Source organism: Gopherus evgoodei, chromosome 2, assembly GCF_007399415.2.
Source record: "Gopherus evgoodei ecotype Sinaloan lineage chromosome 2, rGopEvg1_v1.p, whole genome shotgun sequence".
In the NCBI taxonomy this organism is placed as follows: domain Eukaryota; kingdom Metazoa; phylum Chordata; order Testudines; family Testudinidae; genus Gopherus; species Gopherus evgoodei.
This window is the reverse complement of record NC_044323.1, coordinates 228378038-228450126: the sequence shown is the minus strand read 5'-3', so window position 1 is coordinate 228450126 and position 72089 is coordinate 228378038. Positions and strand designations below refer to the sequence as shown.

The 72089-nt window shown below is 44.1% G+C and overlaps 1 protein-coding gene across 1 annotated transcript; it reads left to right on the top strand.

Annotated features, from left to right (window-relative positions):
• Positions 1–32845: 32845 nt before the first annotated feature.
• On the top strand, positions 32846–64870 carry LOC115645052 (epidermal retinol dehydrogenase 2-like). Its single transcript, XM_030549455.1, has 8 exons — positions 32846–32869; positions 35353–35517; positions 37880–38104; positions 46697–46828; positions 56847–56946; positions 59012–59156; positions 63861–63983; positions 64586–64870. Exons 1-8 carry the CDS (start codon positions 32846–32848, stop codon positions 64713–64715), a joined length of 1044 nt encoding a protein of 347 aa, XP_030405315.1. The 3' UTR covers positions 64716–64870.
• The last annotated feature ends 7219 nt before the right edge of the window (positions 64871–72089 follow it).

The window sequence follows — 72089 nt, the reverse complement described above, 5'->3', positions numbered from 1 at the left end:
AGCTTCGCCGCAGTTTGCTCTCGCGTTCCCGGAACCACCCAGCAAACCGCAGGGAAGGAGACCTGCTTGCTCGGGGTTCGGGGAACGCGAGAGCAAGCTGGGGAAGGAGACCAGTTTGATTACCAGAGGCTTCCTCAGGTATGCTGGGATACCTGCTTATTCCACAGAGGTCAAGAAAAGTGCTGGTAAGTGTCTATACTTGATTACCAGCGCTGGATCCACCAGCGCTGGATCCTCTACACCCGAGACAAAACGGGAGTACGGCCAGCGCTGCAAACAGGGAGTTGCAGCGCTGGTGGTGCCCTGCAGATGTGTACACCTCCTAAGTTGCAGCGCTGTAACTCCCTCACCAGCGCTGCAACTTTCTGATGTAGACAAGCCCAGTAGTAGTGTTTTCTTATCAAGGGTTAAATCACTTTCCCTTAGCAGGCATTCTGTAATTTTGAGTTAACTTCTTTACATGTGTCTGAATACAAATTACTTGGCCACCTACCCTGTCTGACTACACACAGAGACTTATTTGTGCCAATGGTACTATAGGCTATATAGAAATCTCAGAATCAATCTTCTATAAGGAGTCTAAAGGTATTTTTTGTTAAAAGTTGGTAACAACCTTTTCTAACATAAGTTGAACCTGCTGAATGTTGATGTTTAAACCCTCAAATGTGTAAATAATATGGTTGCCAAATTCACCATAAATATTTGCTATACCAACAGTATTTGCATGAACTTGTCAGCAAAATCAAACGGATTGGCATAATTCCTTTTCAGTCTACTAAGAATAGAAATGAGAAGTATTAAATCCATGATGTGCATCTTATTGTGCCCTAGTATTCAATTTTTATAGCATTTAGTCATTCAGATATTGTATATTAGAAATAAATTAATCATAACACACGTTATTTTTCCTGCAACATGTGAAATCATTTTCTTGCATGCTTAGTATTTTTATAGAACATAATGCAATGCTAAAATTGAAGTAATGGTGACGGTATTTTGGCAAATAGAGCAACATTAGAGGAGATGGGGGTTTATGACACTCCTCTTGGTTACAGTTGTAGGTAAACTATGGAACCAGTAATAAGTCTGAAGAGATCCACACCAGTTTCCTAGAGTCCCTGCAATATTTAAAATAAAAATGTGTGTCACGCAGGTGAACAGGAATTGCATAGAATAAGGGAAGGAACAGTCATTAGAAGGAAACTGCAACTGGAAAAAATATCCAGTGGTCATTGACAGAATTGAGTCCATCTTTCATTCAGAACAGAAAGTATCACTCATTTGACACAGAAATTGCTATGCCCAATACACTGACAAAGGCAAGAATCCAGAGGTTATAGAAAGCAAGAACATCTGCAACTGATGTACCACATATGGAAAGCTGCAGTCATCCCAGTATAGAGACCAGTGTCCAAGACAGTCCAGTTCTGTGAAACCTATGGGCTGGAGATGCTACATGTTTTGTGCATGCTAAACAGAGACTCATCTCTGTAATTACATTGAAGATGACTGAACAGTTAATGAAGTCAGCTGTATTTGACCACAAAATTAATGTTTATTTAGCTGGAATAAATGACCTCATCGCTGCTGAAGACAAGTCCCACCTGACTTGTTACATCCTGTTTATGAGGTCTATGACAAAAAAGAGTGAGAGCATCAAAATTACTGACACAGCAATGCTGGCTCCAAGATGAGTTTCAGCATACAGCCAATCAAGGCCATGTTTGGTGCTTTCTGATGTTTGGGATTGTTACTGCAATCATGCAGAGGAAACTGGCACTGAAATTCCACACTCCTACATCAGTCATAGATTGTCATACGAGGAAAAACTCCAAACTCATATTAGGGATTTATTTCATTTCATTGCCTGATCAGTCTCCTGCTGAGAGACAAACACTTTTATTTCTAGCCAAGTCATCTCACAAATGACTGATTCTTGCCAAGATGATGTGATGGCCACCCACATTTACCCTCCCCAAGAAGACATGTTTCTGTCACTGCTACATGTATTGAAAATTTGGGGAGACACTGTGTCACACTCTGTCCAAAAAGATTTCAGTGTCAGTGAGGATGATGCAACTGCTTGCATTCCAGATGGTCTGTACCTGTTCCTCCACTTGCTATATCAAGGTCAGACTTTTCCTGTGGGAGATGCTGATGAAGAGAGCCTTGAGAAAAAAGAATCAGTGAAATTCAAGGTGTTTAGGGTAGCTCAAGACATTGTATTTGGTGTGAGTGGTGGACCCCACAACTTATTGGTTTTGGGTGCACACTCCATAAGGCAAGAAGGTCAAAACAACTTGTTCAGCTCTTCCATAAGGCTGGCCACTGCACTAATTACCAAGAAATCCTACAGGTGGACAACCTTAGCAAACTATGGATGCTGAGAATGGTGCTCTTATTCCTTGCAACCTGGCTCCCAGGAAGTTTGTTCACTATGCAGTCAACAATGCTGACCTAAATAATGCTTCTCAGGATGTCAGTTCATACTTCACAAAGATTTCAAAAGACTTCAAAAGGGAAGGTGGTGTAAACTTCATGTTGTGGTGGCAGTACATGGAAATGGTGACCCTGCTGCTCACATTCAACCACACCCAGAGAGAAGGATATTGGAAGCTGCATCTCTTCACTTTCAGATGTATGCTGTCATTCTTCATGAGATCTGACCACACAAACTATGCAAGGTGGGCTGCATTGCAGAAATGCATCAACTACTGTCTGAAACTACTGTCAAGGTATTCCAGCAAAGGAACTTTGTTGTCAAGAGATCATGTCAGAACTTTCAACCAAGAGGACCCTGATCAGAGCAAGAGTGGCTTAATGGCACAGGGATGAAATTGTAGGTATCACCATGACTTGCTCAGCCCTTAGCAGTAGATTGTCTTTCAATGGGCTGGAAACTGACCAATGTGGGGTACCAGGGCGGCGCTTGCAGGCACAGGCAGCACAAGGAGACAAGCTGCCCCTCTCCTCCCAGGGCCGCAGAGACATACTAGGAGCCAACCACTTTTGGGAGCAGCTTGGGGCTATGGCAGGCAGCCTGCCTAAGCCCTGTTGCACTGCCGGCCGGGAGCCACCTATGGTAAGCGCCTCACGGACAGAGCCTATACCTCGCATCCCCTCCTCCACCCCAACCCCCTGCCCCAGATCAGAATCCCCCTCCTGCACCCAATCTCCCTCCCAGACCCCAATTCCCCTGCCCCACCCCCTCCTGCACCAAACTCCCTCCCAAAAAGACTTGTATACAAGGGTCCCGCAAAATCTAATAGCCCTAGGCCCACAAGAGAGTTAATCCAGCACTACTTTCTTCCACATACAGGAAACTCATTTCAGTCACTAGTTAACGACAGGCCCACAGCCCAAATCCATACTTCCTCCTCTAAATACAATAGGCTGGAAATAGGAGGATGGAAGTCTGGTACAACAGCTCATATCATTGTCACTTAGCATCCAGCAGACTGCAGCAGAGGCAATAGTCTCGGCTGCAAAATAGGGTGCAGAAGTGAGCAGGCAGATGCAGGACAGTACGAGTTATTTGCATAGGAACATACCAAATACAGAGAACTGGAACAAGGTGGTGTCAATGCCACCTGAAACTTAGTACTAAGGACAGTATTATCTAATAAGTAAGTATCAGAGGGTAGCCGTGTTAGTCTGGATCTGTAAAAGCAGCAAAGAATCCTGTGGCACCTTATAGACTAACAGAGTTTTGGAGCATGAGCTTTCGTGGGTGAATACCCACTTCCTCAGAGCAGTAAATGTGTTGTCCTAGTAGAAAGATCATTCAATCTGCAACTGTATACCAAAGTTTCTTGAAACAGTACAACATGTTTTCTTAACTTGTGTGCATTAAAATGTTTATTTTAATGTTTTGTAACGACAATGTTTTCATTTGTTTTAAAACAGGTATTTTCAGATTGTGTTTTATTTTTTTAATAGGTCATCAGCTTGTATACTTTGTTTCAAGGTGCTAATGCTTGTTATAAGAGCCATGCTCTTCCATGGCTGTATAACACATTAAAATACCTCTTGCAAATAAGAAATTGAAATTCAATATTTTTATAAAAGGTTGTGAATATTATTTGATCACTTTTATTACATCCTATAGCTCACTAAGATCACACTGAAATATGTTAATCCTAAACAAAAAGGAAATGAAGATTTACACTTCAGCGATTTCCTTGTGTTACTTGTTCTCTTTGCAGAGGCCTTTAGACATGACATGCAGATTAGTAACAACCATATTTGGATCATCACACTCTAATTATCTTTAAAAGATTCTGTTCCCAACTTCTAGCAAAAATGCCTCTAATAGTTAACTTTTCTGCAAACCTGACTAGTCTATTTACATTTCGTACCTATGAATTCATTGTAGATTTTGCATTCTTCAATGCAAACAATCCCACCAAAAATTTCTCACAGGGCCAAAGTGTTTGTCATTTTCAAAGTCTATATAATCCGGGGCACATCTAGTTTAGTAGATAAGTTCCAAAAGCCTCCATATATTAGGTGCCTAGGTGTTTTGCAAATCTCACTACCTCCTGATTGGGGATTTTAAGACACACAACAGCTCCCCCCTTACACTTTGATATCTCCAGCAAGCCAGGACTGCCTAAACTGGCCAGTGCCTGCACTTTGCTTTCTCTCCAATAGCTACGACCAATATATTGCCCACAGTTGTAAGTTACCACAAGTCTTTCTAAGCAAGCATATTTATTCTTAAGATAAAAGTGTGACAGAAAATGTAAACAATAATTCCTACACGGTGTTAAAAAGCTACCAGAGGCTAACCCCAACTCCAACTGAAGGGTCTAGGATTTAGTCCTTCAAAACCCACAACTGGGCTTTCTCCCTTGTTACAAGCTTCTCTCTCTCTCTTGGACCTGAATCCATACTGGACAGACCAGCCACTTCTTTATGCAGCTCAGGCCTTTGATCTTGGCCTTCTCTAAGAGATAATCAGCAGACAATCACCATCTCATCAGGGCATAGCTTCCAAACACTGGGTTTTTGCATAATCAGAATTGGGTAATTTGCATTAACCTTTCCTGGGACTTCCCCAGGAAATCCACCTTAACACTATTGTCCCAGAAGTCTGTACTTGTCTAGCACATTGTCAATATAGTCTTTTGAACTCTCAGGTCTTACATCTGTCCCATGTATCCTGGCAGTCTACCTTTCACTTCCAACTGCAAGGTACTGTCAGATCCCAGGCCACTCCAAATTCCCTGGAGCAGGTACTAATGGGAACGATAATTGTAATACAGCATTATTACAGTTATTGGAAGAGATCCCCTTTGCAGCAGTGCCACTCTAGCTCTCTGGTGGGGTCTTGTGGATATATCTGGTGGGGTCTCAGAATGTCTGTGGTGTAACCCTCCAACTGGGTCACTGGCTAGTTGTATGGTGTGCCAAGGAACTTGGCGGTCTGGGGGAAATTCCTCCAGGTTAGAGTCAGTGATTGCTTATGTGGTTTCTGGAGGTGTCTCTGCCTCATTTTGAGCTGTGGCCAAACTGGCCATCGTAATGGCCTCTTGGAAAAAAATCCCATCAGGTCTTTATAGTGTGCATATGTCATGGGATCATTACCAGAGCTGATGGTTTTGTCTTGGCATTTCTGTAATTCTGCCATAGATCCTTGGCTTTGGCATGGCACTAGTATATGTCCCAGGAGTTGCTCTTCTTCTGCATTTGTCCTCTAGCAGCTGCTAGATCATATTCCAGGAACTACTGAAAGATAAGACTGAATGTGCTCCTCTCCAGAGATCAAGGAAATCCATGATCTCAACGACAGGAAAGCACAGAACATGGTAGTTGTAATGGACTCAGGGTTTTAAATGGACTTGGGATCTGGGAACTTTCCAGAGCTGGGGTCACAAACAGATGCCTTGAGGGGCTGTCCCAGAATTTAAATAGATAGTATACATCCAGCCAAAAAGACCCCAGAGCAATGGAGAGCACACAGGATCCAGATAGACGTGAAGCAGTGCAGTGTTAGGATAGCAGTGGGAGGACTATGTGAAACAGTATAGTTAATTAGAAATGGGGATGCATCCACACACACCTTGTGATGAATAATTTATTCGGAAATACTTATGTTGCTTCCAAAGCAGATTAATTATAGTAGGATAAGAATGCAAGATAAGGCAAAAAATAAAAAAGATAGGTGTGTAAACACAAGGCAGTTTATACCACAAAAAAACTAAAGACATACTTAAAACATTTTCCGTGGCTGACAAGCCTCAGCAAATGTTCATTAAGATTAAATGGATTCTTTGTTCATACAAACATTTTACTCCTTGTATTCATAAAGTTTCAGATATAGGATCCACTTTCCATAGAAGATAACCAGACATCTTATCATATTCATAGTATAAAAGAGAAGTTACGCAAAAACATAAATCCTCTTGCTGGAAGGGTGCAACATAGCACTACTCTCATTCTTAGCTATCGGAATGATAACATACAGGAACCCAAAAAACAGACAGAGACAAAGCGTCTGCTCCTTAAAACAGTGAGGCCTAACTTACTACATAACTTACACTGTACAAGTGCTGGAGGAACCAAGGAGAGGCCGTGCTCCTTTTGACCTGCTCCTTACAAACAGAGAAGTGGTAGGGGAAGTAGAAGTGGGTGTTAACCTAGGCAGCAGTGACCATGAGATGGTTGAGTTCAGGATCCTGAAAAAGGAAGAAAGGAGAGTAGCAAAATACAGAACCTGGACTTCAGAAAAGCTTACTTAGACTCCGCAACGTAACTGTTGGGCAGGATCCCTGAGAGGCTAATATGAGGGGGAAAGGAGTCCAGGAGAGCTGGCTGTATTTTAAAGAAGCCGTATTGAGGGCGCAGGAACAAACCATCCCAATGTGCAGAAAGAATAGCAAATATGGCAGGCAACCAGCTTGACTTAACAGAGAAATCTTGGTAAGCTTAAACTAAAAAAGGAAGCTTACAAGAAGTGGAAATTTGGACAGGTGACTCAAGAGGAATATAAAAATATTGCTAGAGCATGCAGGGGTATAATCAGGAAGGCCAAGGCACAATTGGAGTTGCAGCTAGCAAGGATGTGAAGGGTAACAAGAAGGACTTCTACAGGTATGCTAGCAACAAGAAGGAGGTCAGGAAAGTGTGGAACCCTTACTGAATGGGGGAGGCAACAGTGACAGATGATGTAGAAAAAGCTGAAGTACTCCATGCTTTTTTTTGCCTCAGTCTTCAAAGACAAGGTCAGCTCCCAGACTGCTACACTGGGCAATACAGTATGGGGAGGGGGTGAGCAGCCCTCAGTGGTGAAAGAACAGGTTAAGGACTATTTAGAAAAGCTGGATATGCACAGGTCCATGGGTCCAGCTCAAATGTATCTAAGGGTGCTGAGGGAGTTTGCTGATATGATTGCAGAGCCATTGGCCATTATCTTTGAAAATTTGTGACGCTTGGGGGAGGTCCCGGACAATAGGAAAAATGCAAATATAGTGCCCATATTTTAAAGAGAGGAAAGAGAGAACAACAGGGAACTACGGACTGGTCAGCCTCACTTCCCATCACTTCAGTCCCCGGCAAAATCATGGAACAGGTTCTCAGGAATCCATTTTGAAGCACTTGAAGGAGAGGAAGGTGATCAGGAACATCAATATGGATTCACCAGGGGCAAGTCATGCCTCACCAACCCGATTGCCTTCTATGATGAGATAAATGGCTCTGTAGATACGGGGATAACGGTGGATGTGATATATCTTGACTTTAGCAAAGCTTTTGGATATGGTCTCCCACAGTATTCTTGCTAGCAAGTTAAAGAAGTATGGATTGGATGAATGGACTATAAGGTGGATTATAAAGCTGGCTAGATTGTCAGGCTCAACGGGTAGTGATCAACAGCTCAATATCTAGTTGACAGCCAGTATCAAGCAGAGTGCCCCAGGGGTCAGCCCTGGGGCCAGTTTTCTTCAACATCTTTATTAATGATCTGGATGATGGGATGGATTGCACCCTCAGCAATTTCGCAGATGACACTAAGCTGGGGAGAGAGGTAGATACACTGGAGGGTAGGGATAGGGTTCAGAGTGACCTAGACAAATTGGAGAATTGGGCCAAAGAAATCTGATGAGGTTCAACAAGGACAAGTGCAGAGTCTTGCAGTTAGGAAGGAAGAATCCCATGCACCCTTACAGGCTGTGGACCGACTGGCTAAGCAGCAGTTCTGCAGAACAGGACCTGGAGATTACAGCAGATGAGAAGATGGATATGAGTCAGCAGGTGTGCCCTTGTTGCCAAGAAGGCCACAGCATATTGGACTGTATTAATAGGAGCATTGCCGCAGATCAAGGGAAGTGATTATTCCTCTCTATTTGGCACTGGTGAGGCCACACCTGGAATATTGTGTCCAGTTTTGGTCCCCCCACTACAGAAGGATGTGGACAAATTGGAGAGAGTCCAGGCGCGAGGGCAGCAAAAATTATTAGGGGGCTGGAGCACTGACTTATGAGGAGAGGCTGAGGGAACTAGGGTTATTTAGTCTGCAGAAGAGAAGAGTGAGGGGGATTTGACTAGCAGCCTCAACTACCTGAAGGTGAGTTCCAAAGAGGATGGAGCTCGGCTGTTCTCAGTGGTAGCAGATGACAGAACAAGAAGCAATGGTCTCAAGTTGCAGTGGGTGAGGGCCCTAGGTTGGCTATTAGGAAACACATTTCACTAGGACGATGGTGAAGCACTGGCATGGGTTACCTAGAGAGTGGTGGAATCTCCATCCTTAGAGGTTTCTAAGGCCCGGCTTGACAAAGCCCTGGCTGGGATGACTTAGTGGTGTTAGTCCTGCTTTGAGCAGGGGGTTGGAACTAGATGACCTGTAAGGTCTCTTCCAACCATAATATTCTATGATTCTAAAATGACTGCTGCTCACATGCTCCCTACAGAGCCCCTTAGCCTGCAAGTAGGACAAGAAACATCCCCCACTACCTACACACATACACATTCTTGAAGTGATAGCTTGCAATTCCAACATAGTCCTCAATACACCATATACCTGTTGCTCAGGCGCTTTGGGATGAGTTGTTAGGATGAGACAGCCTCAGCAATTGGCCACTGATCCCCTTCCGTATCTAGCTCTTCAGATTTATTAAGGCATGTATTTAATATGCCTCAGCATGTCTAATGATGGTGAAGGTTTCCTGTGAGTGACTGAGGAGGCTATACGTGCATTGGCTGCTTGTTGATGTGCTGGTGTTACTGGCTCCCCAATAGCTAGGTGAAAGAAACTGTACTTGTGATTGTGCATGAGTGTAACACTGCAAGAATAAGTACTGGCTCATTCAGGGGGTGCAATGAAATGTCAGAAAACCAGGTAATAGCGCTATTATTTCCTTCCATTCATCTAATGAATTATGTAGTTACAAGAGTTACTATGAGGTATGAAACATATCAGGTTACAACATGTAACAATTGTGATTCCTGAGCATGGCTTCAGCCATAGTACTTGAAACGAGGAGAATAGAGACATTCTCTGACAAGCAAAATTATTTAGACAATAATCCATCTTGGAGATCAAAGTGGGGCATGTGTGTTGCCCAAAAGCATCTCCTCCAAGCTTTTAATTAACTTTAATGACAGGAATTTAATAATTAGTTTGCACACTGGTGTGCTGTACAGGGCTGTAGCTGAGCCAGCTGTGTACAGCAAGGAAAATATGCACCCAATATACTAGCCCCATGAATCGAGATCATCAGCATTTTGGACAAATAATTATTTGCCCAAAAAATATAATTGTGGTTGACCCAAGACTATTCATGAATTTGACCTGATAGTTCTGGTGGGGAAGAGAGTTTGAGGGTGCTTTTCCCCTTTTATAACCTGTAGCCCAGTGATTAGTGCACTCTCCTGGGATTTGGGGAAACACCGGTCTGAATCTCCCTGCCTAGAGCAGGGACTGAAGGCAAGTCACTGGTAGCAACTACTTCTGAGGACATTCTGTGCTAAAAAAATTAAAATTATGCACCAAAAATATTAAAATTCTGCACACAATATTTTAAATTCTGCAAATTTTATTTATCAAATAAATTGGAGGCTCCAGCATGGCACTGGGGAGCACAGGCCATTGGCTGCACAGAGATGGGATATCATTGCACAGCTCCTCCCTTCTCTGGACATGGATTCGGCAGTTAGGCTGCACCCAAATTATGTCACAGTGCAAAGATGGGCCTGCCCCAGAAACACCCCAAAGCCCTCCCCCTCCAGGCCAGGTGCACCAGATGGGGTAGGTAGGCTCTGTAAGGCAGGATCCAAGTGTAAAGGGGCTTAGTGTGGGGGGATCAGGTGTGGTTAAGAGGGGTTCTGTGTGGGGCAATCTGGGTGCAGATGGCTCAGTGAGGGATCTGATGTGGAGGTGATTTGGATGCACAGGGGCTTGTTGAGGTGTTCTGGGTACAATGATAATGGGTCTGGGGGGGGGGAAGGTGAAGGTAGTTGATGCTCGGGGGGGGGTTCTGGATGTGGCAGGAACAATGGGGGGGTCCAGATTCTGGGGTAGTGGCGCTCATTGGGGTGGGGATCATGTGACGTTGGTTGGGGCCCAGTAGGGTGGGTATCTGGGTGGGAATAGCTATCGGGGTGGTCCTGGCGCAGGGGGAGTGGGGCTTATTAGACAGGTGGAGGGGGAGTGAAACTTGGCAGGAGGGTCTGGGTATGAGGAGGTCTGTATGCATGGGGGTTGGGCAGATGGGTGATCCCTACCCCTGCAGCTGAGCAGCAATGACTGCAGGAAGTGTGGGGGTGAGGGAGTTTACAGAGCTTCTACAGTTAGGAGAGAAATTTGGGGTGGGTCTGACTTGGCCCCAGATGCTGTGGGGAAAGAGGAAGTCCTGTCCTCCCCAGCCCAGCTGGGACTAGCAGCTGAGACAGTGCACGGTAGGAGCCACCAGTGAGTATTCCCCAGCCCCTTCCCCAGCCCCATAGTGATTTAGCTCTCTCCAGCTGCCCTGGGCACCCACAACAAACTGCTTGGAAGGGTCGCATGACTTCTCTTGTGGCTTCCCTTTGCTTCCCTGTCAAAGTAATTTTTCTGCAGGGAAGAAAATAAATCTGTGGGGGACATAAATCTTGCGCATGCAAAGTGGCACAGATTTCCTCCAGGAGTAGTAGCAATAGGAGAGAATTTTAGTCCTGTGTCAGGTCTTCCTTTCCACAAGGAGGCTCTGGCAGGCAGCAGTCCTTGACATGTTCCTGGCACCAGCAAGGCCTCTATCACTGAATCCCTCCTGAGTCAAGCAGAGAGAAGATTTGAATCCATTTCACCTATCTTCCCAGGTAAGTGCCTTAATCAGCAGATTATGGAGTCATTCTCACTCATTTGTTCTTTGTCCCAAAGAATACTTACATACAAAGTGAAATAGTTTCAACAGGAGAGAGTGAGAGAGCCCTTGCCTCAGACTAGCCTATAGTGTAGCAGTCAGGCTGCTCACTTGGGACGGGGTAGAGCTGAATTCAAATCCTTACTCCCAAGCGGGGATTCAAACACGGGTCTCCCATATTTCAGGAGAGTGGACTAAAGGTTATAAAAGGACTCTGTCTCTTTCTGAGCTGGTCCTGAACTGATTTGTTCCAATTAGCTGACAAATTATGAACATTTTCAGAATAATTTTTTTTTCAGTTTGATGGGTGAACCAAAAAAGTCAGTTATTAGCTCAGCTCTACCCTGAACTCTGACAAGCTGGGCTTAAATTCTGCAGAAAAGTCCCTGGATTCTGCGGAATGTCAGGGCAACAAGCAAGTCCTGCAGGCTGAGGTGCACCTCCTTGCAGAATGAGCAGCTACCATTCAGGCTATCCAAAGCATCATCCACCCAGGTCATTGTGTATTGGTCAGGTCATCCGCCGGTTCAGAGTGCGACAGTCGATGCACATGCGCACCTTTCCACTTTTCTTTCGTACTACAATGATCAGAGATGCATAGGGGCTCCTGGATTCCTCAATGATACCTGCTTGAACCAGTTCCTGTAGGTGCTGCCTCACATCTTCAATATCAGCGGGAGCTAATCGTCTTGACCTCTCTCAAAAAGGCCGACCATCCTGAATTTGGATATGGTGCTCCACTCATGTGCACACCCAACATCCCATTCGTGCCTAGAGAAAACAGGCTTCCTCTTGACTAACTTCTCACACAGGCGGTCCTTCCACTCAGCAGGAATGGGAGAATCCCCAAACTGGAAACTATCGCTTCCAAAAGGTCTAGCCTTGGTCTTCTCTTGGGATGGGGGCCCCCTTGCTCACTGGTATGCGGCTTTACATAAAGCGTGCATTGGCAGCTCCTACAGATAGTTGTTCCCTGCCATCTCACGGCATTTCCACGCCAATCTCTGGAACAGGTTTGAAAATGTCCCTAGGATTAAAGTCCATACTTTCTTCCTTTTGGATCTGGGCAGACCAGTGCCAAAGTTTCTATTTCCTGGTTTATCCCCACAACGTTCTTTGGGAACTGAACATTTAACAGGATATATCCCCGATAGGGGCAGGAGTCACAGCCAATTCCCCAGACTGTCAGACCAGACAGGGGATGCAAGGGTAAATGCTGCAGGTGTTCTCGGTAGTAAGATTCATAAAGTATGGTGACCTGTGATCCACTGTCCAGCAATGCCTCACACAACCGTCCTTCTATACTAACAGGTACTATAGCCTGGGGGCCTATCAGCCCATCTGGGTAACCCCTGTTTGTGTTTTTTTCTGGGGAGCCTTGGAATTTCAGGATCTTGTGTTGCTCCTTCCCCAAGCCCTGTTGGTGTTTCCCTGAAGCCTCCTAACGGTCTGCTGCAATCTCTGAGATACCCTTGCATGATCTGCCTTGTTTTGACAGTCCAAGGCATAGTGACCATCTCTCCCACAGTTATAACAGAAACCTTCTCGCTGGTTATCACCTCTCCTGCTACTCTCCCCTCTTGAGGATGGCACAGTATGTCCCTGAGCCTTTATCATGGCCACTTCTCGGGTCAAATCTCTCAGTGCTGCTGCCACTGATGGGACATCTTCCATCTCTCCAAGCACTACAGTGGTGTGACTCCCTGCGATCTTCAGCTGCACCACTGCATCCACTTGCAACAATCGCTCCTCCTCTTCACATATCTCTCGAATGAGCTTGTGGAATGGGGGTGGGTTTTGGGCCCACTCCCTCAGCTGCAGTCACCACAACATCAACCCATCTTGTCGGATGCCCTGAAGGATTTGGTCCAACCTAGCGGAATCAATGCGCTAGGTGGGGATGCCCTCCTTCCACACTACCTGCTGTAGCAAATCCTCTAGTCTCCTGATGAAATCTGACATTCGTTCATGAGGCTCCTGATAGCAGAAATGATAATACAGGTCTTCACCGCTATCAGTAGTACCGTAGACACTCTCAAGAGCGGTTAAATAGTCTTGCACTGTGGCAGTTGGTTGTGAGTCTTTCAGGGCTCGGATAATTCACATGGCAGGTCCCCTCAGACTCTCAAGCACACGTTTCCGCTTCTCAGCATCAGAGTATTCCCACTCTTGGACAAGTGGCACTGTAAAATCCCTCCAGGTCTCATAATCATCCTCCCCTGAGGGTACAGGTGACACCCCCGAGAATGAACGTAACCACTTGTATGGAGCACTTTCATATACTGGCTTCAATGCATCTTTGAGAGCGTTTCTCAGCTCTTTGGCCCATCTCACCAGGCTGGGTGCTGCAGGTGTTGGAGCCCCTCCTAATGCTAAAATTAATTCTTCTCTTGTCCGCTTCTCATCCACCATCAGAGCTTGCAATTTCTGCGCTAAAGAATCCAACTCAAGTGACACAGGCACACTAGGAGGGGACTGATCTGCACCGAGAATTGTCCAGGGGATACCTTCCACTTTCACCTCTTTGGGTACTTTATCAAGATCTGCTTCCTTGGAGTGAGTACATAGTGTTACCATGCCCTTCACTTTGTGGTTGTAAATACGGGTGTGGACCTTTACCCTCCCCAGTATTTCAGCTGCATCTAGGCTCTCCTCAATTTCATTTGGTTCCATTTCTTCTGGGAACCCCGTCACCAGCACAGCTTTGGTTACTGGGATTCGTGCCCCTCGGCTCAGGTCTTCTAATAATCCTCTCTCCATTTTTTTTTTTTAAACTGAGATGAAAGTCACTCAGGAGTTTCTTTGCTCTGTTAAGAAGAGCTCAGGGTGCACAACGTAGGGGTGTGGGTATGTGTGTGTGTGTACTGCAAATTCCCCGTACGGGCCACCAAGTGTAACTTTAGCGCCCTCGTGGCCAAGATGGAGTCTGCTCTGCAGGCAGCTCTGGCCAAGAGAAGATGCGTGCAGGAATGCAGCAAGAGAAATCCCTTCTACCCCAGGGGCACCTGTTTCAAACCCCCCAGAGTGAACCCACACACCCACAGGAAAAGTACAATGGATATAACAAAGGGAGAGATTTAATTACAGAGGGATGAGAGGAGAAAAACAACAAGGGGAAATATAGGGGGAGCAGTAAAACAGGGCTGCATTCAAACCAAAACCCCACGGGCCCAGTGGTAGCACAGTCTGGAAAGGCAGACACTGAGCAATGTGTCTGCAAACAGAGTTCAGGAGGCCTGAGCAAAGTTTCAGTCCAGTGGTAAGTCTTGGGTGCTCCTGGTCATCTTCGGTGCCAGTGAAATTCTCCCCAGCAAACCCATCCGGTGCCGCCTTCTGCTGCTGTCTGCAAAGCCACACAGAGCGACCACCTCCCCACTTAACTAGCTACAACCTCCCTCCTTGTTCCCAATGCAGAGTCACAAACCCCAGTACTCACAGCCCCATGCAGCTCTGGGCAGCTGTGATACTGGGTCCAGCTCCGGTCTGTCCTTCTCGGGCAATTCCCCCCAGCACAGTGCTGCTCCGGGCTCCTGTCCTGAGCTGTCCCCGATCGGGCCTGTCCTTCTCAGGCCTCAGGCAGGTTCTCCCTGCTTCGCTTTTCCAGGGCCTGCCGGCTGCCTCTCTCTCTCCCTGGAGCTCCAGCACTGTCCCCTGGAGTTTCCCTCCTTTTTCTTACTTTCCCCCTCCCCCTGGGAAACAGATTTAAAGGGGCCATGCTGTCTAAACCCCAAAGGGGTTACAAGTGCAAAGGAGATCATTGACTTTTTGGATAGCACTACAGGGAAGCGGGGAGTTGAGGTTGAGGCCTATTTACCTGATTTTGCCTCCCAGTGGCTCATTTTGTTCAAAGTATTTCCACTTTCTATTGTTTATCTCTGCTCCTTGGCTCTGTCCTTCTAGTCTCTATGATGCTACTGCTTGATTTTGGCTCTCTAAACATTAATGGATGCCTGAGTGGTCATAAAAAGGCATAACTCTTTGAATTTCTCAGACAAAAAAGGGCTGATGTCCTTTTAGAAAAGATGCACTTAGACCCTGATAATGAGGGGAATTGGTTGAAGGAATGAGAAGGTGAAGCTTTCTTGAGCCTTGACTACAATGTCATTGCTGGGGTAGCTGGGATTGTTCGTTTGTTTGTTTTTTTGGCAGGGTGCAGGAGCACAGATTTTTGAATGGTATCTAGTTGATTAGAGTCTAGATTTACCTTCATTCTATAATGGTCTCTTCAGTGTGTGGCAATTTCTGCAAAGTGTGCAGACAGTCCAGTGTAACCTTTATTTAAATTGAATTGATATAGTAATTAATAGTTCTGTGTTAAACCCAGTGTCCCTGGTGAGTGAATCAGTCGCCTGTGTTGCTACAGTTTTAAGATCAACTGGGTGAGAGCCACCCTGAGGGACTTCCTTAGGTCAGGAGACTTTAGGCATACATGATGAATGAATACAGTGACCACAAAACACCATAAACAGTGGGATGTCCTCCTTTTCATAGGTTGTCCTCTTAGTTCCCCTTATTCTCATTAGCATCTAAGTACACCAGGGGTGGCTACAGGCACCAGCACGCCAAGCATGTGCTTGGGGTGGCAAGCCACAGAGGGCACTCTGCCGGTCGCCATGAGGGCGGCAGGCAGACTGCCTTTGGCAGCATTCCTGCAGATGGTCCGCTGGTCCCATGGCTTCGGCGGACCTCCCGCACGCATGCTGCCAAATCCATGGGACTGGGGACCTCCCGCAGGCAAGCCGCCAAAGAATTCAGTCTGCCTGCCATGCTTGGGGTGGCAAAATGCCTAGAGCCGCCCCTGAAGTACACATATCCCCATGGTAATCTGAGATGACAGCAGAATTTTCCACGATGCCCTTCATAGGTTGTCCTCTTAGTTCCCCTTAATCTCATTAGTATCTATATATGCAATTCCCCATGGTAACCTGAGGTTACAGCCCAATTTCCCACGATGTTGCAATTAGGTGTCTTGTGGTCTAGATGGGCACATGGTCACAGCTTTCACAAGTATTACCCACCAGCACATTCTTTACAGTAATCTTGTAACTTTACCGATAGAGTTATTGCTGGGTCAGCTATTTATGTCAACCCTCCTGAGGCCTAGTATGGCTAAGCTGAAATCTTACAGGCCTCAGCCTGTAGGCCTTGTATTACAGCCTTACTTTACATGTACTAAAGACACATTCATCACACATTAATTGGTTATTCTGAACTACAATGATAAATCTTCTCATAAAATAACTGGCTACACCAGGCTTTTCCCAGTTAATGGCTCTTGGAAGAGCTGATGTTTTTTAACCCACTTTTTCCTGCTGAGGTGCTCTCTCCTCCAGAAGCCTGTTTTCTGCCTTTACCCAGGCCAGGTTGACCAAGCTGTCCCACCTGACTGTTCCTAGTTGGTAAAGTTGGAAGTCGGTGATGGCTCTCGCTGTTCAGACCAGAATCCAGTATGTGCATCTTTTTATGGAAAAGATCCTCACTGAATTCCAGGCAGTGCTCCCTCAGTAGGCTGCTTAGTAGTTGCAGAAAGTTTTTGTAGGTAATGTCCTTCCAGGAGGAAATCCTCAGTTCCTCTCACTAGCTGTCTCCTCTTCAGTGGAGGAGATCCTTGTGCAGCAAGGAAGATTGTTGTCCTGGAAGGATTTGGTAAATGTTCCTTTTGCAATCATGAGCAAGAAGTAACTCTATAGTATGCATGTCAAGGTGCGACCTTATGCCACCCTCTTTAATCTCCCTGATATAGCCTGGAGGATGCCTCTGCCACTGAGTGACTCTTTTTCCCCAGCTTGGAAGATGTTACACAAACCTCTTCTTCTTAGGTACTCTGGTGACTTGCAGTGGAGGGCCCTGCATAGCATTGGAGCAACCAATCATTTTGTGAACCATATAACTTCTGAGGTGTCTTTATAGTGCTTTTTTCTGTTCGGCTATGGACACAGTTTTTATTTTTTCCTACATTGCCCCTGTTTCATTCCTCTGTTTGTAGCAGCTTTTCAGGTTCCAGATTCATGGTTCCAGGAGACCCTCTATAACCATGCAGATGACTCCATAATCAGTGATGCTCAGACCTCAGTGGATCAGGAGCCAAATTAGCAATCAACATTACCCAAAAGTGTAAATTCATTGTTTCATTTATATATATATATACACACACACACACACACACACACCCCATATATTTTTTCTCACAGCAAAATGACTGACCAAGTAGTATTATTTTATCAACTACAATTGGGTAATAACATAGTAAAAGCATCCTGATTGGTTAATAAAAGATTAGTTAATAATTAAATCACACTGTGTTTTAATATTATGTGATGTAGAGAGTGGCAAGAGAAACATTAAAGAGCCACTTGTGGCTTGTGAGCTTCAGTCTGAGTATTACTACCATAGATGCAACAGCAGAAAACGTCCTATCTGATTTCTCCACCTTTGGTTTCACATAGGTGATCTCTGGACATACTCTGGGCTGCATCCTCAGCCTGAATGTAGCTATGAGAAGTGTAAAATCTTTTTTGCTAAGGCCACAGGTCTCATTCTCCTTTACATAGTGATCAGAAGATGCACTATCACAGTAAACCCCCAAAACTCCTAAGGTCTGACAAATGCCAAAACTTACTCATACACTCAATCAAGGAACAGGGGTGTAGAAGAATTAGTGCTCCATTAAAGCTGCTTCCTAATGTGCAAAACAGTACATTCTGGTACAGAAGTGATCCTTCACTCCTGACCACCCACATAGAACCCTTTGAGATTCAGGCAACATGTAACAGAAAACAAGCTCAGCTCAAATAGGGTTGGAATAAGATGTGTTCTGGTGTAAAGAGGAAATATTGTTAACCCAGTAACATGCCTAAACCACTGCCCGCAGCTGGAATACCAATTGTTATGCTTATTGCTGAAAGCAGCTGTAAGGCCTTTGTAACAGCCTTAGCACAACTAACAGACCAGGAGGGGAGGGGGAAAATGAGTGGAGTAAACATACTTTGTGCCCTCCTGACTTGAGCTTTTTGCTGAAGCAAGATGGAAAGTCTGGCAATAATTTACTGTTGCTATGTGAAATACAACTGGTTAACTGATTGAAAAACTACAGGCTGGAAAATTCCACACTTAGCTTCTATTCAGCAGTTTTGTTGGTGAACAAGTTATGCAATATAAACAAATTGAATATACATAGAGGAAGAAATCTGAGCTCAGTGGACACTTGGATATCTCTCAACTCCCCCTGCAGATAGAAGGCTGGCCATTGGACATCTACAGTTATCCACTTGAGATCTCCTTAAGACCCTGGGTAAATATGAATCTGGAGGTAATTTGGGGTGCTCTACTAACCTGTTGTGGACATGAGTAAGTGCTGGAGACTAAGTGAAGTAGAAGCTTTAAGTGAAAGCACTTTTGTTTGCCTGCTTGCATCAACTATCTATCGGTTGGATGTGTGTCCCCATTGATTAGTGTCATGCCACCACCTTGCAAAGAGTAAAGTTACCAAGAGCTTTGGTTTCAGCAAAACCCCAGGTAACTTCCTCTAAAACTACACCACCACAGTGCTGGACGCTACAACAGCTTGCATCTCATCTGCCGTAGAGGCAGGTAAGTCTTTGCCTTCATTCAACACCTGAACCTAACATCTCTTACACTAAGGAATTATCCAAGATGATCCAGCAATACTCCAAAAGCAGCAAATCAAATCCAGTGCTAGAAACACAATGCCACCTTCCCATGAATTCAGCCTATTCACAAAAAGTAATGACAGAAGCATTGACAAATGCAAAGTACAACACTTAAGAATTAAAAATCAAATGTACAACTACAAAACGGGGAGTAATTGGCTAGGTGATTGTACTGCTGAATAGGATCAGGTGGATCACAAACTGAACATGAGTTATACAATATGATGCAGTTGCAAAAAAGGCTAATATAATTCTGCAGTGTATTAACAGGAGTGTTGTACGTAAGACATATGTGGTAATTGTCCCACTCTACTCGGCTCTGGTGAGTCCTCAGCTGGAGTACTGTGTCCAATTCTGAGCACCACACTTTAGCAAAAATGTAGACAAATTGGAGAGAATCCAGAGGAACTCAACAAAAATTATAAAATCTGACCTTTAAGGAAAGGTTAAAAAATGGGCATGTTTAGTCCTGAGAAAAGAAAACTGAGGGGGAGACTCTCAAATATATTAAGGGCTCTTATAAAGAGGACAGTGATCAATTGTTCTACATATCCACTGATGTGTTTGCTTTTGAGCTGCCAGGGGGTCATGAATAGTTGTGAGGTAGCTGCGACCATCTTGCCCTTCCCATGTTGCTAAATGAGAAGTTTTGAAGAGGCTAAGATTCCGGTAAGGGGGTCCTGGTGTGGAAAAGTATGAGAAACTATGATTATTCACAACCACTGGCAGTATGATTATTCCCACATTCTCTATTTCTTAACTACAGAAACTATGTTCAGAAAGTGGCCCCATCTCAGTTTACGCTGGGATCTTCAATGATGATGATAGGGTTTCCTCACCCTTCACGTGTTGCATAACTGTTCTATAAAAATCAATATCTAGGTTTTCACATTGCACTTTCTGCCAATGCATCTTCCAATCTTAGAAAGCTAACAAGACAAGTTTTACAAATGTCTTAGGATTTGTTTTTCTCTTCTCCCCTCCTACCACACAGGAATTTTTATTACCTTCATCATGGGAAAGCAATGCAGATATGTTTGTATTTTTCTGAGGGCAGTGAGTCATGATGATTTTAACATATTTAGGGTGTGACCTCCACAGTTACAGGTCAGCTGCCAAAAAAGCTCTGCACTTCCTACTTGCAAGTCTCCAACTATTCAGGCTCAAAGTTACCAGCATACCATCTTCCTAGTGAAGAACAAGGTCTGATGAACGTAAGGCATTGTGGAGTTTCCCTTACCCCAGTTCCTGTGATAAAGTGTAGCCCTGAGATCCTTCCCTGCGACTGTGGGATTCTCCATTTCCTACTTCTGGGAGCAACTGATATGTAAAGCTCCTTGTCTCTGCAATAAACTTTGATATGGAGTAAAGACTGGTTGCCTCCCACTGCACTCTTCACAGCCCATTGACTACTTCCTTTCTTCATCCACACGGACCCTCCCTACTGAAGGTGTAGATGCTAGGAGGAGAAGGGAGATGACAGCTGAGGGGCAGCAAAATGTGCTCAGGATGCCCCCACCTCCAAGGTGCTTCTCAATCATGATGTGGTATATCTTGACTTTAATAAGGCTTTTGATACTGTCCCACATGACCTTCTCATAAACAAACTGGGGAAATGCAACTATAAGGTGGATGCAGAACTGGCTGGAAAATCATTCCCAGAGTAGTTATTAACTGCTCACAATCATGCTGGAAGGGCATATTGAGTGTGTCTCGCAGGGATTGGTTCTGGGTCCGCTTCTGTTCTATATTTTCATCAATGATTTAGATAATGACATAGAGAATACACTTACAAAGTTTGCGGATGATACCAAGCTGGGAGGGGTTGCAAGTGCTTTGGAGGATAGAATTAAAATTCAAAATGATCTGGACAAACTGGAGAAATGGTCTAAAGTAAACAGGATGAAATTCAATAAGGATAAATGCAAAGTACTCCGCTTAGGAAGGAACAATCACTTGCACACGTACAAAATGGGAAATAGCTGCCTAGGAAGAAGTACTGCAGAAAGGGATCTGGGGGTCATAGTGGATCACAAGCTAAATATGAGTCAACAGTGTAACACTGTTGCAAATTTAAAAAAAAGCAAACATCATTCTGGGATGTATTAGCAGGAGTATTGTAAGCAAGATACAAGAAGTAATTCTTCCACTCTACTCCGAGCGGATCAGGCCTCAACTGGATTATTGTGTCCAGTTCTGTGTGCCATATTTCAGGAACGATGTGGACAAATTGGAGAAAGTCTAGAGAAGAGCAACAAAAATTATTAAAGGTCTAGAAAACATGACTATGAGGGAAGATTGAAAAAAATGGGTTTGTTTAGTCTGGAGAAGAGAAGACCGAGAGGGGACATGATAACAGTTTTCAAGTACATAAAAAGTTGTTACAAGGAGGAGGGAGAAAAATTGTTCTTCTTAACCTCTGAAGATAGGACAAGAAGCTGCAGTGGCACAGGAGCCAGCGAACAGAGCTGCTAACAGGGGAGTTCCAGTGGGAGTTCCCAGGGGGAGGTCACAGGGGAGACCAAGGCAGAGAAACCAGGAAGTCAGACAAGGGAAGGGGCAGGGGTCCAGTGCTCGTTGGTGGCCTGTGGTACGGCGTGAGGCGTGGACTGCCAGGCACAGAGGTGGAACGGCTTGATGGAGGCAGAGGCAGCAGGTAGAGACATGCTGAGGATGACCGGATGCAGTAGCTGTGGCATGTACATGGTCCTGGAGGGGGCACCTGAAAGGAGTTTTGTCTGCATGAAGTGCCGCCTGATAGAGCTGCTGGAAGAAAAGATAAGAGGACTGGAGATGCAGGTGGAAACTCTGGCTGAGTTTAGAAGGGGGTTTGAGCAGATGATGGAACACAGACATGATGAGGCGCAGGGGATAAGCTCAGACGAGCGGATAGAAGCAGGACCAAAGAACTCTGAGGAGGGGCTGCTGGGTGAGGAAAGTGGACGGTGGAAGCATGTGACTAGGAGAACCAGGCAGAGGAAAAGACGGGCCAGTGATGGAGAAACAGAACTCAGGAACAGGTTTGCTGAGTTGGAAAATGAAGATGGAGCACAGCAGGCTGCTGAAGGAGAGAGGGCAAGGAAAAAGAGACGAGCAGCTAGTCCTGCAGAAGGAGGGGAGGAGTCAATGGAGGCGGCACCAAGTATGAGCCCGAGGAGGATTGTAAGGGCGAATACAAATCGAGAGGACTTGCGGCAAGCTGGTGTGGGGGATAGACCGGAGAATCACACTGTCGCCAGGAAAAGGCAAGTCTACGTGATTGGAAACTCTTTACTGAGAAGAATAGACAGGCCTGTAACTAGACCTGATCGGGAGAACAGAAGGGTGTGCTGTCTGCCAGGGGCTAAGATACAGGATGTGGACCTGAGGCTGAATAGGATCCTAGCGGGAGCGGGAAAGAATCCGTTGATTGTCCTTCATGTCGGAACGAATGATACGGCTAGTTACTCGCTGGACTGTATCAAGGAGGATTATGCCAGACTGGGGAAGACGCTCAAAGAAATCGAGGCTCAGGTGATCTTCAATGGGATTCTGCCGGTTCCTAGGGCAGGGCGACGAAGGAGTGACAAGATTATGGCGATCAACAGATGGCTCAGGCATTGGTGTTACAAGGAGGGCTTTGGGATGTACGGTCATTGTGAAGCGTTTACGGACAGACAACTGTTCGCTCAGGATGGACTTCATCTAAGTAAGGAAGGAAATAGAATTCTAGGATGGAGGCTCGCCGACCTCATCAAGAGAGCTTTAAACTAGGAAGTTGGGGGAGATGGTTGGGAGATGTTCAGGAGATCTCCACGCCGGAATATAACCTGGAGAGGGGGGTAAACAAAGTGAGAGGGGATACCCTTGCGGACCAAAGGATTGATCCAAGGAGGAATAGTGGAGTAGAAACCAGATTAACGGGTGATGCTGGTGGTAGAAGGTCTGTGCACGACGGGGGAAAGAATGTCATTGACGCTAAATGCCAAAAATTAAAATGTCTGTACACTAATGCGAGGAGCCTAGGTAACAAGATGGAGGAACTGGAGCTACTGGTGCAGGAAGTGAAACCGGATATTATAGGGATAACAGAAACCTGGTGGAATAGTACTCATGACTGGAGTACAGGTATTGAAGGCTATGTGCTGTTTAGAAAAGACAGGAAGAAAGGCAAAGGTGGTGGAGTAGCCTTGTACATCAATGATGAGATTAACTGTAATGAAATAAGAAGCGATGGAATGGATAAGACAGAGTCTGTCTGGGCAAAAATCACACTGGGTAAAAAAGCAACTAGAGCTTCCCCTGAGATAGTGCTTGGGATGGGCTATAGACCGCCCGGATCTGATTTGGACATGGATAGAGACCTCTTTAATGTCTTTAATGAAGTAAACACAAAGGGGAAATGTGTGATTATGGGAGACTTCAACTTCCCGGATATAGACTGGAGGACGAGTGCTTGCAAGAATAATAGGGGTCAGATTTTTCTGGATGTGATAGCGGATGGATTTCTTCATCAAGTAGTTGAAGTACCTACGAGAGGGGATGCCATTTTAGATTTGGTTTTTGTGAGCAGTGAGGACCTCGTAGAAGAAATGGTGGTAGGGGATAACCTTGGTTCGAGTGATCATGAGCTGATTCAGTTCAAACTAGATGGAAGGATAAACAAATGTAGATCTCGGATTAGGGTTTTCGATTTCTCGAGGGCTAATTTTAAAGAGTTAAGGAAATTAGTTAGGGAAGTGGATTGGATGGAGGAACTTGCGGATTTAAATGTGGAGGAGGCCTGGAATTACTTTAAGTCGCAGCTGCGGAAATTGTCGGAAGCCTGCATCCCAAGAAAGGGGAAAAAAACCATGGGCAGGAGTTGTAGGCCAAGCTGGATGAGCAAGCAACTCAGAGAGGGGATTAGGAGAAAGCAGAAAGCTTACAGGGAGTGGAAGAAAGGCGGGATTAGCAAGGGAAGCTACCTTGGTGAGATCAGAACATGTAGGGATAAAGTGAGGAAGGCTAAAAGCCACATTGAACTGGACCTTGCAAAGGGAATCAAAACCAATAGTAAAAGGTTCTACAGCCACATAAATAAGAAGAAAACAAAGAAAGAAGAAGTGGGGCCGCTATACACTGAGGATGGAATGGAGGTTAAGGACAACCTAGGCATGGCCCAATATCTAAATAAGTACTTTGCCTCAGTTTTTAATAAGACTAGTGAGGAGTTTAGCGATGATGGAGGGATGATAAGCGGGAATGTGGATATGGAGATGGATATTACCGCAACTGAGGTAGAGGCCAAACTTGAACAGCTTGATGGGACAAAATCGGAGGGCCCGGACAATCTCCATCCGAGGATATTAAAGGAACTGGCGCGTGAAATTGCGAGCCCGTTAGCGAGAATTTTTAAGCAATCGATAAACTCGGGGGTTGTGCCGTACGACTGGAGGATTGCTAACATAGTCCCTATTTTTAAGAAAGGGAATAAAAGTGATCCGGGTAATTATAGGCCTGTTAGCTTGACGTCTATAGTATGTAAGGTCTTGGAAAAAATTTTAAGGGAGAAAGTAGTCAAGGACATAGAGGTCAATGGTAATTGGGACAAATTGCAACATGGATTTACTAAAGGTAGATCGTGCCAAACCAATCTGATCTCCTTCTTTGAGAAGGTGACGGATTACTTAGATAAAGGAAATGCGGTAGATCTAATTTACCTCGATGTCAGTAAGGCGTTTGACACGGTTCCGCATGGGGAACTGTTAGTTAAATTGGAAAAGATGGGGATGAATATGAAAGTTGTAAGGTGGATAAGGAACTGGTTAAAGGGGAGACTCCAGCGGGTCGTATTGAAGGGTGAACTGTCAGGTTGGAAGGAGGTTACTAGTGGAGTCCCTCAAGGATCGGTTTTGGGACCCATCTTATTTAACCTTTTTATTACCGACCTTGGCACAAAGAGCGGGAATGCGCTAATAAAGTTTGCGGATGACACAAAGTTGGGGGGTATTGCTAACACAGAGAAGGACAGGGATACTATTCAGGAAGATCTGGACCACCTTGTAAACTGGAGTAAGAGTAGTAGGATGAAATACAATGGTGAAAAGTGCAAGGTCATGCACTTAGGGATTAATAATAAGAATTTTAGATATACGTTGGGGACGCATCAGTTGGAAGCGACGGAGGAGGAGAAGGACCTTGGGGTATTGGTCGATAGCAGGATGACTATGAGCTGCCAATGTGATACGACTGTTAAAAAAGCAAATGCGATTTTAGGATGCATTAGGCGAGGTATTTCCAGCAGGGATAAGGAGGTGTTAGTACCGTTATATAAGGCGCTGGTGAGACCCCATCTGGAATATTGTGTGCAGTTCTGGTGTCCCATGTTCAAGAAGGATGAATTCAAACTGGAACAGGTCCAGAGACGGGCTACTAGGATGATCCGAGGAATGGAAAACCTGCCTTATGAAAGGAGACTCAAAGAGCTTGGCTTGTTTAGCCTGGCCAAAAGAAGGATGCGGGGGGATATGCTTGCTCTATATAAATATATCAGGGGCGTTAACGTTAGGGAGGGAGAGGAATTATTTAAGTTTAGTTCTAATGTAGGCACGAGGACGAATGGGTACAAACTCGATATTAGGAAGTTTAGACTTGAAATTAGACGAAGGTTTCTAACCATTAGGGGAGTGAAGTTTTGGAACAGCCTTCCAAGGGAAGTAGTGGGGGCAAAAGACTTATCTGGCTTCAAGACTAAGCTTGATAAGTATATGGAGGGGATGTTATGATAGGATAGTTTAATTTGGGCAATTGATCTTGGATTATCACCAGATAAGTCTGCTCAATGGTTTGCAGGGAGATGTTGGATGGGATGGGAACTGAGTTACTGCAGAGAATTCCTTCTTGGGTGCTGGCTGGTGAGTCTTGCCCACATTCTCAGGGTTTAGCTGATCACCATATTTGGGGTCGGGAAGGAATTTTCCTCCAGGGCGGATTGGCAGGGGTCCTGGAGGTTTTTCGCCTTCCTCTGCAGCGTGGGGCATGGGTCGCTTGCTGGTGGATTCTCTGCAGTTTGAGGTCTTCAAACCAGTTTTGAGGATTTCAATAACTCAGTCCTGGATTAGGGGTTGTATAAAAGTGGATGGGTAGGGTTCTGTGGCCTGCCTTGTGCAGGAGGTCAGACTAGATGATCATATTGGTCCCTTCTGACCGATGAGTCTATGAGTAAGAAGCAATGGGCTTAAATTGCAGCAAGGGCAGTTTAGGTTGGACATTAGGAAAAACTTCCTAACTGTCAGAGTGGTTAAGCACTAGAATAAATTGCCTAGGGAGGTTGGGGAATCTCTGTCATTGGAGATTTTTAAGAGCAGGTTAGACAAACGCCTCTCAGGAATGGTCTAGAGATAATACTTAGTCCTGCCTTGAGTGCAGGGGACTAGACTAGATGACCTCTTGAGATCCCTTCTAGTTCCATGATCGCCTTCTTACCACCAGTTTCTCAAAAGACAAGGAACTTTGTTCAGGGTAGCTACGGTTGCTCAGTAGTGTCTAATACCCTTCCAGAACATGAAAGTGGACAGCCAAAAACAGCAACAATTGAGGACCAGGAAACACTGACCCACAAAAAACACAAACATTAGAAACCAGGAAATGCACAGTCACCGTCGTGTTTTCCCACCCCATGCCTCCACACATGCTAAGTCTGTCTTTTGAAATGTTTTCATCTTGCAAAATGCTAGGATTTGCTGTAGGTATTTCAAAATTTTCCAAGGAAGAAATTCCAGACCCTGTTCCCCATTTTTAACTCTCCCCTCCCCCAAAATCAACACAGATTCTCCATTCACAGCAAGTCTAAAAGATGCTGGGTGCAATTTTCAGGAGGCCAAAACATAAGGGTGGAATCCACGAAGATTCTTAGGTGCCGTGATGCTAAGTGTTTCTAGTAAGTCACAGGAACAATATTGCAATCCACAAAGCCAAGTTAGGCAGCTAGGATCCTTATACAGTGAATGTGGGGAGAGGGAGATTTTCTTGTCCTCACCACAATGGACGACTTGGTTAGGACAAAAGTACAGTTTACAGTGGCCCAGCAGGAGGCCACCCAAGCCCAGATGACATCCCAGCAAGAATCGATGTGGTTGTAGCACAAGACCAACCGATTACTGATGAGTCATGTGACCCAGGACTGAGTCCTCCTGCAAGAGGTGATGGACCAGCTGAAAGCCCTGACCACCCTAGCCCATGGGCCCAATGGGATGCGAGCCCTGACGGCCACCAGTTATCTAGCAAAGATGACTGTGGAAGACTATGCAGAGGCATACCTCTTTTGACAAGACCACACTGCATGAGGCCTGGCCCCAAGACCAGTGGGCTAGCATCCTTGCCCCCTTTTTGTGTGGGGAGCCCACGAAGGCTTACTATGACATGCCTGCAGAAGTTGCAGCCAACTACCCCCAGTTGAAAGTAGAGATAATGGCCCAATCGGGGGCGATGGCAGCGGTGCAGGCCCAGAAGTATCATGAGTGGACGTATCAGCAGAGCAAGTCTCTCTGGTCCCAACTATTCGACCTCACCCACCTCACGTGGAAGTGACTGCGACCCGAGGCCCACAGTCCAGAAGAAACTCTGGAAATTCTGGTCATTGGCCAGTACATGACGGGACTGCCACCAGACCTCTGCAAATGGGTAGACTAGAACGACCCTTCCTCCTACAACTGGTGAAGAGATGGATGATGGCCAGGGAACTTTCCCAACCACCCAGGGAAGATTCACTCCAAATTACATGATCAGCCTCGATCTTGGGAGTTCGGATGACCGACCACTCGGGAAGGTCTAAGTGGGAGAAGAGGGGAGCCAAGGACTAGCCAGGGGCCATGAAGGGATGGAGCGACCTGGGCAAAGAGGAGCGAGGGTTAATTAGGACACCTGGGGCCAATCAAGGGCCTGCTAGAACCTGTTAAAAGCCTCCCCTCCAGCCGGATAGGGGCATGCAATAAGAGCTGAGGGAGTAAGGTGAGCTACTAGAGAGTTGGGCAGTGCAGACACTGACAAGCATTAGGAGAGAAACAACGCAGTTACAGAGTTAAAGGTCAGGAGAATCCCTGCCCAACAAGATGGACAGCCCTTCTGTGCCCTGGCTGTCTGAGGGAAGAGACCCTGCCAGAGGAGAAAGATTGAACTGGGTGTCTGGTCTGTTGCCACCATACCCAGAGGGGCTACCAGAGACTGAGAGGCTCCTGTCCCCATGCCCCTATCAGGGAGGTCAAGAGGAACCCTGCTCCAACAGAGTGTGGACAGTAGACCCAGGGGTGTGGGGAAAATTCTGAGGGAAAAGAGGAATACCCCAGCCTGCTGCTAAACAGAAACAAGTGACCCACTGAGGAAGCTCTGTCACAGTACCTAAGGCACATCATAGAACCATAGAATATTAGGGTTGGAAGGGATCTCAGGAGGTCATCTACTCCAACCCCCTGCTCAAAGCAGGACCAATCTCCAGATTTTTACCCCAATTCCCCAAATGGCCCCCTCAAGGATTGAGCTCACAACCCTGGGTTTAGCAAGCCAATGCTCAAACCACTAAGCTATCCCTCCCTGTCCCCTGCCCCATTCATGTGGGACTGAGTTAGGTACACCACACAAAATGGGGGAAGAGGGGGAGGAGGTGGTCATGGTGATGTAAACCTTATAATTTTTAGTCCAGTGGTTACAGCACTCACCTGGAATGTGGGAGTCTATACACTGGTGGTTCTAGTCACCAGCTGGGAACAGAAAATCAGCCACACCCAGGTTAGTCCCTTTCTTCAGGGTTGTGCTTATGCCTCCACAAACAAGAAAAGCAAAGTGTGTTAAACAACAGTCTGGTTAGCAGTTCAGATTGGGGTCCTCTGATATCTAGGACCCTCTCTGACCTTGCAGTGGGCTCCACAGGGAGAGCCAGCCAGCCTGCAGCCTCTTGCTATAGTTACCACTCCTCTCTCCTGGTTTTCCCCCTTTACATTGCCCAGCTGAGAGTGTGAGCCAATCATATGATGATGATCTGCTGGGTCACCTAACTCTCAGTACCTGTCTGCTACAATTCTCTCTGGCTGCTCCCTCTTCCCCACCCCTCAAGCTATTAAAGGGGCAGATCTTTTTGTTACAGAGACCCACATTCAATTCCCCTCCTCTGCCAAAAGCAAGAGAAAGGATTTAAACAGGGACCTCCCATGAGCATGCTCTAGCCACTGAGTTATGGGATATTCTGTTGTGCAGACTCCCTCAGTCTCACTTGTTGAAGCTGTTGCACTCTAGATAAATAATGAAAGAGTGATTAGAGCAGTGGAACTGGACCCTGGGTCTCCCAGCTCCCAGATAGGTGCCCAAACCACTAGACTACAAAGTCACTCTCTCTCTTCCTCCCTAAAAATGACTGTTTCACTATGGATAAATACTTAAACAGTCATTAGGCCACAGCAAGAGAGAATACGATTCTGTAGTCCATTGGGTAGGGAACTTGATGCTTACGGATGATTTTCTTTCCTGCAAGGTACCATGCTAGCACTAATTTTCGCACGTGTTTGTGCCATGTTCTGTGTTTCCTTCTACCTAAACATTGCACTGGCTCCTGCTGCTGCACCACAGCATTTACACTGTCAAATATCCATTAACCCAGATTTTCAAGAGTAACAAGCAAGTTTGGGTGCCCTGATTTTTTTTGGATTCTTACTATGAGATAGTTGAATGGGGCCTGACTTTCATCCACTCATCCTCCTGGACCTGTCTGCAACATTTGACACTGTTGATCATGAGAGTCTGCTGCTCACTTGAGAGAGATGGCAGAGGTCCAAGGTAATGTGCTAAAATGGTTTGAGTCCTTCCTGGAGGGATGCAACATATGGTGATGGGAAACTGCATTTCCTCCACTAGATTCCTTGCTTGTGAAATCACATGATGATAAATTCTTTCTCCAATCTTCTTCAACACCTACATGCAATCACCAGGTGATCTGATCAGATGATGTGGACTCAAGTGCCAGCAATATGCAGGTGATACACTGCTCTACCTATCTTTCATCATGTACAATCACATCACCACCACCAACCTTGCCCAAGGCTCAGTTGAGATCAGCTCTTGGATGAAGAACAGCTGACTTAAGCTGAACCCAGGCAACACAGAGGTGATGCTGGTGGGCAGAAGAAAGTATTTTGAAGAGCTTTCAGCCACAGTGATGTCTCTATTGATTATACAGAGCCACAAATGGTCCATTCAGTCTATAATCTAGGAGCACTCCTGGATTACTCACTGACATTGAGCTCCTATGATGCTTTCTGCCATCTCCGCTTTGCTAGAAAACTCAGTTATTTATGCTTAGTCACCTCTCAGCTGGATCACCTGTGCATGAAGCCTTCAGCCCTTAAGAAACTCCAGCTAGTTCAGGATGCTGCAGTGTGTCTCTTCAGCAACACAGGCTACTGAAAACATATCAAACCTGTCCTCTGCTCTCTACCCTGGCTTTCTATAGAATATTGAATCTCAAGTTCAAGGTCTCAGTCCTCATGTTCAAAGCTTTCCATGGCTTGGGCCCAGGATATCTAAAAGAACATCTCAAGCCCAGGACAAAAACCACGGTCGACAGCTATGCTCTTCTGGCACAACAGAACTCACAACAGTAAGAGCAAAGCCTGACTGTGTGGGAGACAGAACTTTCTCCAGGGACAATTCAAGACTGTGGAATGAACTCCCCCAGGAATTAAGACCATCACAAACCTTTCCACTCCAAATGTAAAGTGCATTTCTTTGACCTTGCCTTCTCTTACATAAATACACAGGAATATTTACATTAAATTAAATCTCCACTGCACATACTTCACTCTTTGTGGAGAGAATGAGAAATGACACAACATGTGATAAATGTGCAATAACATTGCTTAATGCACCACTGGAAGGTGCTGAGATGCTATGGTGATGAGCAAAGGATAAGAACCCGAATAGAATAGAAAAAACATGCCTGTCTTCTGCCTGTCTATGTTCTGTGGAACATAGAGTGGTTATTTGTAAATCTCATTAAATACCCCCTACGCAAATATGCTATCAATGCTTACAGAGCAGAATTTGCCTTTACATTTTCAAACTTCAATTACATCAAAACCCATTTGATTTAAATATTTAAATGTTTGAAATGAAAAAATATCCAATGATACTGCATAGAAAAGGCATATTATGGAATTCAACTTAATTTTAGCACTTTTTTAAAAATCCACTCCCTCTATGGCCTTCCTCATGACTGTGTAGGGGACCAGAGCACTTTTATTCAAAAATGGAGATCCAGAGATTAAAATAACCTTACTTACCTCTTTAAAAAACACAAAAAGATGTAAACATTAATTTATACCATGGAAGCTATTAAAATGATCATGACGTAAATAGGCAGGAAGCACATGTGTGGACAGAAGTTACTAATGTTATACACAGTAAAATTGGAGAAGTTTAGGTGGGTCTATCCACCATATGTTTGATCTTCTTGCATACAAACACTAATTAAAGTGAGTTAAACTAGTTTTAAAAGAACTGCTAGCTAGGGCAAGGTATGTAAAATGCTAAATTAAATTAAATGTCATAGAAGCATTCACTTAATTACTAAGGAAAAAGAAATAGTTTTAATTAGGATGCAAGGAAAACTGACTGCTATGGGTGTCTCCTTAAAGACCTGAAACAAGGGCAAGCTAGTTGCTTTGCTTTAGATGTAATTTTCAGCGTTGCAAAACTATTAGCATACCCTTTATTGTGTTTAGCCGTAATAGTTACTTTACAGATCTCTCTAGCTTTAATAAATGTAGCCTCACCCACTCATATCCATTCAGAATGCTGCTGCAAAGATAATTTTCCTATCCCATCACTTTGACCATACCAACCCTCCCTTTGAAGCCCTCCATTGGCTCCTCCTTCTCTATCACATCTAATACAAACTCCTTATTTTCACTTTCACGGCCCTTCACAGTCTCCACCTTACCTATCATTTCTCATTCGCTACCAAACTGTCGATTCTCACCTCCAATCAGCACATGCTGCCAGCTTCCACTGCCAGCTTGTTAAATTTTCAAACCAACATCTCCATACTTTCTCTGCTGCCCCACGTGCTTGGAAGGTGCTCCCCATAAACATCCACAAAACTAACTCATTACACTCCTTCAAAACTCTCTTGAAAACTCTCCTTTGCTGTGATGCCTAAAAAAATATTGGCACTGTTAAGCTGCGGGTGTGCTGATATCACTGCCTGTCATGCTGATATCACTGCCTGTCATGCTGACCAATACCATGCTGGCCTCACTGTTGCCGTGTTCTTCCCAGTCTGTCTGTATCTATGTTGCTTGTTTTATATTTAAATTGTAGGCTTCTGGGAACAGGAACCATATTTTTGTTCTGTTTGTACAGGGCCTAATGCGGTGGCGTCCTGATCCATGGTTAGGGCCCCGAGGTGCTGTGGTAATACAAATCAACAAATAAATAAATTTGCAAGTGGCTATTCTCTATATTCCAACTTGATCTCAGAGCTGGGATGAGGTGCAGGTGCATTGTACTCACTCACTGTCGCAGTAGGCAGCCTTGTTACAGAAAGGCAGGTCTCCTGTCATGTACCAAGAAGATGGACAGGCCAGTAACCAGTACACCAGAGCTCACATTGCATTAGAGGGCTCTAAAGTACTCACTTGTAGCTCCAGCAGCCAGACGCAGTCTGAAAGGATACAGGAGGTCTCCAGCCAATGTTATATAATGCAAGTGCAAGACACAGGTCATCACAAATGCTGAGGAAATTAAGCAAACTCAGGGTTCGCAACCTATTGCAGGCAGCCACTCCATGTAACGAACCGCATCCTTGTCATCGGATTAAGCATAACAACCATGTCGGCAGATTCATGTGGAAAAGTAATAACTGGGCGAACTGGCAAAGGATGCCAGGTTTGCTCACTGCCCCACCACAAAACTAAACTCTGCCAATAACATGGTCAGGAGCGCAAGCTTGCAGGGCTGGGCGTGGTTCCCCTCTCTGAGCATTGGGACCGGGCATACAGGGTTGCAGCATCACTTAGGTTTGGCCAAGGCCCTCCAGCATCACTGAGCCACATGACTGGCACTGCAGCCCCATGCACCAGGTCGCAGCACCTCAAGAGGACAGCTTGGTCCAGACCCACAGGACAGGAGCTATTACTGGACAGCGAACGTGAGGTATACTTGTTCTCCAGCCCTATTCCACCCACCCCAAGGCCTCCCCTCCATCAAGGGATTAAGGGCAGTTTAGTAGAGTGCACCCGTTGATTCAGGAGGCTTCGTCTACCCCAGTGAGATGAGATGTCTGTGCGCCATACCAACCTCCTGGGAACCCTGATGCAGCAAGATAGCATAGGAGGACTCTGCACCTCTGCTCAAGGGTACCTGTTTGCAGAGCGGTGTGGAGGGTGGGATGAGGACAGGGGCAATGCCTTGGCTCTGTCTGCCTTAAGTGCAAAGCTGGGGCTAGCACAGTGGTGGTTAATACAATTGTAACTTTCTTATGGCAGCAAGACTCTGATGACCCTAAGGCCCCTTGCTGAGGAACCCTCTCGATGCTACTCTTTTCAGGCACTATGCAGCCACCTGGTACAATTGCCAGGCACACAGCTGCCTCCTCAGGGTATGTCTACACTGCAACATAAGCCCATGCTTGAGTCCAGGCTCAAGCCTAACCGCCCCCTCCCCCACCCCATGTCTACACTGCAATTACACTAACCCAGGACTCGGACCCAAGGTCCCAGAACCCTGCAGGGCTGGACAGAGGCGGCAGATTTGTATACTTTTTGGTGGTGGCCAGAACGAATCCAAGTCTTCCCTCCACCCCAACCTGCCTAAGGCTCTGGGAGGGAGTTTAGGTGTGGGAGAGGGGAAGGGTTGAGCTCTGGGAGGAAGTTTGGATACAGGCTCTGCACTGGGGCAGGCAGTTGGGGTGCAGGATAGGGTGCAGGGGGTGGGCTCTGGGAGGGAGTTCAGGTGCAGGGTCTGGGCTGGGGCAAGGGGTTGGGGCGCAAGAGGTGGGCTCTGGGAGGGAGTTTGGGTGTGGGGTCTGGGCTGGGGCAGATGGTCGGGGCACAGCGCTTACCTCAGGCAGTTCCCAAAAATGATCCACATCCCCCTCTGGCAGCAGCTCCTAGGCAGGAGGCTGGAAAGGTCTCTACGTGCCACTGCCCCAGTGCAATGCCCCCACAGCTCCCATTGGCCGCAGCTCGGGGCAGAGGCACTGCGCAGAGACACCCCCTCCCTCCCACGGGCCACAGGAATGTGCGGCCACTTCCAGAAGCGGAGCAGGTGGGTGAGCAGGAAGCCACCTTAGACCCGTTGTGCTGCTCGTGGTGGCGGCGGGGGTCCCAAGCCCTTTTAAATGGCCCAGGAGCAGCAGGCCAGGGGGAAGACCCGGCTCTGAACTTTGGTGGAGCCAGGCTCCCATGCTCTCATATTGGTGGAGTATGGGCACATACAACTCATCGCCCCTGGGACTAGAAACTCTGAGCTTGAATTAAGCCATGATACTGGGTCCAAGCCCTATTGCTTTGCAGTGTAGATGCAGCCCCACCTGACTGAGGCCCCAGGAATCAGTCAGAAATATCCCACAATTCCATGGGACAACTTCCTTAGTCCTCTTTACCCCAACAATATTCAAGCCACTCTTTTTAAAACAGAGGCCACCCTTCCCCTCGCGCCCTCCCCTCTGCCCCCCTTTTGCAAACAGCACCAGCTCAGGTCAACATTAACCCAGTCTCTTCTGATCACTGATCTACAAGCACACTTTCAGAGAGTCTCCTGGGTTTGCACTGGGAACTGAACAAGCCTTTTGCAAAGCAAGCTACTTCCTGGTAACACTGCATGGCAAGCAGTAAAATTTTCCTAGGGTGCACTGCAGTCCTAGGGCTAGAGCAGCCATATTCTGGGGGGCACCAGGGACACTGGGCTATGGTTACTTTGACTCACATCTCGGCACTTCAGTTTGGACATCAGAGCCTAGGTGTGAGCATGGGTTAGAAAAGTATTAACATAGGGTTAAAATACAACGTAGATGTTTAAGACCAGGTAGGGTGACCAGATATCAAGTGTCAAAAATTAGGACACTTTTTTTGTTGGGGAGGGGAATAATTGCCTATATATGACAAAGCCTCTAATATTGGGACCTTTGGTCACCCTAAGCCCAGGGCTCCCTAACACAGCTCAGCTGACTCAAGTCCCACAACCCTGCACTTAAACTGTGATGCAGACTCACCCAAAGCAGCCACTGACTCTCCCGCCTGGCTTTATAACACCCCCACCCCCGCTGCGGGGAATACTTGGGCACACTGGGAACTGCCCCACATCGAGGCACCACCCGCCCCTGCTCCCTGGCGCAGACCCCTCGGTGCCCCCGGCCGCTGCGGCTGCAATCCCCGGCCAAGCGCCTCGTTGAGTCAGGGCTGCTGGCGGGCAGCCGCGCGGAGGCGCCGTGCCGGGGACCGGGGAGCTATTTACCTCGCCAGCGCGCGCAGCGCCCAACACTGGACCGAGTTGCCAACCCGGTGAGTGCGGAGCGGAGCTACGCGGTCTGCGGGGCAGGGCGGGGCGGTGCCGGGGACCGGAGCCAGGCGGCGGCGGCTCTCCCAGTGGCGCGGCGCGGCGCTGCCACTTCGGGGCGGGCTTCTCCCCCGGCTAGCAGCCGCGCCGGCTTGCGGCGCTTCCCGGGCTGGCGGGAGCGCCGAGGGCGGGACAGGGCAAGGGGGGAGCCGCCCGCCGAGGCTGGCGCCGCCGCTGAGCTAGCGCTCCCGCAGAGGAGAGTACACACGGGCGGGTGGAAATCAGCCTCTCCCGTCTGTCGGCAGGAGGATGGGCGGAGGAGCGGGTTGGGGGGAGTTCTCCGCAGCGGATCTGAAAGGAGGAAAACTTGGTCTTGCCAGTGCTTTACAATTGTGCATGCAGTTGGCGCAAACGCCTGGCTTGTGGGATCTCCTGGGCTGGGAGGAAAATTGGCTGCAGGCTCTGTGAAATACAATAGCTACAGCAGCTGCGATTCTGTCAGAAGACAGTTAAAAGTGTGCCGAGAACTAACAAACACATTGTACCTTTCAGTGGTACTTTAGAATCGCGTGTACCGCTGCCTTGTACAAGGGAGATCTTCCGTCCCCCCCCCCCCAACTCCATAAAATACCAGTCTTAGAAATGCAAAATCTGAAAAGTGCTTTTAGGCTTAGGCATGGTAGCGGGCAGTCCCCCTTAGATCTAGCTTTGGACTACTATTTTTGATATATATCCTCTATCCCTCATTACACCATTGTAAACAAAATCCGCATAAAGCTTGGAGGGTTGAAAATTATTCACAAAAATGTTTATATATATGTAATGGCCACTGCAACAGAAAAAAGAAAGGGGAATCAATACTATACTTTTCTTATATATGTGGTCCTTGCTTAGGTCTTGTTTGATTGTTTTAAAAAATATTGTTAGTACTCCTTTTTATAATGTAACAGTATCTCACAACTTGTTATACTGAGATTTTTAACTGTATTAAAAAGGACAGAGACAAGTAATTTTTTCTTAGTTCATAATTCCCATTCAGAATAATGCACAGGTTTTCACAATAAAGGTAATTATCTATTGGAATAATTTACCTAGGGACTTGGTGGATTCTCTGTCACTTAAAGTCTTTACATCTTGATGGAATATTTTTTAAAAAAACATATGCTATAACTCAAACAGAAATTATCTGCTGGCTGCAGTAATTGCTGGATAAAATAGGGCTTGTCTTATGCAAGTCAAATTGGGAGATCATGTTATTCTGATGATCCTTTTTGGCCTTGTCATCTATGGAAAATAAACTTATTTCCCAAATTATTGCTTTGTTCCATTTGGCAAACATTGTTTTCCCTCACATCTTGACTGCTGCTGGAAAGGGTGAGATTTCACCCATTTGTTCAATGTAACCTGAAAAACCTGAGATAGTTTTATCACAAACTAACTATATAGCACTGTCTGTTTACACAGGGCAACTTCAGAAGTGAAATGTGCCAAATTTATAACAGGACCCTAGAATTAAGAGCCTACAATTTAAAGGCACAATAGATATGTACAACAGAGAACAATTTAAAGGAAACAGAATGATGTGATGTCACAATAAAATTATAAGATTGTAATGCTATGCTGCTCAGGAGCATTGGTGCCACTTACCATAACATAAAACACTGGGTGTGATTTTTAAATCTAGGGCTCCTGGGTACTATGAAAATACGAATAATAATATCAATGGAAATTTTGCAGTTTTTGGACAAATCATTTTCTCCAGTGCTTTGAAACTGTGGTGCACATTTTTTCTTGGGAGAAGGAAACTTTTGTAGCAGTCTGTCTTCGGAGGTTATTGCAGTCTGAGCATTCTGGTGACTTTCACTCCGTTTAAACAAACTGCTACAAAAACAATCTATTATTTGGCAGAAATGTGAACAATTACACAAAATGTGTCTATACAAAAGTCCATATATATATATATAATGACATCATAACCAATGGAAAATGGAGTGTTGGAACAAAGAGAATAGGAGACTTATGAGATCTTGCTCCTCTGGCCTAAGCAATCTTTAGCAACCGGTACTATACCATGACTTCCTAGGAAAAGACGAGAAAAATATCTAGCAATAAAATGCATTTTTGCAGAAAAGAACTGTGACCTATTAACTAACTAGATCCTTAGGGTACAAGCTAATTCCTTTTTTTATCTCTGAAGTTTCACTGCAGCATTTTTGTTTTATCTTTTTAATTAGAAAAATTATCCTTCATATCTGAAAAATCATGTGCAAGTTAAGCAGCATCTTGGAGACTCTCGAATTCCTGATTTTATTAGGATATTACTGCTTTGAGGCTTTCATTCTGTTTATTTGTCCTCCATGTAAAAAGAATGTTGCTGGTGAAATAGTGCTTATTACAGGAGCTGCAAATGGGATTGGAAGGCAGGTTGCCTTAAATTTTGCTCGTCTTGGGGCTACCCTGGTTTTCTGGGACATTGATGAAGAAGGTAACAAAGAGACGATTAAACTAGCCAAAGAAAATGGAGCCAAAGGAGTTTATGCCTACAGATGTGACTGCAGCAACAGGGAAGAAGTCTACAGAGTGGCAGATCAGGTAATATTTTACATTGCTTTTCTTTCCAGTATAATACTGTATCTAATTAAAAGATACCTCTTTCAAAGAATTAGTTTTAGAAGCAGTAATGTTTGGTAAAGGGATTTACCACTTATATCCATTTATTGCAATTTAACACAAAAAAATTGAAGGTATTTGTAAATGCTTAATCTGTTTTTTGTAATAAAATAATTGGGTTTGATCTAATGTACGGTGGAGACTGAAATACTGTGAGTTTTCCCTCTAAAGGAAAATAGTTGCTTCAAGTCAAGACTAGGGTAAAGCATATGGTTGTAGTTGACTTCACATGTTCATTGCTGAGCCTCAAAATTTGCAAATGTTACTGAGAAACAGTAAAACACAGTAAAGAGATTTTTCTGCTATTTGTCAATGTTATCAGTGAATTATAGTTAAGTAAGGATGCCTTGGGATATAACCATTTCAAAAAAGCAACCAGGAGGGTCTCATCCTAGTTTTCCTGATGTACGATTTGGACTTATTCTTCCTCAGCGTAAGCTGGAAAAGAAGACATCATAGGACCTCACTACAAACTTAACTTTTGCTGCTCTGTTGCCATATCTTAAGTAAACACTGTTTTGTCAACAAAAGTCAGGTTTCGTCAATAAAACAGTGGAGGTGTACACACTGGAATGTTCCTTCTTCCAACAAAACTCTCCTGTTTGGCCAACAAAATAAAACTACTTCAACAAGAGGCATAGAGCTTTTTGCAGCAAAATTATATTGACAAAGTGTCAATGTAGACACCACGCTTGGTTATGTCACTGTAAGTGGTCTCCAGGAGATGTCTCACAATGCCCATCCTGATCACTCTGGTCAGCAATTTGAACTCCACGGCCCTGCACCCAGGTACACAGACTTCTGTCTCTCCCCCCTTTAAAGTCCCAGGAATTTTTGAAATTCCACTTCCTGTTTGCTTAGTGTGGAGAGCTCACATTGCATCTGCCCAGCTGACCATTGCAGCTCCATGCAGCAAACATTCTCCTGCTTGGAGCACACCTGAGTTGTTGGCTCTGCTGACACTGTGGGAAGAGGAGGCTGTGTAGTCCAGCTCCGCTGTAGCTGTAGGAACTTTGATACCTATGGTCAGATTTCTCATGGCTTGTCGGATAAAGTCTATGCAGCAGTGCTGTGTGAAGATAAAGGAGCTGAGGCAGGTGTACTAGAAGGCAAGGGAGGCAAACCATCACTCTAACGCTGTGCCAAAGACCTGACACTTCTATAAGGAGCTGGATGCTATCCTTGGTGGCAACCCCACCTCCACCACCAGGAACCGTGTGGATACTCAGGATGGGCTGAAGGCAGTGGACTCCACCCCAAGGATAAAGTTGTGGATGAGGAGGTCAGGTTGGAGGACAATGTGGAGAACACGACAGGATCGTCCAGTGGCATGGCGAGTCAGGACCTCTCTTCCACTCCAAAGGGATCTAGTCAGTCCCAGCAGTTCATCTCTGGCATGCCTGACGCAGGAGAGGAGAGCCCTGGTAAGTGATGTTTTTGAGTTGATGCTGCTCGGTTATATGAGGTCGAGCTGTCCTTTTCTCTGTATAATCTAGAAGTGGGTGAAAGGATAGCAACCTACAAGACTGGCTGTGTTTGAGTGTGCTCCACATTCCCCTGTGCAGCTAAGCAATGCGGCGGAACAGTGTGTTAATGCACACAGAGATTTCATTGGAATCTTCCAGAGAGATCTCTAGGAAACTTTCCTGGAGGCACTTGACATCCTCTGCCGAAGATTCCTTGGCAGAGCTACTTTGTGTCTTCCCCCATTGTAGGAAACTTTCCCTTGGCAATCACTTGTGCAGGGACCAAAGTGGCACGCAGGCGAGCAGCATAGGGCCTGAGTCTGAAGTTGCACTCATGCAGATTTTACAATATTGTCCCTAGTCGCGTGCACTGATCCCCTTAAAAAAACACCTAGACCCTATGCTCCATCTTAAATGCCCAACTCCCACCCGGGCCGAACTCACCATTTTTAGGGTATTCGTCAAGATGTGTGCTTGCCAAGGGACATGAGAGTGATTCATATGTTAAGAGGTGTATTTTACTGTAATGATTCAATGCTGGGCATGAACTAACCATCATGCTTCTGTTTATTGTTTCTTGTGCTTCTGCAGATGTGGACTTCAGGGGAACCCACTGTACACCAGCTGAGTCCCTCTGCCAGATAAGGAAGTGACCAAAGTGGAGCAAGGAGGACATGTTCTCTGTGTGCCAATCCTCAGAGGCAAAAGAGAATGCAGGGAGTGGAGAGAGACTCTGAAGGAAAAATTTAAAATAGAAAGGCAAGACAGAAAAAAGAGTGAGAAGCGCACTGTAAAGGGCCAGGAGTGGATGATAAAAGTCACGGAGGATCAAACAGAGAAGTTCCTAATCAAGCTTGAGCCCAAACACGTGCTCGCCCCACCTGCAGCCAATACAGAACTGCTTTCCAAACTCATCCCACACATTCTTTGCAACTTTCTGGAACGTCTCAGTACCCTGTTCACTCCACCACTTCGAACTGCTTCCAAAATGACAGCTGGACTTACACACAGCTATGAGAGCCTACACTACCCTGCACTGTTATCTTCTCACCAATCCTTTTGTGTGTATTGTTAATTGATATTTCATAAAAACAAACTCTCTGAAAGATAGCCAATCTTTATTTGTCTCCTACACAGGTGGTTGCTACTGGTCATAATACATAGTGGCTGTTTGATCATTTGCTGACTACAAATCCCAGTTAGGAATCATCAGAATTTTCATGCAAGGCAGCAAGTTAACAAAGCATGGCAGAGTGCTGTACAGAAAGACACATTACTGGTGTTCATTATCAAATGTTTCCTCCAAAGCCTCCCTGATTCGAATAGCCCACCGTTGTGCCCTTCTGGTAGCCCTGGTATCTGGCTGCTCAATTAAGCAGCAAGGCAATCCACCCCTGTGCCCTGGGAGAAATTTTTCACTCTAGTATGGAGTACGCAGCGGGTCGCTGTGACCATGGAAATGTTTTCCTCATTTAGCCCTAGCCTGCCATAAAGGCAGTGCCAGCGCACTTTTAATCTGCCAAAGGCACATTCCACTGTCATTCTGCACCTGTTAAGCCTATTGTTGAAGCACTCCTTGCTGCTGTCCAGTTTTCCCATGTAAGGCTTCATGAGCCATGGAAGTAAGGGGTGTGCTGGGTCTCCCAGGATCACTGTCCTTTCAACATCCCCCACTGGAATCTGGTCTGGGAAAAAAGTTCCTGTTTGGAGATTTCTGTACGGGCCAGCGTTCTTGAAGATTCGTGCATCATGCACCTTCTTGGACCACTCCACGTTGATGTCAGTGAAATGCCCATGGTGATCCACAAGCACCTGTAATACCATAGAGAAGTACCCCATCTATTGACGTACGCTGTCGCAAGATGGTCCAGGGCCAAAATTGGAATGTGTGTGCCATCTATCACCCTTTCACAGTTAGGGAATTCCATTGTCGCAAAGTCATCCACTATTCCATGCACATTGCCAAGAGTCACAGTCCTCCATTGCCGGATATAATTAATGGCCCTGCACACTTACGTTAACACAGCCCCAATGGTCGACTTTCCAACTTCAAATTGATTCATGACCCACCTGTAGTAGTCTGGAGTTGCCAGCTTTCACAAAGTGATTGTCATGCACTTCTCTACCGAGAGGACAGCTCTCCATTTTGGAGTCCTTGCACCACAGTGCTGGGATGAGCACCTCATACAGTTCCTGGAAGGTGGCTTTCCACATCCAAAAGTTCTGCAGCCACTACTCATCATCTTAAACCTGTGTGATCTCAATGATGCAATCCCACCACTTAGTGCTTGTTTCCGAGCCTAGAAGCAACAGTCCACCATGTTCAGCTGCTCCGTGAATGCCAGAAGTAATCTGGTGTTGTTTCTTTCCATGTCACGCAGCAGGTCAGGCAGCTCTGATTCCTGTTCAGAGTGGGAGCTCCTGATATACTGCATGACCATCTGCAATGTGTTTATAACAGTGATCTCAACAGTAGAAAGCTGTGCGGGATCCATCCTTTCAGACAGAGAAATGCCATGAAACACAGTCAGCCTCATTCATCTCACATCAAGTTGGTTGATACACAACTACTCTCAACTATGCACATCATAATTAGGACAATTTGACCAGCCCCAGTACCATGGCTTCCTGTGTTAAGTAACATCTCTTCTCCTCACATCCATTGTGAGGATATTACGTACAGAATGGTTGCAAAGATCAGGCAAATCCAACCTTATCACTTTACACAGACCTCTTCCACTGCCCAAGAGTGTGCTTATTGAGGCACCTGTTGTGGCTCTACTTGACACTACTTTCTCTGTGATGTCAGTGTGGAATGAAGAATGGTCTGCCATTGACGTCAGAAACCAGTCTCTTTTAACTGACTTGACCGCATGTATATCTGGCTTTGATTTGCCATTCTGCTCATGGGACCTTCTAAGCCAATTTTGAATAAGCCTGGTTCAATGTGCAGCCAGCCTTCACACCTGAGGCCAATGAGAGGATCCCACTTGTAGCTGTGGCTAAAGACAGACAACATGACACATCACTGATGACTGGATTTGGTGTTGGTCTGAGGGTTCTGCACTTCACTGATGAGGGCTGCTGCAAATTGGCTTGGCAAGCTCCACATACAATAAAAAGATCATTGGAATAAAATGAAGTAATCAATTAAAGGATTTAACAAAGTACAAATAATCAATCCTTAGATATTCTAGAGAGTTTTTAAGAAGGTGGCTGTCTATTTGGTTATAAATCCCAACTAAAGAATTTTATCAACTTTAGTGAAATTTACAACTTAGTACCTGTTAGAATCTTAATACTGAAACCAATTTTTTATCTGTCTGCATCACATCCTCAAAGCCAATTGTAAAGATTTATTTTTAGAATTCTGTTGCAATGGAGTGGCTAATACTTTCCTCGTTCCATGCCCTAAAAGAGACAGTATAGTATAGACTTTAACAGAACACTCTTCATAAGCAGAAGTTTGAGAACCCTTGCTTACCCGAAATTACAGAATACAATTTCAAAACATGTAACACAGGACATGTTGTTCTAGCCATGTTGTTTCCAGGATATGAGAGCGACAAGGTGGGTAAGGTAATTTCTTTCAATGGACCAACTTCTGTTGGTGGAAAAGACGAGCTTTTGAACTGCACAGAGCTCTTTTTCTGGTGAAGATCTCTATGCAGCTCAAAAGCTTGTCTCTTCCACCAACAGAAGTTGGTCCATTTAAAAATACTACCTCATTCACCCTGTCTCTCTCACAGAGTATGCAGTCAAGGAACCAGAGGATGATGATACCGGCACAGCACTTCTTGCTAGCAAACCTTCTTCAGGTGTAGAGAGACTGACCTAAGGCTGGCATGGCCTGTTTGTTGATATCTTGACAACTTCTGCCCAATGTGGCTGGGTCTTGAGGATTCAGGAACATCAGTCTTCCCCCAGGTGGCTTGTTGACCCAAAAAGTAAAGGCTTCTCAGCCTTACCCTTGATTCTTAGATTTTCAAACTTTGCCTTGCAGTGCCTGTCTTTAAGTCCAACATATACCTTGAGTGTGAGACCTACCTTAGAGCCATTCAACTTGGTTCAATCAGGTTTAAATTAGGTTACCCCAAACTAGCATCTGTATTGGGGAAAGTCCCACTTAAATCAGCAATTTAAAAAATATTCAGTGTTTCCCATGCTACAGAGACTGTTACACTGTGTCCTTCCTCCATGGTCCTCCACCCCTCCCCAAAAAAAAAACAAACCCTGAACACCAGACTACTTTTGAGGAAGCTGGCATGGTCTTATCTGGGTGAAAAGGTCTTATGATGATATGGAATCATCAGGTTACGAAAAGTTCAACAAAAGTCCTATAAAATTGACTGATTGTTGCTATGGTCTATTTCAGTCACTTAACATTCATCCTTCACTACATTAAAAATAAGTTTTAAACAACTAAGGATCAATGGGGTCATTCTTCTTGCAAACAAGACAATTTACAGTAATCTTTCTATTTTGAAACTAGGCTGTACATCAAACCGCTTATCTTCTGGAATCTTCATCTTGAAGTTACTTTAAAACCTATCAAAATTAAACCATTTAAGAAATACAATTTTAAAACTGATATAAAGTCTAAATTTCCATATACACCTCTACCTTGATATAGGAACTGTCTTTGGGAGCCAAAAAATCTTACCGCGTTATAGGTGAAACTGTGTTATATTGAATTTGCTTTGATCCACGGGAGTGCGCAGCCCCTCTGCCCGCCTCCCAGAACACTTCTTTACTGTGTTATATCCAAATTCACGTTATATTGGGTGGCATTATATTTAGGTAGTGGTGTACTCTATTTCTCTTGTGAAAGCATATGCAAAAGTGGCAGTTAAGCTGGTAGATGCAATCTTAATATTAGCATTTCCTAACTGACTGCTGAATGTAGTGAGTGGAGTTGGGTGAAGAAAGTATGTATTTTTTGGTTTGCTGGCAATGCTGAAAAAAAAATTGTTTTTGTCAAATGACACTTATCAGCAAATCAAAACATTAAAAAGAGTTGACACATTTTGGTAATGTCACATTGAAATGTTTTTGTTTCATTTTGACCCAAAAAATCCATTATGATTTGCAGGCATTTTGACAAAAGCAAAAACCACTGGATGAGGAGGTGATAGTGTTGCCTCTCTTTATAAGTTTTAGACCTGTGGTTAAAGCACTCACATAGAAGACCTGTGTTTGTTTCCCTGCTTTGCTTGATATGGAGAAGAGTTTTGAACTTGGGTTTACCCACTACAGGAGAGTGCCAAGCCTCTGAACTGTTCTGGTGTGGGGCTTTCTCAGTCTCTTCTGTTGAAGCTTTTCCACTTTTCCATTAAATAGTCTTTGAGCAAGGACTTCAATTTGGGTCTCCCATATCCTACATGAGTACCGTAACTACCAGGCTACAGAGTTATTCTCAGTCTCGTTCCCAGGCCCAAAGACTTTTCTATGACTATGAATGCCACTGGATACTGTGGATGACAATGGATAGCCATTGGGCGAGAGAAAATGAGTAAGTATGGCTCTATTGCCTGGTACTTAGGGCACTCACCTAAGATGTGGGAGACCCAAGTTGAAGTCCTTCCTCCATGACTATTTAATTATTGATACTAAGGGCTTTTCTTCAGGTGCATCTGCACCATTGTAGCACTTTAGTGGAGATGCTGCTACACTGACGAGAGCTATTCTTGTCAGCATAGTTAATTCACCTCCCTGAGAAGTGGTAGATATGTCAAGGGGAGAAGCTCTCCATCAATATAGCACTGTCTACATGGGGGGTTAGGTCGGTATAACTACATTGCTCAAAGGTGCGGATTTTTCATACCCCTGAGCGATATAGGTCTATAGTCTATACCTGGCCAAAGTGGAACAGCTTCCACAGGTGAGATTAAGAAAGCCCCATCGTCCAGTGGTTATAGTGCTCTCCTGCAATGTGGAAGGTATTTAGAATACACCACTACCTAAATACCTTCAACACATCATGCAGAGTGTGGAACTCGAGCCAGATTTCCCAAATCCTAGGTGAGTGGCCTAACTGCTAGGCTAAAGATTATAAGGGAAGCACCTCCTCTTCTAGCTACTTTGTCAGTGCTTTGCTTTTGTCAAAATGCCTGAAAATCAAAAGGATGTTTCAACATTATCAAAACATTTAGACTCTTTCAGCTCAGTTAAAACTATTTGGTGAGCTTGACACAAATTCGGAAATAGTTTGGGTCCACCCAAAACTGCATTTTTTTATGAATAAACTACTCCTCTGAAAAAATTCATCCAGTGCTAATAATGATGTTGGTGATATTTGTTTTTTTAAATGGAATACAAGAATAATCATATGCACACAGTACACATTACCAGGTAAGCTAATATACTGAAATTATCCCAGGTCCATAAGAAGTTTCCAACACATTGACTCTGCCAGCTAAACATAAGTGGATCAAGCACCTTGAATTTTCTGTGTTCCTATGACATGGATTATTCTTAAATGGACAGACTTTGGGCTTGTCTACATGTGGAACAATGTGTGCTAGATGGTGTGTAATTTCTAAAGTGTACTAACATGTTATGCACTAACTGGCCCACTTAGACCTTGCTGACACACATTATGCATTTCCTACTGCACATTAATGTAGTGCTTAGTTCTCACCAGCAGGGTTTACCTAAGCCAGTTAGTGTGCAACACTTTAGAAATTACACCCTTAAACTACAGGCAGAAATCTGTTCCTTGAAGAGTTTTTTCATACTCAAGCGTTAGAAGTTGGTTGGTAAAATACCATCATTCACATTAACTCCTTTCTAGGCATGTACACTAATTGAAAAGTTATATGTGAATCTGAAAGTAATCCTCTGAGAGTATAAACTCTTCAGGATGAGGGATTGCCTTTCTCTGTGTTGTAAAACACCTGCCAAATGTAGTCTGCTTCCACAGTATTGGTAATAAATAATAATGGCAAATATTCAGGCAGTACATAGAACAGATCACTTCATGTTTTTATAAACATAAAGCACAAATAGCATGAATATAATAGCTTGGTTTTCCCTTTTTTCCTTTCAGGTTAGAAAAGAAGTTGGGGATGTTAATATCCTAGTCAATAATGCAGGCATAGCAAATATGAAAACATTTCTTGACCTTCCAGATGCTGATATGGAGAAAACTATGAGAGTGAACATCATGGCCCAGTTCTGGGTAATATATTTTTTCCATGGATAACTGTGAAAGTGCACTAGCACCCAATTTCTTCAGAAGTGGGCAATATATGTTTAACTTAGGTTGTCTAGTATTCAGAAACTCCTTTTAGAAATGGAGCACTGTTTGGTTTTGGTTCAACTTGTGACAAATGCCAGGCTGAAAAAATACTAGCTTGCAAACTCTGCTCCTCTATGAGGTATGATTTGACTAGGAGCAGGCACCCAAACTGTTCTTGCCAAAAAATTACGTGCACTGATCTTAAAAGCAAAACATGACAATGCTCTTTAGTGTAAACCCAAAGGCTTTGTATTGCTAAGTCAAGAAACAGAACTCTCTATAACAGCTGTGACTGCAGTTAGTGATGATAGAATTCTATTTTTTGTGTCTCTTCCTATTCTCACCTTCATAAAACACAAGCTGTTACATATTTAAACTATACTTCCTACACCAGTCTGCAGGACTGCACATCTGTAACTGGTATTTTTCCTTTGCTTTCCATAAATTTCAAATAGAATTCTGGGTTGTTGGTTTTTTTTCCTGTACCATCTGTCCTCAGCAGCCGGTATTTGTACAGATCCCTTATTCTTAGGGTCTGAAAGCACTTTTCAACGGTTAATAGAGAATTGTCCCGTTTTAGAGATTGTGGAGTCAGGGAAAGACACAAAGTGGTGAAGTGTCAGCTTTTGAAAAGTGTCATCTAACTCTAGTGCATATTTTTAGAACTCTGTATGCGACTTGCAAAACAGCTTAGCAGCCAGTAATTCCCACTGTGACATTTATGACTGGATTGTTATCCATTGTGCTGAGTGCTTTTTTAAAAAAAAATCTGGCCACTTATTTTGGTGTTTGAATGGGAGCTGATCTATTTTGAAAATCTAACCCCATTTTTAGGTGCTAAGGTCCTTTTGAAAATCTGGCCCATAATGCCTGATCTTCTGAGTTGCTGAATACTCACAATTTCCACTGACTTCAGCTGGAGTTTTGGAGTTTTCCAGAAATCAGGCCATAGATGTGTCAAGCTGCGCACCCAAAAACTGAGGCACTCATCATTAAACAACAAAATTGAAAATTTAGCCTTAAATGACTTGACTTTCATTGGACAGGAAATCATTAGCCACAACTGACTCCATACAGTCTTGTAGCTGTAGTCATCCCAATTTTTAAAAAAAGACTGAAAACATAGGGGGCTTAACTGTGAACAAGGATGATGAGCTTGGGGTTAAGACACTGGACTGAAACCTGAGGCAATCTAGGTTAAATTCTTTGGATCTTTTACAGATGTCCTGTGTGAAATATTTAATGATAGTTTAATGTTCAATGCTTAATGAAAGTTAGCATTACTAAGAGATATTTGAAGCAGCTTTCTGGCTTGTAGGCAACAGGTTATTAGAGTACAGTCATTCACTTGTCCTAGCATCTGCCCCACTTCTCAGAGTTGCATTCCCCCTGTCATAATTAATTCACAGTCACAATGGTGTGTGGGAATGAGTGGATGTGTGGATGCTGAATAGCTATTAATTATATTTAAACAATTAGGACATGTCTTGGTCATAAGCAGAAGTTTGCCTACCAGTTCCTTATCACATGGCGGCACCTTGCGTCTTGTTTTCGAGAACATCCGTTTGTGATTATCAACAAATTGGTGCAAGATACATACATACTGAACTGGCATCTTCTATATGACCTCAGGATCAAGGTGTCAAGTCATTGGTGCACAATGAACTATAGCTGACATGCTGGAACCCCTAATTAGACAAGAGTGTCCCAAGGCTGAGTAGAGAAGTCACTGATTCAAAAGATGCTAACCATGCAGAAAGAAGGTGGGGCTCTCTCAGATCACATAACACCCAAAGTTGTATCATGCTTTGTTCCCTGGACCAGACATCCAAAGAAGAAGAGGTGAAAGACTCTGACCGCCAGCTAAGCCAAACCTGAAGTCTATAGCTGAGAAATAGGAGACCAAACTTTCCTCATGACATGCAAAAGAACTCCAAGCTACATTTTATCAATAAACATAGTTCCAAACTAAGACCAATCATATGAGCTAAAGACTTTGAGAAGAAGATACAAAAATCCTTCTGTAGAGCAATTCAAGGACACTGAAATCGCTCCAGGGCCCGTGTGTGTGTGTGTGTGTGTGTGTGTGTGTGTGTGTGTGTGTGTCGCAACTGCCCCTCAAAGTAGACACTAAACCCCCAAGTGTTATCTAACATGAAGAGATCCTGGGTCATAGCAGCTTTAGAATGACATTGGTTTAAGTATAGGTCTCTAGAAAACTTTCTATAACTGTGTATGACTGGCAGAAAAATGCAGGTATTGTCAAGTGGGGAGACGAAATAGAGTAAATGAATAGAAGCTTGATATGATTTCTGTGAACACAAAGCTTAGCAGGAGAAAGCAACCAGAGGAAGAAGTTACTAAGAAACTATTTTAAGTGCTGTACTTCCTCAAAATAAAGACCAAGAAATAACCTCTGCCTTTAATGGAACCTTAGCTAAAGGCTTAAAATAAAAGGGAATAGCTTCTCCCATTAACCTTCCTGCAAAATCTTAACAGAATTGTTTTCCTTGACCTGTTCACTGGCAAAGTAGATAAATTGAACCATTGAATTACTGATTAGGTTTTAATTATAGCCTTAATGTGACTGTTGCATTATACCATTGTAAGTTGTTAGGAAAACTTTAACTCAAATTAGCTTGTGACATATGTTGCTTAAATTCATATTTGTTCTATAACTGCTTGCTTAGTCTTTTAATACATTTATAGAAGGTGCACCAAACTGGGTTATTTCTCACAGCTTCAATCCAAAGTAACCTATATAGAGGTAAAAATCATTAAATGTTATTCCCGAGCCCCTCCTATATTTTAAGTAATTAAAATAACACCCTATTTTCCCTATAACGAGAAGTTTACTTAACTTCTTTATACATCAGTTCCCAATAATAAAATAGGGATAGTAATACTTCCTTTCCCTTGTGCTTTTGTATCTTATCTATTTAGATTGTAAGAGACAGATTTTCAAAAGTTTTAGGAACAATAGGTGCCTAGTGAGATTTTCAAAAATAGCTAAGCAAGTTACGTATGCTCCTAGTGGGCACTTAGCCAGTTTTGAAAATTCCAGTAGTCATCTGTTTGCATCTTTAGAAAGCTAAATATCTTTGAAAATCTAGTTCCAAGTACTTTGGGCAGGGACTCTCTCTCACTGTTTTTGAACAATGGGCCTGGGTCTTGACTGGGACCTGTAGGTGCTACTGTAATAAAAGAGGTTGTTAATATAGTAATAATACTCAAGCTGCATATTTTTCCATTACTGCTCTAACTTCCCATTCTCTATATTTAATTCACTTGCAAGTAAGATTTAATTAACTATCTTATTCCCAATGCATCCTTGCCTCCTTAGAATTGACAGACACCTTTAGAAGACACAGGCTCAAATCTTTGCTTGAATTGAAGACACATTGTAATATGAAAACCTACACAAAATACATGACTATGTGGCTTTAGGGCCACAAGCCTATCACCCCAGCACAGGGGATCCTCCAGTGGCTTAGAATTGGTGTAACAGCTCTTACAGCAACCCAGCCCTGCCCTGATCTACACTGTAACTGAGTCCTCTGGGAATTAATGAGGTCAATAGTACTATCAGTAACTTTACTTCTGAGTTCGCTAGTACTGAAGCCATTTGCACTTCCCATCCAAGAGTTTTCTCTCGTTCTGGGCCAATGATAATTATGACTTTGTCCGCATTAGAGCTGGAAGGTGTAAATATCCGCTTGAGGAGACATACCCTTGCTAGCTCTGATGAAGCTAGCATCCTAAAAATAGAGCATAGCTGAGGTGGTGTGGGGAGCGGGATGGGCAAGCCGATCCACACATGTACATGTCTGAGATGCTTAACATGTGCTCAGGGCAGCTCTCCCTTCCCTCTTCTCACACCAACATGGCTACACTCTATTTGAGCTAGCGTAGATATGTCTCAAGGTGGAATTAACACTTCCAGCTCAGCGAGAAGCTGACACTGGGGGAAAGCATGCTGTATAGTTCCAAGCTTGTAGCCCTCCAGAGATAAAGTGTTGTAACAGTAGTAGCTGAAATAATGTGGACAGTGAATGCCTTTAATAGAGAAGCTAACTGTGGTGGCTTTATGTGTGCATAGAAAGGAAAGGGAAAGGAAAGAGACACCAAGCAACTTCACAGATGTGCTAATATTGTTTTCAGTAGAGAACTCTCTCATCTCGCAGCATTCTCCTGCCTGTAGAGACAAAGCAAAAGACTCACTTATCCACCTTCAGTGTTTGGTTTCCAGTAATGAAAGATCCAGTTCTCTACAGAGCCTCATTGCAAACAATTCCTTCTCAGAATATTTCTGCAGGTACCAGGTGGGGAAGAAAATACCTGGAGAATTTGGCCAGTTGAGCCACTGGGATTTTGGCAGATTAACATTCACAAGGTTTTCTTCCACGGGGAAAAATCCTGGTCACTGCACAAAGCCTAAGTAATAGGAGAAGAAGCAGAGGTTACTTTACAGTTTCCATGAGACCATCATGGGTCGCCTCCTCCTCAGACCATGCAAATCTCCTTACTCTGTGCCTGTCTTCCTCCATCCCTTTGTGCTGGACTGCAATAAGCCTCAACAGCACAGTTCCCCAGCATGTAGGACTCATGGATACTCTATGCCAGGTCCTATAATAGTACTTCTCCCAACATATGCAGAGGGTCCACACTGATTCTGTGGCTGTCACTGACCTCCATGGCCTTGGAGAAGCTGAGGGAGAGGATTTGCCAAAGAGTGCTTACTTTACAAAGAATGAGTCATAATTAGTAATCGCAAGTTTCAAAGCACTCTGTACTTATTTAATTTTGGCGTGCTTGCTCTGACAGAGCACTTTTTATTTTGGTTATAGGTAATCCAACCTGTGTCGTCCTGTGTTGGAAGCCAACCCTCATGTTTCAAAGTTCTGGAGAGGGGTCATGCAAAGTGTTCTGCTTTGTCCCACCTGCTGGAAAATAGAGAAATGAAACAGGGCAGAGCGTAACTGAATCAGTTAGTGATTATGGAAAATCTGTGACTACCAGGTTCCTCTATTTGATTGATATTTAAGGGCAAAATGGAAAATAGCTTTATTACACTTAGAAGCTTTTACTCAGCAGTTTGCTGCGACTGAACTCTTTGTGTAGGAAAATTATAGCCTCATATAGGCGAGCGGAAGGCACCACCAATTTGGTCGACTTAATGTATCCTATCTACACACATCCACATTGTGCATAATTTAAAAGCTTATTATGTCTACTTAAATATGAAGTATTATGTGGCGCTGTCAAGTGGTGCTGGTACCATAGCAACAAAGATAAACAATGACACCATAAACACCGTAAATTGACCAGTCTGAAATATTTGCATTCTTTTCTGTTAGCTTAATGACACTATGTATTATTTCAAGACATAAAACTAGATTTTTGTGGCTTCAAAGCATCACAACAACAGTTTAAAGAATAAAACAAAATCTAATAATAAATTTATACAGATATAATTTGACATTTCTAGTCATCATTATCATCATGATCTCTGTCAAGAGTATGTGAGTTATCACAATTTTCATTGCCTTGGCAAGTACACAGCTCTGTGCAAGAAAGAATTTCTGACCACAGACACTGCCACCAACTTCTCTAATGAAGAAGTTGTCCGTCACCCTCTCCCTATTTGGCAAGATCTCTGAAGAAGTCCGCTTCCTTTGTTTTGACAAGATTAAACACAGATTTTTTTCCCCCGATACCAGTTAGGGATGACACAGTCATATCCTGTTATTGTATGTAAAGCAGGAAGTATGTTGCAGATGTCAGGAGTGTGTGTATCACAGATTGCATAGGCAGATATGAAGTTACACTTGTCCGATGTGCCGGTAATGGTGCCTGTTTCAATCCACGTGTTATCCATGTGTTCCAGAAAGATCCAAAACATCTATATCAGGTGACATAATTACTATGGTTCCATTGACCCTAAGAGATCCAAAAGCTGTACTGACACATACACATAAAGAGCATCCTTGTGTCCGCTACCTCTTGAGTACTGTACAAACTCGGGCTTCTTCGATACTTCTACTTTGTTACTTCACCATTGGAAAAGCCTCCAGCAAGAAGGATTGTTTGTGTTGTATGTGTCCCTACACTCTCAGCTGCATTTTGAACCATACATTCACAGAGGAATTTTACAAGCAACTGCTTGTTGGATGCCATTTTTAGAAACTTTTTCCATGGATGTATAGGACATCCACCAATTGCCTGATATTTCTTGCAGCCAACCTTAGATCCTGTCTGATGCTGTTTTTCTCCAATTTTCACAGGGTTACTGTTGTCATATTGGTCACTTTGGTTGCAGAACTGGCTTTGTCAAATCCTTTTAGAATCTGCCTCAAGTACTCAGCAGCCAGTTTATCAGATGTGTGGAATTTGTCTCCAGCCATCATTTGTATGACAGCCATAGCATCTCTGATGTATACTGTAGTTTCTCTGTTGCATGATCTTAGGTCATAGTTTCTTTCAGCCTGATCTTTCAGCTGATGTCGTAATTCAATTTTGTATGTTATTCTCAGTGGTCCATCAGCATGCAAGAGGGACGTAGGCACAGGTCCTATTGAGTGACTAAGAACAATTGCCACTGAATTTGTTCTTCACCAACATTATCTGTTTCCAGTAGTCTTATACATCTGATGTTACACATATTCCACTAGATATGTTGATAAGGACCTCTGGATGTGATTCAGGGTCAAATGGGTTTGTCATATTGTTGTGGATATGGTGGTATGACAGGGCACCTGCCCCGCACTGGTCCTGAGAGGGTTAAAACCAGCCTAGGGAGGCTGAGGGCAAGGCAGCCAAAGGAGTGGTTGCACAGGAAACAGCCAATTAGGGTGCTGGCTGCAGACAATCAGGGCCCAGCTGGCCCAAGTAAAAGGAAGCTGTAGATCAGACTGAAGGAATCTGCTGCAGGGAGCCCTGGGGAGACAACTGGCTTCCTAGAGGGTTCCTGGCAGGCTGCCAGGACTTACAGTCTTGATGCCCTGGGAAGAGGGCAAAGGAGCTGGAGCCAGAGGCAAGAGGAGAAGGCACTGAGGCTGCGGGGAAGTGGCCAGGGAATAGAGACAGTTGGAAGAAGGAGGCAGCAGGAAGCAGCTGTTTGTAGGGTCCGTGGACTGGGGCCCGGAGTAGTGGGCAGGTCTGGATCCCTCCGCCACACTAGCCGCTGAAGGAGTATCCCGGCTGTGGACTGCCAAGCTGCTGCGAGAAGCAGCTGGACTCTTTTATTGGAGGAGTCTCCTGGAAGAGGGAGAAACCGGATGGTGACATGGCCGGAGGGCTGTGCCACAAAGCAGACACTGAGAGAAAGGAGCCGTACAGGGCCGGCGCTACCATTTAGGCAGCCTAGGCAATTGCCTAGGGCGCCAGAATAATTGGTGGGCACCGTTTTGCCGGAGGGGGAGGCAGGCGGCTCCGGTGGAGCTGCCACAGTCGTGCCTGCGGACGGTCGGCTGCTCGCATGGCTCCGGTGGACTGCCCGCAGGCATGAGTGCAGCAGCTCCACTGAAGCCACGGAGCACCGGACCCTCCGCAGGCACCACTGCGGCAGCTCCAGTAGAGTCGTGGGACCACCACGCGGGGCGGCGAAATTGCCGTCCGCCTAGGGCGCTCAAACCCCTAGCGCCGGTCCTGGAGCCGTAACAGGTCTGTAGGCGGAGGCAAGGACAGGAGAGCCACCACCACCTGAGGATGCACCCACTGGGACTGAGCTAATTCCTGAAGTGCCCAGCAGGAGGTGCCGGTGTGGTGAGTGACCCCATGACAGGTGGTGAAGCTGTGCCATGCTCTTCACCGCAGAGCAGGGACTTGTTTGTGGATTTTGTTTTCACTACTTTTGTTATATCATTTCTTTCTCTCATAGTTTTTGCATATTCGTAATATGAAGCCATGTATTGTCATCTCTAATACTGACCTATGTATAAGTCAATTAAAAGGCTAGTTTCTAGAATATTTCAAAGGCTAGTACTACATACATAGACAATTACAAATGAAAACCTTCTACCAGGCAGATTAGAAGCCAGGGCCGGCTCTGCTGTTTTTGCCGCCCCAAGCAGCGCGCCGAATTGCCGCTGCAGATGGTGGGGGCAGTCTGTGTGCCGTTAAGGCGGCACGTGCGTTTCCGCAGCAGCGGCAATTCAGCAGCAGCTTCTCTCTTCATCCCAGAAGACAGAAGCTGCGTCGCTGCTGCCAGCTGAACATAGAAGCTGTCACTGAATTTTCGCTGCTACGGAAACAAACGTGCTGCCCTAACAGCTCACAGACTGCCCCCGCCATCCGTTGCGGCAATTCAGCGTGCTGCTTGGGGGCAAAAACACATGGACTGCCGCCCCTTGCAGATTGCCGTCCCAAACACCTGCTTGGAATGCTGGTGCCTGGAGCTGGCCCTGCTAGAAGCTACTCTGTATGTACAAAAGCGTACTAAGGGTGAAGCATTAGGAATTCTCATACATTTATATCTATCCACTCTGCATTACAGGCTATGGGCACACAATCTACTGATACTGGTGCACAACCTTCAATGTGAGAATGACTTGGTCAGCAAATTTTAATCGAAAATACTGTATAGAAACTTTATAATCTGCAGTGAGATGTTTTCACATCACATATTCTTAATAGTCGAAGTATTTCATGTTAGCAAATTGCAAAGTGTTAGTCACTATTTTTGCCACATGCTAAACAGCTTCATCACTTCTGAGGGAAAAAAAACAAACTTGCCCATGCAAAACCAATAAAAGTCTTTTACTAAATTGTTGTCTGATAGATTTGACCAATATACAGCACAGTAAGGTGTTGAAATTAACTTAAACAGTAGCCATGTTGCAGCCATGTTCTGGAACAGTGCAAAAAAAGACACTTTCTCATTCTGGGTACCATTGTTTCAGGCTTGTGGCACTACTTGACAGCTTCACATCATACTTCATCTAAATATATTGTGGCAAAATCAGACCAGACAGCTATAAAAGAGTGGTGGAAGGCAGATATATCAGCCCTAGAATGGTAAAGGCCCTTTTCCCTGTGAACTGAAAAGAACTTCTCAGGTTAGCTTGAGATGCCTGAACCAATTAAAGGCCTCTGGTGATCCTTAAAAAAAAACAAACCCTTTTCTGGTTTGAGGGAGGGTAGAGAAACAAGTTGCAGGAGGACTTGTGGCAGTAGGGAGGGAAGGCTTCTGCTGGGTGGAAGACTGCTCTCCTCCCCATAGGGGAAAAACCCAAGTTAACTTCTGTTTGTGGAAGAACTGCCAACGAGAAGTCAGCGTGGTAAGGCAACACCACGGAGAGGGGGCAGGGAAAGGTATTTATTTTTGCATTGTGAATTTGGTCTTTTGTTTTGTTCAAGAGAGCTCCTCTGGCCTACTCTGAGGCCCACCTTGTAAATATTGAAAAATAAACCAAAGTGTGGAATTAAAAACTGCTAGAGTGGGGCACCAGACTCCCACAGTCAGAGGGAGAAACACCAAACCAGCTGAGGTGAAAGGTGTCTTGCCATAGTACATAAAATAAGATTTCAAATGATGTATAATGTGGGGGCGTTTAGGGTAGATACATTAAAATCCAAAAATATGGCCCTTTTTGGAAAATTGCCGCATGGCTAACAGGCCACCTCTGCCTACAACTATCATCCTTTTCCCTCCATCTGTCTGACAAGTTGGCTTCTACCTCCCCCTAGTGGATCAATATGACTGGAAAAACCTAACTGAAAACACTTCAGTGAGCCTTGCAAAGTAAAGCCAGAAGGAAACACTAAACGGATGAAATAAGAATAATCTCCGTGCTGATAAACCTCCATGATTTTAGGGAAACGCTTACTCCTTGAAAAGTCATTATCTTAAAAGTCTCCTATTTTCAAAAGTGAAGCTTTGAAAAGTAATTGAAGTTGTAAAACCTAATTATAGAATGAACTAATTTTAACTGATGCCTAATTCTTCTGTGCTCCATAGACTTGCAAAGCCTTCCTTCCAGCTATGATTGCCTGTAACCGTGGACACTTGGTTAGTATCTCAAGTGGAATTGGACTTATTGGTACCAATAAAATGACAGGTTAGTGTGCTATAGAGGTATTCTGAATCAATTTAAATGTACACTCAGAGTTAATGATTTTACTTCTGAAATCTCACCCAGCTTTTTAAAGGAAAGTTGTCTTAATTTATTATGCAAAGATAGTATAAACTCATGAAAAGCCTGCAAGTAGTTGTAAAAAATTATGAGCAGATTGAAGGAGAGAACTATGTTGATTATGCCTGTTTAGCATAAACAAGCCTCCTTCAGGCTTCATGGACTGGAAAGAGCAATACACACCATAGCAAACCAGTAATTCAATTATTACGGGGACACAGCGGTGATCCCTGGAGGAACGTTGCCTAAAATTTCCCATTATCATTTTTTCTGACTTTTTGAAAAGAGCTCTATTGCCTCCATGGTTTGCAACTAGAACTTTATATTTAGTAGGGGGATGTTCCTGATGTCATAAGAAGTGCCTTTTATGATCACCATGAAAATCCATTCTGATTCAGTGAGTTATAAGCTGTTAAAATGCTCCATTTTCCTTTTGTGTTTTTCTCAGTCGAGCTTGCTATTAAAGTTCCTGAACAGACCATCCGCATGTTGTATGCTTCCCGACCTCTCACTTTTGCATTCCACGCAGACAAAATGGATCATTCAGCTCCACGTATTTCCTCTCAAAATACCATTGTGCTAACAACCAGGCAATTAGGAGTATATCTTCCTTCTTCCATTGATTGGTATTAATAATTCTGTGTTCTTCCAACCTTCTGTTAGGCAAGACCACATACTCCATTGAGAATCTAAGAATGCAATCATGACTTTAACTTGGCCAACCTAACTTTCAGCCACTTAATTACACTTCCTGTCAGCATATCTGAGTAGTTAGATTTGGCAGAATCTTTCTGTCTGTAAAATGGGGCTACTCATGCACATGTAACACACTGCTTCAAAGAATAAGACTACACCTGCAATCATTTATTGAATTTAGTCTTCAAGCACAAGTGGAGAGAGAGGAATATTACACTTCTTTTTATTCTTTAAAAAAACTTGTTAAAAGAATGTTCTTAAGATTGCAAAGACAAACACGAAAAGTTAGGAATAGCCTGAATTAAAGATGTTTGTGGAACCTTAATGACATCCACACTGCAGGCCTGGGCAATGGAAGGATAATGGAGTTGCTGTTGGTAATGGAGGAAGATGACATGGGGAAGGATTAGTAGGAAAGATGAGAATTTCATTTTTGGAAAGATCAAGTTTGACATGCAGAAGGACATCCAAGAGCAGATGTCTAAGACAACTAGAGCCACAAGACTGGACAAGAGATAGTTAGCAAGAATCTCAAATCTAACTACCAGAGGAGGATGATAATGAGAATCTTGGGAGCAGATGAGTTTGATGAGGTTATATCCAGGGAAGAGAAGGGGATTGAACATGAAAGAATGGGGGATTAAGAGACATCAGTGAAGATTCTGATGGAGTAATGGGTGAGGTAGGGGAAGAATATAATAGTGAGAACCTGGAAGAGAAAAAGTATGGTTTGTTGGATGAAGGGTCTGAAGGGAATCATCTGTGTTAAAGGCAGCATTGAGGAGGTAGTGCCCTTAGAGTTTAGCAAAGGAAACCGTTTCTGTTCCAGTGTAAGCTTCTTGGGGTAGTTCTGGTTCCAGGTGTTCTGAAACTAATAGGATGTTTGGTCTGTTATTTGCATGTAAATATCCAGGATGCTCTTTCCACGCATACCAGTGCTGTACCTGAGCTCCAGTAACAAACCGAACTGTTTCAACATCTCAGCTACTCTTGTCAGAGTATGTTGTCAGATTATAGGTCTTATGCTGTGCAAACTAATGGTCCAGTTGTGAAAACCTTGCTCATGCTAGTGAGCTCTTGCATGAATAGTTCTGTTGAACTCACATCAATAAATGCTCACCAACATGAGTAAGGGTTGCACAATTGGGCCCTAAAACAAAAGAGAAAGTAGCATAGTATAACTCATTGTTACCAAAGTTTAAGTATTTTATCCTAAAAATTTAAATTCAGGCAGTAACACTTGCTCTGATGCTAATAATGTGTTTTGAATATTCTTTTTTTCTTCTCTTTACAGATTATAGTGCAAGTAAATTTGCAATAATTGGCTTTCTGGAGTCATTAACTTTTGAGTTGCAGGCTGCAGGAAAGAAAGGCATTAAAACCACCATCGTCTGTCCTTCTTTCATAAATACAGAATTATCTACAGGTATTCGTGTGTCGTAAGTAAAACTTCTTATATTTTGCGTATTAAGCAATTGCATCTGGAATACTAAAAATGGTTGACTTCAGATCTAGCATTTGTCACCATTCAGGGCAACTGCCCTCTCAGTGGTCTAATTCTCCCTCCGTGGTTCAGCCAATGGCACCCACTCTCATGCTTCCAGCTCCCCAGCTGTTGTATTTCTTGGGTGGAGACCCACATCTCTCTCCCTTCTGACCAAGATATTCCCAGGCAGCACAGTTCCCTGCCTTCACTCTGTTATGCCCAGCACAGACAGGATGCCTGAGGACACCTGCTTGCTTTCTCCTCAGAGACAGTTAACAGGTATAATTGCTAGAGTAATAAGATACCACACAACACTTCCTGTGCATGCCTACTTTACTTTATTCTTAACGTAAAAACACTACAGAGAAAACACATTCAAATCAATAAAGGACCTATACGCATGCTAATAAGCTTACCAAAGATCCCCACCCCCGCAATCTTACATGGGCTCTGGCAGCAGCAGTCCTACAACACCACATCCAGGGGTTTCCTTTGTGGTCACAAGTTCATCACTGCTTGAGTTCAGAACAAGCACAGTTTTATGGGGCCTCAGTTTGCCCTGTCCTTCCAACCCCACCCTAAAGATGGGGGACCTTTGTGGACCAGAGGTTCTGTCAATTTGTTGGATCAAGAAGAAGACCCTGAGCCAGTTGAAAATCAAGTTATTTATCCAAAAACCTTTTCTTTGTCTGGTCCCTGGATAATCCATTTGGAACTAGTATATGTGAGCCTCTCCAGGGGAGTGGTTTCTCTAACAATGTTACAGTCTGAGTGCATTTGCCTTATCAGCCATGCTGTTCTCCTATTTACTCTTCCTATGGAAATATATGCAATGCTACAATAACACATGCACAATTGCATTTTTAATATAATGGACTCCAAAGGTATTAACCTAATTCAATATGGTTTAACTTAATTCAATGAAATTCATTCAGGACATTGCAGGAAATTGTCAGTCTGTCACAGCATGTATGAAAATAGAATTAGTATACAGTAGAAATCATTTTTTCAGTCTCCAGCCATTTTAAGATTGGCTTTGCTTTTTAATACCATTTGTATGGCTTATAAGTGCACAAAACCATGAATAATTAATCCACTTAAGCACACATGACCAATAATTGACATGAGCACAGAGGGCACAAAAGTCTTACTGGCTGTGGATTCTTACTCAGAAATGCATTTCTACAGCATGTATGTGGTCCAGCTGACTTACCTGTAAAGAAGAGGGACATTGCTGAAGTGGAGGACTAAGTGCCTGAACCAAAGCCCATTGACTTAAATTGGCTTTTGGATAATGCCTCAACTGGACACTTCTTTCAGGCAGGTGAAAATTAGGCATGGTAGTGTGTCGATGATCGAAGACTTATCTACACAAGAAGTTAAGTTGCATTAACTAAAAGTATGAATTCAAAGGGCATTAGTTAAAGTGCATTGTACCCGTATGTGGATTCTCTCATTAAGAAGTAAAGTGGCCTTAGTTCATTTCACTTTTGCATCAGCTTGAGAAATGCAGAACACTAACCCTTGGTCAACACTTAAAACTTGTACTGGCCTAGCCATGTTAGTGAGAGGTGTGAAAAAGACACCTCTGGCAATGTAGCTCTGCCAATAAAACCCGCAGTGTAAACACAGCTATGCCTAAGGAGGGTGCTTCTGTTGACATAACTAATGACGTTCAGGGAGGTAGTGTTCCTATGCTGACAGAAAAATTCCTGTCAACGTATGCTGTATCTACACTAGGGGGTGATGCTGGCATAGGCTCTTTAGCATAGACAAAGCCTTAATGTCTGAACTCCATGTCCAAACCTATATAGGAGTATGCAGGAATGTTGCAAATAAGAGGAGAACCTGAGTCTGTTCTAGGATGTGGAGTGACCCATAGATGGCTCTTGGAAGACTTCCATAAGTCAGAGCAGCCCTGGAGCTGTTCTGATTTACTTCAGAGGCCATTCCAGCCCCCCCGGAGCAGCCCAAAATGTGAGAAATACACAGGTCGTTTAAAGCCAGCTTTGCCTCCCATCCTCCTGAGCCACACCTCAGTGCTGCTTTTCCTGGAAGGAAACTTAGTCAAATTTGTTTAAGTCATCCCTTAAAACATCTGCAACTGTCACAGAAGTATAAACATGTACTGGTGTGTGATGTTACCTATACTAGAGAATATTGGCCTTGCAATCACTTTCCCAGTAACAGGTGTTCACATGATCATTGTAATTGCTCTTCCTCTGAGCAAGACTGACAACTATGTTATCCACCCTAATGGCACTGCACCATTGCAGTGCCAGTGTAGACAAAAAGGACTGGTCTAGCAGCTGCAAGCAATGCAATTGTTGTTCTCAGTTTTTCTGTGCATTTCTGCAGTGATTCTGCTAGTCAGTCAGTCAGTAACCATTCTGACAGTTCAGAGTGCTGTCTGCATGCAGTAGTACTTGGCCAGTCTGGGGCTCTGCCCAGTGTCCTCTCCAGGGCTCTCTCCACAACCCCGAGAGTAGCAAATGCTGTGACAGAGTAACTGACCCCTGCAGGTCGAGTTGGTCCAGCTTCCCTGTGTCAGAGCAGCTGTGGCCAGTGAAGCCAATCAGAAGGGGTGCGGCTACACCTGGGTCTCTAAAGGCCTGTCAGAGGACAGGAGTACGGGGAGTGACTAGGAGAGAGGAACCACAGTGGAGTGAAGTGAACTCCTGTGGTAGGGGCCAGGTGCTCAGAAAGGGTGTCCTGGAGCTGCTGTTCTAGAAGAGCTGGATGAGAGCAAAGCTAACGAACAAGGCGTGATTGAGAAAGGAGCTGGCTGGGCCTGGGAAGCTGCAAGAAGGATTATCAGAGACCCCTGGGAGGGGAGCCCACGAAACTGTAGGGCATAAGGTGAACTGATGGATTGTTTTTTGTTTGTTTTACTTGCTTACGTTTGGATAATATACCTACTTAAAGGACACTGGGCATGGCAGTATATGCTTGGAACCTAAGGGAAAGCCCTGCCATGTCAGACAAACAAACATTCCAGCAAGAGCTTCGTTGGGGAACTTCCACATAGTATTTTGCAAGAGGGAGGGCTCAGCAGGGTTTAGTCCTGATAGCTTGAAATCATCCACTGGAACAAATGAGAAATGTGACATGTCCAAATGTATGGTATATACAAGAGATAATGATATTATTATGTACATGCCTAAGGCTTGGTCTGCACTTAAATTGTATCAGTGTAGCTACGTCAGTCACAGCTGTTGGAGGGGAAAAAATACACCCCCGACTGACATAGCTATGCCAACAAAACCACCAGAGTAGCTGCAGCTATGTCAACAGCAGAGTGATTCCGTCAGTGTAGCTACTGTCATTCATGGAAGTGGTGTTCCTGCACTGACAGAAAAACTCCTTCTGTTGGTATTGGCTGTGTCTGTGCTAGGAGGCTGTGCCGACATAGCTATGCTGGCATACGTTCCATAATGTAGACATAGTCTAATAATACCAGATGCTGTGGGATAGGTACAGTTCACAGACCCTGTAACCCTGGAGTGTGGACACCATGCACTGTGTGCACTCAAACACGAATGACTAGCTTGGATTTGGTAGCAAGATAGCCTTATCTTATAGGTCACTATTTCAAATTTCATCTCAAAGTGTATAGGGACCAACATCAATTCCGTGGCCTTACCTGAAGTAAAATTTTGCTCTTGAATCAACCTGAAGTGGACACCTGCTGGTGTTACAAACTGTCCTCACTCAGGCAGGCAAGAAACCTTGTTGGCAGATGTGCTGAGGAAGTTATTCTGCAGAAAGAACTTAGTCTTTAGAGCTCTGCCACCTGCACAGCTCACCAGCACTAAACTTTAGCTCTCTCTATAAAATAACTAGTTTATGCAGCACTTTGACACACAGCTGGCAAAAGCATACAACTCAAATGGTCAGTGATAAGACCAAATGAAAATCAGACCATAAAAGACAACTAGTTTGATGTAGGGGCCAAATTTTGTGACCTCTTTATGTGCATGTGAGTGCATAAATTGCCCACATAGTTGTATATGTAACTGCAGTAAGAGTTGATGGGTGCATTTGCACATACAGAGATCTGACAACTTAGCCACAAAAGAGCATTGTTTGGTAAACATTTATCATATAAACTTCTATGCATAAGACTCCTGTTAATTTCAGTGAGCTCCAGAACTGGCCCTGTATGAGTGCTATTTATTAGTTAAAATTTCACAGTTATCAACAGATTTTACTAATCGTTTTACTTACAGGGGGACTCTAAAGCTACATCTACACTACAGGTGCTACAGTAGCACAGCTATGGTGCTGCAGCTGTGCCACTTTAGTTCCTTAGCGTAGATGCTTCCTACAGCAATGGAAAGGGGTTTTCAATCACTAGTTAATCCACCTCTCTGAGAAGCGGTAACTAGGTCAATGCAAGACCTATGGAAAGTCAGTATAGCATATATTTACCTATACTGCTCAGGGGTGTGAATCTTTCACACTCTTGAGTGATGTAACTTGGTCAGCCTAAATGTTGTGTAAACCTGGCTTAAGAATAGAGAATCTTTACTTATTGCAAGAAGCAAAACTTTCCATTTGAAGGGGGAGGAAGGAGGGAAATTATCAGTTTTGAAATAAGTGATTCCAAGAGTAAAGTTTTACAGTTTTGTAACAGCTACATGTCCTCTTTTACCAGGAGGCCACTTTTAATTCCTATTTTGGATGTAGAGTATGCAAGCAGGAAGATTGTGGATGCAATTCGAGAGGAGAAGTTTTATGTGTTCATGCCTCTGACCAATTGCATTGCTGCTTTGAAAAAGTAAGAATGGGACTTCTCTTCCGGCATTTCTTCTCCCTGCCCCCACCTCCAAGTACCTGGTAGTTAAACAGAATGCAAAGCTAGTAAAAATGTGCAATGAGATATGACACTGGACTATCAATTTTCAGACTAGTTACCTACAGAACTATGAAGAAAGGGTGGTCTCAACTATTGCTTCCAACACACTTCTCGTTATAAGACAGTGTGATTTGCAGGAAGGCATTCGGGGCCAGAAGTCAGGAAGTCCCAAGTTCTAAAACTGCCTCTGACACTGACTGGCTCTGTGCTCTCGGTCAAATGGCTTAATATCTCTGCGTCTGTTTCCTCGTTTGTAAACTTGGAATGTTAAACATGCTGTGAAGACTAATGTTTGAGATGTAAAGTATTATGTCATGGAAATGTAGTGCTGGAAGGGACCTCAAGAGGTCGTCTATATCATCCACCCATGCTGAGGCAGGACCAAGTATACCTAGACCATCTCTGACATATTTGATTTTATGTTTATATGTAGTATTAATTTATTTCCGCGTTAGTTAGAATTAGTGGGTGGATGGTATTTTTTCACTATCTAGACTAACTAGAAATGTTGTTTTTCTCCTCAGCTTTGTACCTAAGAAAGTGCTACTCCTTGCTGTAGAGTATGCTGGTATTTTCAACAATCTGGACGGTGTCGGAGACCGGAAGAGAAGGGACCAAAACCACACTGCTCTGAAGATGTCCGATACCAGCTAATCCAAATTCATGTGTAACATTTAATGGACATAATGAGTTATTTCTTTGGGTTTATTTCTTCCTTAGATCAATTCTCTTCTATATGATAGTTTAGGTGTTTAAAGATGTCGTCGTTGTTCTGATAGCTGTCTGTTAATCAGTATTTTTCATTCTCAGCTGTTCTCTCTTCTTTCTATCAATACAGGCATATTCTCCACTCAACATATATATGTAAGTCATTAAAGCAAATAAAAAATAATTTAATTATCTGTCTCAGTTCCATAGGTAATGGGTATCCAGGTCACAAATTAACATAGCTAATATGAGTCAACAGTGTGACCACAAGCTAAATAAGAGTCAACAGTGTGATGCTGTTGGAAAAAAAAGCAAATATGATTCTGGGACGCGTTAACAGGTGTGTTGTGAGCGAGACACAAGAAGTCATTCTTCTGCTCTATTTCTGTGCTGGTTAGGCCTCAACTGGAGTATTGTGTCCAGTTCTGGGCACCGCATTTCAAGAAAGATGTGGAGAAATTGGAGAGAGTCCAGAGGAGGGCAACAAGAATAATTAAAGGTCTTGAGAACATAACCTACGAAGGAAGGTTGAAATAATTGGATTTGTTTAGTTTGGAAAAGAGAAGACTGAGAGGGGACATGATAGCAGTTTTCAGGTATCTAAAAGGGTGTCATAAGGAGGAGGGAGAAAATTTGTTCATCCTAACCTCTAAGGATAGAACAAGAGGCAATGGGCTTAAACTGCAGCAAGGGAGATTTAGGTTGGACATTAGAGAAAAGTTCCTAACTGTCAAGGTGGTTAAACACTGGAATAAATTGCCTAGGGAGGTTGTGGAATCTCCATCCCTGGAGATATTTAAGAGTAGGTTAGATAAATGTCTATCAGGGATGGTCTAGACAGTACTTGATCCTGCCATGAGTGCAGGGGACTGGACTCGATGACCTCTCAAGGTCCCTTCCAGTCCTAGAATCTATGAATCTATGATACCTTTATGGGCACTCACAGCTAAGAGATTGTGGGATTTAATGGGCATGGAGAGATTGACCTAATCTCATATTGTTAAAGGTAGTCCCTCCAGGACAATATTATATATTATAATCAGGGCTGAATAGAACAAGTTACATTGCCACTGCCTTTACTTATTAGTTCTGCAGAATATTTCACTTCCATTCCACGCATAGGCCGTAATTTGAAATGTTGTATCTGAGGCAGTGTTTCCCCAAAGTGAGGGACATGTCCAAGGAGGACAATAAAGCACTAGTTTTGAGGGGTTAATACAGACCTTTCAAATGTTCTTCTGAGTCTGTGCTTTCATTTAAAACAAAATTATTATACTGCAAAGAAAAAAGTTTAAATCTGGAGTGCAACCAAAGGAATGATGTCTGTCCAAGCTTACAGAGACCTTGAAACAATAGCACTGAAGTGTGAACTGCTCCATGCATTTCAATGGGTGCTAACTCAAATGTCACTAATAATGCTTTACATGTCACTGTTGCTTATGATCTCAGTGCTTATCAAAATATGTATGAAAAGAGAGGAAGTATCATAGGGCAGTGGCTCTCAACCTTTCCAGACAACTGAACCCCTTTCAGGAGTCTGATTTGTCTTGCGTACTCCCAAGTTTCACCTCATTTAAGAACTACTTGGTTACAAAATCAGACATAAAAATACAAAAGTGTCACATCACACTATTACTGAAATATTGCTTTTTACCATCTAATTATACAATAAATCAATTGGAATATAAATATTGTACTTATAGTATAGTGTATAGTATATAGAGCAGTATAACCAAGTCTGTATGAAATTTTAGTTTGTATTGACTTTGCTAGTGCTTTTTATGTAGCCTCTTATAAAACTAGGCCAATATCTCAATGAGTTGATGTACCCTCTGGAAGACCTCTGCGAACTCCTAGAGGTACACGTACCCCTGGTTGAGAACCACTGGGTGAAGATCTACCCCAGTGTTTCCTGAAGTAGGAGAATGGGCATGAAGGACTAGCTCAGGAGGAATGGGGAGAAGACACATCAATTAAAATTGATAGGCCTTTAATAACACATGGTGTAGCTGTGGAGGGCATAATTGGTTTCATTTCCTGAAGGGGAAACTTAACTTTCAGAAGTTTGGGAAACATTGATCCAGGGTGTAGAGTGTAGATCCCCTCTGTATGCTGATGACACAGCCTAGTGATTTTGTATTAGCATAAAAAGGCAGAATGTGTGGTGGTATGGGAATCTTGATTCTTTAAATTGCTGGGTTTTTTAGTATAATTTCAAACAACGATACATTATGCAAAAAATTAATCTTCTTGTAAGGAAAGAGGTACCAAACAGTTTAAATGAACAATATTTCAACCAGCAAGAATTGTAGGGAGCCAAGCGTAACAAATATCTTCACAATAGCATCACTACCACTGTTTAAAAAAAAAAAAAAAAAGCTGAAAATCTTTATTCTCAATGGCACTGGACAGCAAGTTTTACTATTTAAACAGTTGCAAGGATAACTCTTACATGGGGAAAAACAAACAGCTAATGCATCTGGGCGTGACTGTGTAGATCATAGTGGTGGTGAAACAGAACACTGCTTAGAACTACAAAGCTCTGCATTCCACTCAGAGCCAACAAGAAGAGAGGATGGGTGAGGGTCATGTGCTGAGTAGGAAAATTGTTGCATTCTGAACCAATTGGAGTGTTTTCATGGTCACTGGCTCCAAAGCCTAATGTGCTGTGCAAATTACTAAAAACTGCAAGAGAAGGGCAAGGGCAATAGGTAACCTGAACAGTTGAGTGAATAGCAATACACACTGTTGAACAGGGTGTAATGCTATGCTCTCTCTCTTGCAGGACATAATAGGTACCTACTGCTTCCAATACTGCTGATCGCTGTAGCATGTCTGCAATCAGTAATCATGACACCTAGCAAGCAGGCCTCCTTGCCTATACTCTGTAACAGAACTTGTGGAATTCTAAAATGCAGTTTCATTCCCCACCCCATAGTAGTAGCTTCCTTCAGCCTGAGCAGTCATGTGAAGATTGTTTCTCATTTCCCCCATATGATGGTATCCAGACAAATCAGACTCACTGAGGGTTTAGAGTAGCTTCCACCTATGATTGATTGTTCCTGTAGAACTAATGATCCAGATGCAGGAGCCGGACTGGTGAGAGGTTCATGTAAGGGACTAGGCTGAAGTTGCTCCCAATTTCTTATTCCAAGCTGAAGTTTTTATAAAAAAGCATTGTGTACATCGGGGTAGGCAACCTATGGCATGGGTGCTAAAGGCGGCATGCGAGCTGATTTTCAGTGGCAGTCACACTGCCCAGGTCCTGGCCACCAGTCCTGGGGCCTCTGCATTTTAATTTAATTTTAAATGAAGCTTCTTAAACATTTTAAAAGCCTTATTTACTTTACATACAACAATAGTTTAGTTATATATTATAGACTTATAGAAAGAGACCTTCTAAAAACGTTAAAATGTATTACTGGCACGCAAAACCTTAAATGAGAGTGAATAAATGAAGATTCGGCTCAGCACTTCTGAAAGGTTGCCGATCTCTGGTGTACATTTATATTTTTAGAAATTCCACCTCAATGAGACTGAACTTTATAACACTATAGAAGTGTGTGTTTTGAGAACATGCTTTACAGAGGCACACGCAGGTCCTCAGGTGCCCATTATGTCATTTCCTATTAAATCTTAGTTATCTATTCACATTGAGGATGTGTACATGACAAAATACCTCTTGATCACCCCAAGTCGCATCTCCCTCCAATCATTAGACCAGGAGTTTCCAAACTTTTTGCTGGCACAATCCCATTTTAATGAAATATTTCCTCCTGGGACCCCAGACAGCATGACCTCACATGCACTGTACATGTGAGCTCATGCTGTTTGGAGGATGTCATTTAGCTCCACAGGACATGCCATCCTCCCCAGGGCATGACCTCATATGTATAGTTCATGCAAGGTCACACTGTGTGAAGGATGCTATTTTGAGTGGAGCAAGTGTGGAGGATTTTAGTTCCCCTTCCTTTTGCTTGAAGGAAAACTGCTCCCCTTCCTCTTTGGCAAGAAAGGTGAAGACCCAGCAGGCTGGGAAATCTGAAGTGGGAGAACCATGAGAACCTCATGTCTAGCTGAGGTGTTTCTGGATATTAGTGGGTGGAGCAGCAGCAGCATCTGACAGGTGTCCAGCCAGAAATAGCCTTTCTCCTCTATCTACAGTCTCTGCAGAAAAATGTATACCACGACCTGCTTCCCTTCCACTGCAAGGGGAAGAGAAAAGAAAGAGATCTGGCAACACAAGCTAGCCACCACCTCCTTTCCCCTCTAGACGAAAGACAGACCAATAATGTATCAGATATTCTATGCAAAATCTGTCTTTTGAAACATTTTAATCTTCTAAGATGCAGGAAATGCTCTGGTTGTTTCAAAAATTTCTGGGAGAATATCTCCAACCCACTATTCTTATCTGGTTTTGCACCAATACACACATACATTTGTTTGGCTGCTTATTGACCTGCTTGTTAGATTTCCCTCAAGATACCATTTGGTGATTATGCTCTATGGAATGATAGAGAACATGTATTCACTGGCAGTATATATCTGGTGTATTTCTGGTAAATTTAGCAAACAGTTGAAAGCCACACTTCATCTTATCTCATACACAGTTTTCTGCCTTCATGAAAGCACGTGTCCCATTAATGACACTGTTCTTGCTACAGATCTGTTAGGTGTGTTAGTTCAGCCCATGTCAATATATACTTGTCCCTCTTTTGATTTTAGTAGGCAGATGAACACATAGATAATGTCTTGTGAGGATCTTCCTAGTTGGACAGTGCCGTGTCTGCAGATATTGGCAATGCTTTCTATGTGTCATGCTTGGTTGTCTTGCCTTTTTCCTTTCGACTCACTGTTAAAATGAAATCTGCTATCATTGGAATGTACCACAGGGACACAGAAGTTTTGAAGAGGATGGATTTATTGCCTGGCATGTGGAGTCCTGTCAGCATGCTGGCATTCAGGGGTGAAATAGCCTTTTGATGAAGTGTGATCGCTTCTTGATGAAGCTGTCTGATCCCTTCATCGCATGGCCACAGCCTAATGAGGGGGAGTGGACACGTATCTTCTGTATGCAGTTTTGTTGTAGCATGTCTATGCCAGGATATTGGAGAGACAAGGTGGGTGAGGCAATATCTTTTATTGAACTAACTGCTGCTGGTGAGAGAAACTATCTTTCTTCTGTGTCAGTCGTGTGAAGATTCATTAGGTTTAGGGAACAGTTGTGCCCTGAGGAGCAGGATTGTAAAATGTGGATACAATATGGAACTGTAGGGTTCCTTTTGTGATGATAATGAGTCTATTGTAGGCGTTGTGGTCTTTTACACATGATACAAGTGGAGTGCTTATGTCAGTCTAGCTAGCTGAGGTGCCATGTTTTGCATGTCTATTCTGCGTTGGGCTGTGCCAGCTAGGCAGCAAACACGTTATTTCGTCTGATATTTTTATTGTTATGAGATGCATGTGTGTGACTTCTGAGGACATAGAATGGAGGTGTAACCCTGTTGCCACCCTTTGTGATATTGAGTGGTTGCGAATGTACTTTTCTGAGAAATGGTTCACTCAGGGTATGTCTATACTGCAACTGGGAGTGTCCTTCCCAGCTCATGTAGAGAGACATGCGCTTGCTCTGTTTGAGCTAGCATGCTTAAAATAGCAGGATCGCCCGGGATTTCACACGGGGCAGCTCAAGGGCGCTGCTTCTGTACAAACCCACCTGGACCCCATTGGTACATACCTAGTGCCTAGCCGAAGCCACCGCCCATACTCGCCCAGCTACACTGCTATTTTTAGCATGCCAGCTCAAGCAGAGTTAGCGTGTGTCTATCTACCTGAGTTGGGAAGAATGCTCCCAGCTGCAGTGTGGACCTACCCTTAGTGGCCATGCTATCCCTGATATTCGTAAGCATTGTAATCTGTTAATATTTGCTGCAAAGCCAATAGCCTTTAATCTCCTAGATTTTCTTTTGCTCTTTGAAATTTCTGTGCAGTTTTTAGTAATGATGTAGCACTCATAAGGAAGTGTCAGGGCTAGATTTACCCGTGCCAAGGATTGAAGATCTCCTGAGGGAGGTCAGAGGAAACAACTCTGGTTGCAGCAGCAGAGTTTGATATGCTATGAAAGGACTCAACAGCAATGTAGCTAGTGCAAGATGTGTGGGTTTGGTATTGGATACTAAGTCCTCACTACAAACTTTGGTTGACGTAAGTTACATTGAAGCAAAGCTGCCAAAGTTATGCTATCACTCATCCACATGCACACTTGGCTGCTTGCGTCAGCTCTGCTCCTATTCGCCAGGAGGCTTGCGTTGATGCCAAGTGTGATGCACCAGGGAGAGAACCCAGTCTGGCATGTGACACCATCCAGTGCAATGCCTTCTTGGAAGCTTTTTCTAAAGTGTTTTTGGGGATAGAAATGACTTGCCCAGGGACCTCTGGGAGCTGGGGATCAAGTTCTCAGCATGCAATTTTCCATCCCATAACGCCATCCATATCCCATAATTTTTGCGTCTTTTTTTTTAATCCCACAAACGCACATAGCACTTTTGCTCTGGTCATCTCTTGCAGAAGCATGGAGCCCACACAAGTCTGCACTATTCTCATGAATGTTGCAAATACAGGTAGAACAATCCTCCAGTGTTTGCAGACCCATGAAAAGAACCACAAAAATAAGGGGACATAATGATTTCTTCAAGGACAGCTTGTTAAGGGACATAATAAAAAACAATTTAAGGTTGTTGGTGGCATTCCCAGGCAAGCTGAAGATGGTGGAGTGCCACTTCTGAGCCCAAGCACTGACTAGTAGGGTTGCTTTATAATTCAGGTTTGGAATGATGATCAGTGGCTACAGAACTTTCAGGTAGGAAAGGCCACGTTTCTAGATCTGAGTGCTGAGTTCACTCCAGCCATCCTATGCAGGGACACAAAAAAGAGAGCTGCACTGACAGTGGTGCAGCGAGTGGCGATCTCACTGTGGAAGCCTGTGACGCTGGATTGCTACTAGTCAGCAAGAAATCACTGTGGAGTAGGAAAGTCCACAGTGGTGGCCATTGTCATGCAAGTATGCCAGGCCATTTATCATCTCCTGCTGCACAGGACTGTGACTTTCAGCAATGTGCAGGACATTGTGGATGTATCTGCAGCAATGGGGTTCCCAAAATGCAGCAGCGTGATAGATGGCATGTATATCCCTGTTTTGGCACCAGTTCACCTTGCCACCAAATAGCTCAACAGAAAGGGTGACTTTTCCATGGTTATGCAAGCAACGGGGACACTTCTCCAATATCAGAGAAGGTGCATAACACTCATGTCTTTAAGAAC

What these genes read in the sequence shown, in the direction of transcription:
- LOC115645052 (XM_030549455.1), top strand. Translation starts at nt 32,846, where the DNA reads ATGTCGGCAGATTCATGTGGAAAA. An exon ending in ACATCATGGCCCAGTTCTGG is followed by an intron (nt 46,829 to 56,846) that starts GTAATATATTTT and finishes TGTGCTCCATAG; the next exon opens with ACTTGCAAAGCCTTCCTTCC. An exon ending in TGGTACCAATAAAATGACAG is followed by an intron (nt 56,947 to 59,011) that starts GTTAGTGTGCTA and finishes TTCTCTTTACAG; the next exon opens with ATTATAGTGCAAGTAAATTT.